The sequence below is a fragment of the Nematolebias whitei genome, chromosome 11 (genome assembly GCF_014905685.2).
Source record: "Nematolebias whitei isolate Nwh7 chromosome 11, NemWhi1, whole genome shotgun sequence".
NCBI lineage: Eukaryota > Metazoa > Chordata > Actinopteri > Cyprinodontiformes > Rivulidae > Nematolebias > Nematolebias whitei.
This window is the reverse complement of record NC_056508.1, coordinates 28233619-28299039: the sequence shown is the minus strand read 5'-3', so window position 1 is coordinate 28299039 and position 65421 is coordinate 28233619. Positions and strand designations below refer to the sequence as shown.

General features: G+C 38.8%; 4 protein-coding genes across 4 annotated transcripts; 1 reads left to right on the top strand and 3 right to left on the bottom strand.

Moving 5' to 3' along the window:
- Positions 1-5929: 5929 nt before the first annotated feature.
- On the bottom strand, positions 5930-11415 carry tlr9 (toll-like receptor 9; the record flags this gene model as incomplete). Its single annotated transcript, XM_037684829.1, has 3 exons — positions 5930-6136; positions 6247-9190; positions 11396-11415. Coding segments are annotated over 3 exons (3171 nt in total), but the record flags the coding sequence as incomplete, so codon positions are not given.
- A 2502-nt stretch (positions 11416-13917) lies between these two features.
- apeh (acylaminoacyl-peptide hydrolase) lies at positions 13918-23740 on the bottom strand. The gene is made up of 22 exons (XM_037684833.1): positions 23539-23740; positions 23216-23342; positions 23027-23114; positions 22725-22800; positions 22550-22641; positions 22025-22099; positions 21792-21929; positions 21583-21674; positions 21437-21477; positions 20365-20486; positions 20148-20208; positions 19947-20044; positions 19765-19816; positions 19594-19682; positions 19269-19407; positions 18452-18535; positions 18074-18154; positions 15620-15708; positions 15136-15326; positions 14609-14711; positions 14412-14518; positions 13918-14311 (listed from the first exon to the last, which is right to left on the bottom strand). Exons 1-22 carry the CDS (start codon positions 23738-23740, stop codon positions 14206-14208), a joined length of 2253 nt encoding a protein of 750 aa, XP_037540761.1. The 3' UTR covers positions 13918-14205.
- An 836-nt stretch (positions 23741-24576) lies between these two features.
- On the top strand, positions 24577-30377 carry capza1b (capping actin protein of muscle Z-line subunit alpha 1b). Its single transcript, XM_037684832.1, has 10 exons — positions 24577-24643; positions 25864-25927; positions 26688-26739; positions 26907-26970; positions 27054-27260; positions 27339-27418; positions 27587-27665; positions 28614-28685; positions 28795-28857; positions 29022-30377. The coding sequence occupies exons 1-10, from the start codon at positions 24605-24607 to the stop codon at positions 29160-29162; spliced, it is 861 nt and encodes a 286-aa protein (XP_037540760.1). The 5' UTR covers positions 24577-24604; the 3' UTR covers positions 29163-30377.
- A 1048-nt stretch (positions 30378-31425) lies between these two features.
- Positions 31426-48783, bottom strand: cttnbp2nlb (CTTNBP2 N-terminal like b). Its single transcript, XM_037684102.1, has 5 exons — positions 48675-48783; positions 45456-45563; positions 36365-36616; positions 34907-35014; positions 31426-33426 (listed from the first exon to the last, which is right to left on the bottom strand). Exons 1-5 carry the CDS (start codon positions 48678-48680, stop codon positions 32152-32154), a joined length of 1749 nt encoding a protein of 582 aa, XP_037540030.1. The 5' UTR covers positions 48681-48783; the 3' UTR covers positions 31426-32151.
- Positions 48784-65421: the final 16638 nt, after the last annotated feature.

The window sequence follows — 65421 nt, the reverse complement described above, 5'->3', positions numbered from 1 at the left end:
ACCGGAACAAACGAGCACTAACGAAGCACTAAAAAAGTAGACCACTCCCGTCTGTTTTGGAGCAACATGGGGGGATGGTGACGTCATGGGGGCGAAATTATAATGCTTAATATCTCATAAACTAAAGCTGCACAAACGCTAGTTTCACCGGAACAAACGAGCACTAACGAAGCACTAAAAAAATAGACCACTCCCGTCTGTTTTGGAGCAACATGGGGGGATGGTGACCTTTAGATGACCTAAAAATTAATCTTTAATATCTCATAAAGCAAAGCAGCACTAACGAAAATTTTAACGGCACAAACCAGCACTAACGGAGCACTAACCATTCAGACTATTTGCTTTAATTTTGGAAGTGGGTGGGGTGTCAGCGCGCGACCAGCAGCGACTGCACAGTTCCACGCGCCATCGTAAAAAAAAAAAAAAAAAAAAAAAATCATTCAATCTTTACTATTATTTATTTAGTGGTTGATTATTTTATTTATTCATTTATTTATTGTGTGCACTGATGGATTTTTTATTTATTAAATTACTGAATAGAACTATTTTCTTGGCACTTAATAAAAAGCAGGCAACGAATTTATGTATCTAGAACAAAAAATGGTTAAAGGTTGAGCACAAATGTTATTGTTTATAGATAGGAAACGGTTTGTACAAATAAATGATGTAAGAGCTGACCTCTGTAATATCACATGTGGAGTTCCTCAAGGTTCTGTACTTGGAGCAAAGTTATTTATTTTATATGCGGATGACTTGGTAAATTCATTCATTCAACCTTTATTTAGACAGGTTAATCCCATTGAGCCTCGAGGACTCATTTACAAGAGAGACCTGATTTCAACAAAGAAAGATGACAACAACGGACAACAGCGACAACAATAGACAATTATTTAAAAAAAGCATACTTTAAAAAAAAAATATAATAAAATAAGATGGCAAAAAAAGGTAGCAAAAACAGCTAGATTATAAAGCAAATGTAGAAAACTAAAAACAGGAACATGTCTGCATTGGTCCCAGGAGTTCAACAGATTCGTAAAGCCACTTAGAGAGATCAAGGTCGAGAGCTTCAGATCTTTTTGTAAGATATTCCAGGAAACAGGAGCGGAGTAGGAGAAGGCCCTATTGCCTAGTTCAGTCCTCACTGTGTGTAAGGACTCCTTAAATGTGTTCTATTTGCAGATGATACCACATTTTCTTTATTTGGGTAAAGATATAGAACGGATGTTGGAGTTGATGCAGACAGAATTTATAAAAATACAAACTTGGTTTAAACTTAATAAATTATCATTAAACTTAGATAACTAACTATATGATATTCAGTAATAGAAAGAGAACTGTCGATGTTCCATTTAGAGTCTAGGGTGTTGAGATTTGTAGAGTTAGTGAGGTGAAGTTTTTGAATGTTATCATTGATGAAAAGCTGACATGGAAACATCACATACGTTATGTCAGAATAAAAATAGCTAAATCTATTGCAGTACTGTACAAAGTAAGGGAGTTATTAAATGATAAACTCTGTATATGTTGTATGATGCAATAATTGTTCCACACATAATCTAATGTATTGATGTTTGGGGGAAAGCATGTAAAATAATTATAAATCCTATTTTTGTTTTACAAAAAAGAGCTGTAAGAAGCATTTCAGTCACAAGTTCATTATTTTATCAACTGAAGTTATTGAAGTTCCATGATTTGGTAGATTATAGTATTTTATTAGTTATGTATAATAACACATTACCTTTAAAAATCCAATTAAAATTTGTTAAAAGAGAGAGTTGTTATAATCTTAAGGGGATAGAGATATTTGTGAAACCTAAATTTAGAACTAGTTTGAAGGGACGGTCTACTTCAATCCAAGGAATTAGATTATGGAATAATCTGGAGAGTGATGTTAAAAATCCCAGATCAATGTGTATGTTTAAGAGAATGATCAAAGTTGGTTTGTTTAAAAAAAAATGAAATAGCTTAATGTGTATTTGTACGAACTGTTGCTCGAGAAGGAGTTGTTTATTTTGTTTTTGTTATCTGAAGATTATTACTGTTTGAATTATTGTTTTGAAAAATAGAGTTTTGTACAATTCTGAACACACTCCTCTTGAATTTGGCAATGGTTCCCCTCACCAACTGGACTGGAAACTTCTTAGTGGAGATGGTTTCAAGACCTCCCGATGGTCAGTGAACTACTGGTCCTTTTCTACACCTGGAGCACAACTTGAGTGAGTACTGGGAGTTTCCTCAGACAAACTGATAAATCAGAAAATCTGAAGAAAAAATATCAAAGTTCAATAATCCAGGTTAAAAAAAAATCCAACAAAGTTCAGTCAGGTCATCTGGACAGTTTTTTGTTTGTTTGTTTGTTTTTTGTTGAGACATTTTGTCCTTCATCTAAATGACTTCATCAGTCTGAGGAGCCACAACAAACTCAGTCCCACACGCATCACACTCACATTGTGGACCAACCAGTTTGCTGGTGATAAGATGGTTTCTGGGACCCGCCCTCTCCCCCGTCGACTCCTCTGATGCAGCCATAGACAAAAACATCAAAGTTCATGTTTGATAATCCAGGTAGAAAATCCAACAAAGTTCAGTCAGGTCATCTGGGCGGTTTCTATTTTTGTTGAGACATTTCGTCCTTCATCGTCTCAACAAAAAAAAAAAAAGAAAACATTCAGATGACCTGACTGGACATTGTTGAAGAAAAAATGTTAATGTGAAAATCCATTTACTTTACCCACTTTTTCCTTTTCAGAGCCCTGAAAGCTGGTGCAAGAGGTGGGACACACCCTGGACAGTCACATCACAGATCACAGAGACAAATGATCATTATTCAATGATCACACACCAAGGACAGTTTGGAGTTAGATTAACCTGGTCAGTGGGAGGAAACAAACATGCACACTTTCACAGAACGGAAGAGGCATACCTGCATCATCTAAAAAAATCATGCCAGTTTTATTTATTCACTAATTCTAAAAATATTGACTAAAGTGGACATTTGATTTTGTATTTTGGTCCCTTGTAAAAATGAGTTGTAACACTTGTTTTGTACATTTAAGACTGTGGACCTCTTTTGGTGAGAATGTTTAATCTTAAATGCATTACAGATGTTTTTTTTTTCTTATTTTGGAAAAAAAAAGTGTTAAAATGAATTTCAGTGTTGAGTGTGTGGGGTGGAGAGGACGTCGACTTTTTGAGGAAAAACGTTTGTTTTTTTTTGTCTCAGGGTGGAAATACTGTAAGTTGCTGACAAAGAATACTTCATTAAGTGTTTTTTTTTTTTAAATATAATTTTTCTATGTATAGTCATTTAACATGAAATTAAATCTAAACAGTTTTTTTTTTCTTCAACAACAACTTTGACCCTGTTTTGGAACTTCATGCACCACCGTTGACACAAGAAGAAAAAAATCTGTAGCTCTGCCACTGAATTGGAGGCAGTGCAATAACTTTACACCAGCAGTGCAGCTGTTCAGCTAACGTCTTCCAAAAGAGCGGAATAAACAAGTTTTGGTCAGAAAGTTTCACTCCCAAAAAAAGGTTTTCCATTTGTCCGTTTTTGAAGCTGCCAGATCATGAGACAAAACTGAAAATGAAATTCAACTCAAGCTGCAGCACGACAGTTATCGGCAACTTTCCCCCAGTTATACTAAAATTTCTACCTTTGTACAGTAAATTAAGTTATAGTGAACTGGGTTATCAGATAAAACTGGTTTAATAAGGCATCAAACATCATAAAGATTTAAACATCAACATGCACATACAATAACTAATGTTCAGGAATGCACCCTCTACACAGAATATTGTACAAAATGTGCTTTGATTCTATGAACTGGTGTATTCTAACATTTGGTAAACCAACAAGGAAACTTGTTATTTATTTATGGTAAAACTAGAAGGATTTCAGCTGAATTATTGTTTATTACATCTGATCAGTTTGCTTGAACGTGTCCTTGCTCAGAGGCAACTACTGATACCTTAGATATTTTATCCAGAGGTGGAAAGAGTACTGAAAATTTGTACTCACGTACAAGTACTGTTACACTGCTTAAATTGTACTCAGTTACAACTTAAAGTACTGGTGTTATAAAATACTTAAGTAAAAGTACAAAGTACTCTTCTCAAAAACTGCTCAGAGTATTAATTACTTTCTAACCTAATGGTGTTTTCTTGTGTTGTCAATAAAAGGCATTCAGTTTGATTTACTGTATATAATCGCTACATTCAAGTACATTCTCAGACGCTCAGAAGCTCCGTCTTAATTGAGTACCAGACAAACTGATGGCAGTGACAATATCTAAGATCTTTGCATACTTAGCCAAACTAATAACCCACACATACAAACAATAAAACATAATATCATACAGGTGTAAAACCTTGTATACATGAATATGTTTTTGAGATTAGATGCTGAAGTCTTGTAGCTGCTATCACCGTAGAGATCAAACAAAGTTTGCATCTGGACTCTGTCTCCTTTTCACCCTCTGTACACGAAACATTCCTCCAGGTACGGCCACGGGCACTCGTCCTCAGCCTGTACCTCTTCATTTTCTCTGTTGACAGTGTTGTCCTCTGTCTCCATTTTGTCTTTTTCTCCAACTCTTCGGTCCATAAATGACTCTCTACTCTACAGAGTTGTCCTTTGCTTACGTCATAGGTAACTGGCACGTTTGTGATCTGAGAGCCTTATTGGCTACAAAGATGCAGATGAACGGTTTGAATATTAAATCAAATTGTGGCCGTACTCAGTAGCGACTTCTGATTTTAAAAGTAGAGAAGTATGTTACATGGTCTAAATTGTACTTAAGTATGAGTAAAATTACACATTTGAGAGAAATACTCATAAAAGTACAAGTACTCCAAAAATCCACTTAATTACAATAATGTGAGTATGTGTAGAGTGTTACTTCCACCCCTGATTTTATCAAAATGTTTTAATAAATAATTAGGCCTACTACAAAGATATAATGACAATTTAATAAGTATCAATGACTTTTAAAAGTGATAATTAGTTGTGAAATCAGCAGTTCATGGTTTTGAAACAAATACCATTTAAATATAATTGTTTATGACACATAACTTATAAAATATTAAAAATTGCTCACATAAAGTGATGAAAAATTGCCTTCATAGTTGTTTAGGCTGCTGTCATTCTTTGACTTTGCTGCTGTTATTTTGTGGCTCAGAGTGAAAAGGCTGAGATCCACCAAACGATCCATCACCGTTTTGTCTCATGCAGCCATGCTACAGTGACCACCTGCATGTTAGCTTTACGTAAAACCTGTCAGGATCACAGGTGACTCTTTGGCTTTGGACGGCGGTTGATGAGGAACTGTAACTTGTAAGAAATACAGTAATCTCGAGTTTCATTTCCTCCCCCTGTGTCTAACCAAAGAGAAGTGAGATGTTGGAACTAGAAGTGGGGGTGTTTTACAGTTACACTGCATTATGTCACTCTTGTAATGAAAATGAAGTTACTCAAGCAAAAGGATGTAGTGTTTGTTTTGTTCTATTTTTGGTTTTCACTGATTTTTGCAGCACAATACAGCAACTTGCACGTTAGCCCATGTTCAGTAAAAACAAAAAGTATTTTACAAAAAGAAACAAACATGAAATCAAACATAGGTGTAGAAAATAAAAGGAATTACTTTGTTGTGATTGAAAATATAATAAGAGCAGATCATCTATAGTAGGCTTTCTGTCATGACAGACAATCAACTTAAAAAGCTTACTTTAAAGTGCTTTAAAGGGATTTTAAATTCCTATGATGACTCATAATCTCCACAATTATTTTTTTCTCATTACAATATAATTTCAGAGTGAAATATGTATGAAAACAGGGAAAGAAAAAATATCTACCTTAACAAAGTATTATGTTTGACAAACCGACGTCACATAAAATATTCTACAACAGTTTCCTGTTAAAGAGAAATTATATAAAACTTTCACTCATGTTGTTGTCATAAAATTTAAGGTTATCTGATGACAATGCCGTTCTCATCTGGTTCCAGAACAGGGGTTGGGCCTTTGGGTTTCTTGGCCAGGACAGCACCGACTTTCTGCACAACCTCTTCCTCATCTGAAGGTACTTCAGTTTCGGAAACATTTCATCCAGCAGAACCAGCACAGCTGCATCAACCTTTATATGGAAAGTTTCAGAGACAATGTGGGGTTGTGAAAAGATGACATCATCTCAAACAGTGTAAGCGTGACATCTAAATAATATTAGAGAAAAAAGGCTAAATTTACCTTCTCGTCCAGAAGCCTTTGCTGAACCATGAAGAAAGCTTGACGGATCACGCCATTTACCAACTCACTTCCATTTGCCCCTCTAGACAGTACAAACACTGTCTTCACACTGCTGTGGACAGCATTATGTAGGTTGTCAATACATGAAAGCCCAGGAATCCAGTCTCTTTCTTCCAAGCAAAGAGAAAACCTCCTGTTGTCCGAGTTCTCCAGATTGACAGTCAACTCATTGTAAACCCAGTCCCTAACAGCTGAGTTCCTGGTGTCAAACACAACGAAAGCGTCATAACAATGATCTGAATCACTACCAGGCAACTGGGAATAGCCTTTGAGTCCTGCCCAGAGGATCTGCAAGCAGTACCACACATCCCAGCCATAGAGATGCTTCAGCAGAGGAAGAACAGTGAACATAACAGCGAAGAAGGAAGAGAAGAGGAAGGCCAAGCTGCCATAGATTTCCTGGCAGGAACGCTGGTCCATGGATAGTAGAATATGTCCTTCTAGTGATTCTGGGAATTCACAACGCACAAGTGTCATTAAATAAGGAATCTTTACTGATGTGGTCTTTAAATAGTCTGCAAACCAGGATGTATTACAGTCACATTTAAATGGGTTCTCATGTAGAGTGAGTCTCTGAAGGCCGCTGCCATTTAGAAAGGGTGCAGGGAGGTGCTGATGGTTCACCTCTTTGATCTGATTGTGACTGAGAAACAGATACCGCAAAGACTTTGCTTCACTGAAGAAATTCTCAGGAATAAAAGTAATGTGATTGTGACTGAGGTCCAGAAAGGAAAAGTTGGCTCCAAACCGTATTGCTTTTGGAGCTAATTCATTCATGAGGTTATGACTCAGGTCTAGGTGACATAAACTGCTGAGGGTGGAGATGTTTTGCCAGGGAAAATACGTCAGAGGATTGTGGCTGATGCGCAGGCTCATAATGCTTACTGGGAAATTACATAGCACCTCTGAGGAGATCGACTTCAGATTGTTGTTGGAGATGTCAAGGTATGTGAGGTTTGTCAGGTTTTGGAAAAAATGTATGTAAATATTGTTTGCAGAACTCCACATTATGCCCAAATTATTTCCATAGAAGTAAAGGTACTTTAAAGACCTGCTCTTCAGCTGCTGATCTATCCGCATCTCAATACCATTGTTTGCCAGACTTAGTACTTCTAAACTGGACAGATTTTGAAGAAATTCAAAACGGTGGCCCATACCCTTCATTTTAAAATGAAAGTCATTGTTACTAACATCTAATACCTTCAGTGTGGCATTAAGTTCACTGAAAATGTCTTTATAATAAAGATCAAGTCTATTGTGAGACATGTTAAGAAATACCAAATGTTTCATGCTATCAAACAGCCCACCTCTCAATGTCTGGCTCATGTAATTGAACGAAAGGTCTAAGCAAACCACATTTTCCATGCCTAAAAACACGTTTTTGTTGAGCGATAAAATGTCATTCTGAGAAAGATCAAATGTCAGCTTATTTGAACAGTACTTGTGTTTAAAGTCCCAAAGTGAGGGAATTTGGCATACACCACCTTCCTTCCTTTCCAGCTCATTAGACTTAGTGGATTCCCAAACATCCTCTCTAGACACTGGTTCTCGATCAGTTATAATGGAAGGCCTGTCTTGGAAATTATGTGTATACGAGTTCTGGTTCTGACAGCTATCTAGCGCTGCAACCCCAAATGATGATGTTGAGCAGCATGGAAGGAAATTAAGCATGTTTTGGGAGAGGATTACAGTTGTAAGATTTGTTACTTTGTTTAGAGAGGTCAAGTTACACTTACTAATAAAGTTCATTCTCAGTTCTAGTAATTTTAGCTGTTTAAGTTTTGACAAAACTTCAAAACTCTCTTCCGAAAGCATATGGAAAAAGTTGCCACTCAGCAAAAGGTATTGCAAAGACGATATATTGCCAATAGAGGGAGAGAGGTTCAATTTAGGAAATGTTTTTAGTGGTTCATAGTTATAGATGAGACTAATCCAAATGAGGCTTGTCAGTTCTCCAAAAAAGGTGCCATTTTGCATCTCATATGCCAGAAGGTTGTCAGAGATGTCCAGTCCCTTTAACTTTTTCAGTGGTGTGAAAAGGCCCGTAGGAAATTTTTTCAGAGAGTTTCCTCTTAAGCTGAGGAAAACAATGGAGCTATTTTCAGAATAAAGTGAGTTTGTATGTAATTTCAGAGGCATATTTTGCGGGCAAGGAAAGCAGGGTCTTGCTGCATGGTCACAACGCTGACAGTTCCACTCCAAATTTAGGTACTTGAGGTTTATCAGGCTGGCGAAGGCTCCTTCTGGGACTTCTGTGATTATATTCTCTCTTAAATCAAGTACCTCAAGTGAAGGTGGCAACCACTTAGGAACAACTGTCAAATTATCATACCCCAATGTAAGGTTTTTGAGTTTAGGGAGTTTTCTGAAAACAGTCTCGTTTACGTAAAGAGATTGATTACAGGGGTTTGCATAAAAGCAGTTATAAGAAAGTAAGAGAACTTCAAGATTTGGAGTGTTTAAGGGGGCAACAATATTGACAATGCAATTATTTTGTAAATCAAGGACCTTCAAGTTCTCAGGTAACAGAGGTATTGAGGTGAGGCTGTTCCCTGACAGAATCAGAGATGTAAGATTTTGCAGGTTTTTGAAGACCTCTCGGTCTAGTTCCATTTTGCAATGGTCTTGTCCCGGGGTTCTCTGTTTTCCTGGCAGACAATTGCCCTTTAATTCCAGAGTGTTCAGGTTTGGGACACCTGCAAAAGCATGACGCTTCACTTTCTCTATCTTGGTCAGACTCAAATTGATGGACAGAACAAAAGTAGACTTAAAGTCAGGGACATTGGTGAGAGGTCTTTGAGAGCAGTCCACTTTGGTAGAATTCACATCAGCGTCACATGGGAAGAACATGATATCTAACGTCCTCCCTACTGTTACAAACTGACTGAGGAAAAGAAGTATCACCACATCCTGAGAAAACAAAATCAGATGAGCTGCTTAGTATTGGCTTAAAAGAGATTATTTAAGCACATTAACAAATTTATATAAAAAAAAACTGCATTGCATTCATGCAGCATCACACTATACGTGAAAGCTGCTCGAAATAACAGCAAATTTCTACTCGCATTTCTCTTTGTGTGATGGAGCAATACCACAAGTACATATTTTCCCATTGACTGAATGCAGTAAAATTTTTTGCTGTAAAAAAGTTTATACTTACCATAGCAGCGAAGATCTTAAAGTTAAAATCAGGATAAAAGTTAGCAGTGTTTAAGATCCAAGTGAAGAGAATGCAAGTTGAAAAGACTGTCTAACGGCTTGTGCAGTGAAAAGAAACCAGATGGCACGATGCGCACGCAGCTTCTTGCTGATGTAGGCTATAAATGGGTCTATTTATGCAGAAGTGAAAGCATATAGTCATATATGCAGCAGTGTGATACACACCATGTGACATATGTCATATTCATGAGGGACATCAAGAGCAGATTCGCTTTAAAATAAATAAAATACAAACGTTATACAAATCATTTTTAACACCAACATGCTCGATATAACACTGTTACAGTAGGCAGACAATAAAAAGTGATGGAGATAAAGTTGGATAACTTTCTCAGTTTCTAACTTTTCAATAAACATTGAAGATTTTGGTGTGGTGGGCATGTGAAGCCTCATGAAGCACTGCAGCATTTTTTACAATTGTGCCAAAAAGCTTCAAAGCTTCAGTGATGAAGACATCTGATGGACAAGTGGATCTACGAGCATGTCTGAAGCACTGTTTCAGTTCCATCCATCCATCGATCCATTATCTTTACCTACTTCTTCCTTTTCAGGCCACGAGGGTCACTCGTGCCCATATTCAGCTATCACTGTGTGAGAGACAGGAGACACCCTGGACAGGTCTCCAGTCCATCACAGGGACACATAGAGACAAACAACCATTCACTCTCCCACTCACATCTAGGGACAAGTTAGAGTTACCTGTCAGCCTAACATACTTGTTTTTGGTCTGTGAGAGAAAAACCTGAGTACCCGGAGAAAACCCATGCATGCAACGAGAGAACATGCAAACTCCACCCAGAAAGGCACCTGGCTGGGATTTGAACCAGCAACCTGCTCACTGAGAGGCGGCAGCTCTACAAATTGTGCCACCCTGTTTCAATCATGTGTCAGCAAATCAAGTAATGTTTTGTTCATTTATACAAAATAAAGACTGCATTTGCATTACACAATATAAATGTAAGAATTTTAGACACTTTCTACAGCAAAGTTCTTTATATAAAAAGTACACACACCCACACCCACAAGTGCTGGTCATAAAATTAGAATATCACTGATGAAAACATTGATTTAGTTCAGTAATTCCATTCATAAAGTGAATCTTGCATAGTATTATTATTTTTTTCCCATTTAACCTTTATTTATCCAGGTAGTCTCATTGAGCATATTAAATTCATTCAATAGACACATACTTATATATTTCAAATGTTTTTTCTTTTAATGTTGATAATTATAACAGACAACTAATGAAAGCCCCAAATTCAGTATCTCAGAAAATTTGAATATTGTGAAAAGGTTCAGTATTGAAGACACCTGGTGCCACACTCTAAGCAGTTGAGCTAATTAACGTAAAACACTTGCAAAGTTCTTTAAATGGTCTCTCAGTCTAGCTCTGTAGGCTACACAATCATGGGGAAAACTGCTGACTTGACAGTTGTCCGTCTTGGGCCTTCTTTGTCGCACCTTCCTCTTTATGATGCGCCAAATGTTCTCTATAGGTGAAAGATCTGGACTGCAGGCTGGACATTTCCTTAACCGGATCCTTCTCCTACGTAGCCATGATGCTGTGATTGTTGCAGAATGTGGTCTGGCATTATCGTGTTGAAAAATGCAGGGTCTTCCCTGAAAGAGATGACGTCTAGATGGGAGCATATGTTGTTCTAGAACCTGAACATAGTTCTCTGCATTAATGGTGCCTTTCCAGACATGCAAGCTGCCCATGCCACAGGCGCTCATGCAACCCCATACCATCAGTGATGCAGGCTTCTGAACGGAGCGTTGATAACAACTTGGGCTATCCTTGTCCTCTCTGGCCTGGATGACATGGCGTCCCAGTGTTCCATAAAGAACTTCAAATCGTGACTCATCTGACCACAGAACAGTCTTCCATTTTACCACACTCCATTTTAAATGACCCCTGGCCCAGTGCAAACGTCTGAGCTTGTGGAGTTTGCTTAGAAATGGCTTCCTCTTTGCACTGTAGAGTTTCAGCTGGCAACGGCGGATGGCACGGTGGATCATGTTCACTGACCATGCTTTCTGGAAGTATTCCTGAGCCCATTCTGTTATTTCCTTGACAGTGGCATTCCTGTTTGAGGTGCAGTGACGTTTAAGGGCCCGGAGATCACGAGCATCCAGTAGTTTTACGGCCTTGACCCTTACGCACAGCAATTGTTCCAGACTCTCTGAATCTTTTGATGATGTTATGCACGGTTGATGATGATAACTTAAAAGTCTTTGCTATTTTACGCTGGGTAACACCATTCTGGTATTGCTGTACTATATTTCTACGCAACAATGGTGGAATTGGTGATCTTCTTACCATCTTGGCTTCTGATAGACACTGCCACTCTGAGAAGCTCTTTTTATACCCAATCATGTTGTCAATTGACCTAATTAGTGTTAAATGGTCTTCCAGCTGTTCGTTATATGCTCAATTTCCTTTTTCCAGCCACTTATTGCTACTTGTCCCAACATTTTTTGGGGATTTGTTGACACTGTGAAATTTTGAATCAACATATTTTTCCTTTAAAATGTTAGATTTACTCAGATTAAACATCTGATCTGTCATCTATGTTATGTTACAAATAAAATATTGACAGCCCTGTGATGGACTTGTGACCCGTCCAGGGTGTACCCCGCCCCTCGCACAGTGATTGCTGGACATGGGCACCGGCGTCCCCCGTGACCCAAAATGGAATGAACGGGTAAAGATAATGGATGGATGGATGAAAATATTGACATTTGCCATCTCCACATCATTGCAATCTGTTTTTATTCACAATTTGTTTAGTGTCCCAACTTTTTTGGAATTCGGTTTGTATATTATACATATTATATATGTATTGTATATATATTAGTTGTAAAACTCTCATGTGGGGCGGCTATGGCTGAGTGGTTAGAACAGTCGTCCTCCAATGCGAGAGTTGGGGGTTTGAATCCACCAGCAGTCACATGTCGAAGTGTCCCTGGGCAAGACACTGAAACCCTCATAGCCTCTAATGTGTATCCAATCGGTGTATGAATGTGATAAAGCACTGATTATTCTTGTATAGATCTAGTAGAGTGATGTATGAATGGGTAAATGAAGGAACAGATTGTAGTGTAAAGCGCTTTGAGTATCTCAATAAGATAGAAAGGCACTATATAAGTACAGTCCTTTTACCATATGCAGTGAAAATATACAAGTGTAATTTTGAGATCCATTTTAATTGAGAAAAAAAATCATTTATTAAAACAAGAATTGTAGGTCCTAGGAAACACTTTATTTGGTGGAATACGATCAAATACTGTAGATTCCACACTTTTGAGTGCAGTTTACTGAAAACTGCCAAACTACACTTAATTTAATTCCCACAACTCGATTTCCTCACAATGAACATTATTAGGAATAATGATGCATCTTAAATAGTTTGTGCACTTTGTGCACCAAAGTATTCAAATCTGTGAAACTGTGCTTGGCTCAGAACACACTGAAACTTTCTGAGTGTAAGGATGGTACTTTTCTGTGGCCCGGTTTGTGTCTGTTTTCCTCGTGCTTCCTCATTAGTTTCCATTGTTGCCACCTGTGTCTCATCCCAGCTGTTTGTCATCATGTCTCGTCTTCTCCCAGTATTTAAGCAGTCCTATTCTGTCTTGTCCTTTGTCGGGTCGTCTTCGTTGGTACTCTCCCTTGGGTCTCCTGAGTCTTGTCCTGAGTCTTGCCCTGAGTCTTTCCCTGAGTCTTCCTGGTCCCTCGAGTTCCCCGTGTCTCTCTTGTCGCCTGAGTTCCCCGTGCCTAGTTCATGTAAGTTTTGCTGTTCCGTCAGCTTGTTTATTTTGTACTTTTATTTACCATTAAAATCCTTTTTTTGTATATCTGCCGAGTTGAGTCCCTGTTCTGCACTCTGGGTTCGCTCCTAACCGCAAACCATGACACTGAGCCAGTGTAGAGGGAAATGAAGAAGTGATGACGTCTGAATCTTCCTCAGTATAATTTGCTCATCATGAATTTGGTGACAACCATATTGATATTCCGTTTTAACTTCATTTGCAACCTCACTAAACTTTCCTGATTGTGTAAAGCTGTGGAGCTCACATATTAAACATCTTTAAGTACTCAAAACAATTTTTTGTAGTTTTTGATAAGAGAAGCCCCGTATATCAAATGACTACAGTGATATAAGATTATAACAAAACTGTTAGTGCAATAAGGGATTTTGTTATTTCTGCTCAAATCTCTCACAATTTGAACTCACTGTGATGCATTGAAAGATTTCTCAAACTGTTATGTAAAAATCAGTTTATTAAGTTCATTAAAACATACCATCAGAAAATAATTGATTTAGCACAAAACCATTACTCAGAACAATAACCCTTTGAACAGAATGATTATAAAACAAGTTTTATTGTTAATGTATACCCATCAAAGCTAAAAGAATGAAAAGCCCTTATACTGTTTTCTGTATTTAAAAGTAAGTAAGAATATTAACTGCATAAAAATAATTTATGTTGCATTAATGATGCTTTTATTCAAGTGTGATGTTAAAATTACTTTCTTTCCAACAGAGTAGTTAGATTACGAAGAAACGAGGTGTTTTGTCTGAATATAAAATTACAAAGCTTTGGCTTTATACTGGACTGCAAAACAGAAAAATAAAATCACAAAGTAGTGTCTTAATGTGATTAGTTGAAAGTTGACCATCACAGACTCAAATGTTGAATAATCCACAGAGCGATGTTCATAAACCCGTCAGATTCTGCGTCCACCTTCGAGAGAGAGTGGTTGTTTCCTGGGTACCACAGCAACCTGAGAAACACATAATAGAGCATTAGTGAAGGAGCAGCAGCAACTCCACTAATACACTGACTATACCAAGAAAAAAAAAATCATACAAGTGTCAGCTTACCGAACCGGGATCTGCTTTGCCTTAAGAGCTTTGTAGTACTCAATTCCTTGCTTGTTAGGTACACGCTTGTCATCTTCCCCTAAAGTAAGCAGCACTGGTGTTTTAACCTAAAAGAAGAGATTACATTTCATTAAGTCATGTGTAATCAAAGAAATGAGGTCATGAGCCAGAAACTGAGATTTCTAGAGATATTGTACCTGAGGTATGTATTTAATGGGAGACATGTTTAACATCTGCTCCCATACAGCAGGATCAGGGAGACAGTCTGGACTGTAGTCATAACCAGCCTCAACCATGCACCTGCAAAGATCACCAGAAAACATCAACAGGTGCATAGTGGTGGTCTCGATATAGTGTCTCCAACACATTTATGGTCAAGCACAAGATCTCACTCAATATATAAAAATGGGTCAATATATAAAACTGATTTTACAGATTTATTTTTGCATTTTTGGTGGAAAAAAATAAAAACCTGTCAACTACGTAAATGCACCTTCTTTACCAACAGTGCCTGCATTGAAAATTAGGCAGCCTGGGTAGCCGACAACAACAGATGTAGCACTTTAAAGGATGAAACAATAAAATGTATTAAATAAAAACACCATGGTTATTTGTTAATGCATGATGGACATTTTCACCATATGAATAATTTGGATAAGAGAGTAGGTTATGTTTATGTGGTTATGTGGTTATGTGGTCTGGTTATGTGGACAGGGAGACCTACCAGTCTGGGATGTCTGTGCTACCGATCATCGAGGCCAGATTGACGACAGGGTTGCGGGTCACACAAGCCTTGTAGAACCCTGGATATTGGCCAATTAGATGGCACGCTAGAAACCCCCCATGGGAGCCCCCAGAAACTGCCACTTTCTGAGGGTCAAAGTCACCGCATTTCAGAACACTTTCCACAGCGAACTGGTGGAAGAACATGCAAAAACAGACATTTGTGAAGCAGACTAAGATAAAAATGAGAATAAAACAAGAAAAATAAACAAAAAGTGTCGTTGCTAGTCGTGACTTGGCTACTACTTTTTATTAAATACAGAAACCAACTCTGTAAACAGAAGGATCATAACGCTACAACTAGTCATTTCTTCAGCAGAAGCAAAATATAATTTTTAGGATCATTTCTGTTTGATTTGAAAAACATTCTCATAGTTGAAAAGAATTGTGTTTGTATTTATTCCTAATGTTGGTTTTGCTTTTACCTGAACATCTTTGACATCCTGAACACCCACGTGGCCCGGTAACGAGAGGATGCTGTCCTGGCCGAACCCAAGAGAGCCACGATAGTTCACTAAAACATAACACACACAATCACAAGTAGTATTAAGACTGGAACTAACATTAGCAGTCAGTGTTGTAATGTTGTTGTTTTTATACAACTGAACACATGCATGAGTCAAAATGTTGCCTCGTTGTTGAAACTGGAAGAATGTGGGTTCTTGAGTTTTTTTGCTTCAAGACCTGCAAATTATTTGATCTTTACTGGCAGTTAAGACCTCTTGGGTCTGAGAAACTGAACTGAACGTCGTTGGATTATTTGATTGGTTAAACACACTCCAATGGCTCCTATTCTTAGCTCAGGGAGCCCAGTATAAACAGCCATCAGAACAGGCCACTCAAGCCAATAACCAAGATGTTGGGATATAAAACTTCAACTCAATTCAGTTTATTTATTTAGCGCCAAGTCACAACAGAAGTCATCTCAGGGCCCTGGACAGAAACATTTATATATAAAAATATTTATTTAACATTATTTATCAGAGGAGCAGACTGCTTTGAATTTAACTTCATCACAGACTCTCATCTTGAGCAAGCATGAAGGCGACAGTGGAAAGGAAAAACTCCCTCATGAGGAAGAAACCTTTAGCAGAACCAGGCTCAGGACAAGCGGTCATCTGCTTCAACCAGCTGTGTCTGGGAGGAATAGATACACAATGGCAGGACAAGAATCAAATGTTAAGATAGAAATAGTATAACTGAAAACTATTATAGGATTTATCAGAAAGGAAAGTCTTGAGTCCAATCTTAAAACTGGACAATGTGTCAGCCTCATGGACAGAAACTGGAAGTTGGTTCCACAAGAGAGGAGCCTGATAACTGGAAGATCTTCCTCCCATTCTGCTTTTGGAAACTCTAGGAACCACAAGTAAACCTGCAGTCTGAGAGTGAAGTGCTCTGTTAGGAAAATACGGAACAAGATCTCGAATAAAAGATGGAGCTGGGTTGTTGAGAGCTTTGTAGGTTATTTTGAATTCAGTTCTGGATTTGACAAGGAGCCAGTGGAGAGAAGCTAAAACTGGAGAGAGATGATCTCTCCCACTAACTCCAGTTAAGACTCTGGCAGCAGCATTTTGGATCAACTGAAGACTTTTTAAAGAAGTATTTGGACATCCAGATAATAAACCATTGCAATAGTCCAGTCTAGACGTGACAAATGCATGAACCAATTTTTCTGCATCATTTGTAGATAAGATGTTTCTAATTTTAGTGATATTACGCAGGTGGAAGAAGGTGGTTATAGTAATGTTTTTAATGTGGGGGATAAAAGACATGTCCTGATCAAAAATAACACCAAGATGTTTAACATTAGAGCTGGAGGACAGATTAATGCATCCAAGGACGGTGAAATACTGAAAAATTTATTCCTAAGATGCTCAGGTCCCAAAACTAAAACCTCAGTCTTGTCTGTGTTAAAAAGGAGAAAATTTAGGGTCCTCCAGGTTTTTGTCTTGAAGACAATGCAAATGTATTCCATGCTGTTTAATAACAGCATGGAATACATTTTAATAAAACTTACATTTAAGACAGACATAAAAATATTTTTTAAAAACCTAAATAAATTAGTACAATCTTAAACAGAAAACTAGTCATGAATGAATGAAAAGGCATGGAAATGTTAAAGAAATTAGTGCAATTTAAACATCTTTTTGTGCAGCTGTATAAAATGATATTAGCAGTTCAAAATGAGGAACAGGAGACCCAGAGTGACTGCTTCATACGTAAAACATAATACCACACAGAGTCACTGGAAGATGTGAAACAATGGCTGAACAGGATCTGTATCTGAACGGCATGCTGAGTACAGGGTTGCTACAGGAAAACCTCCGTACAGCATGGTCTGGGATTTAGGCACAAGAATATTGTGAATGCTAGATTAAGCAGCCTGTTTTATTAAAAGTATTGAACAAAAAATGAGGGCAAATTATTTGACCAGAAAACTTTAGAAGAAAAATATGTGTGGATTTTGAGGGGGGGAAGAACATTAATACAACAAAACAAGAACAAAAAAAGGCTCTGCAAGCATGAACTACCAAATAGGCAGGTCAACAAAAACTAAGAAAAGACTCGTTTGTACTTCTTGTATTTTCAGTTGCTTATGCGCTGCTTTTTTTACCCAGTTCTCACCAGCAGAAGTGGTTATAATTAGTAAAACATATCAAATAATATGTACAAATATTAAAACAAATGTCTGAATAATAAAAAGATTAAAATCTGTATGTTTTTATGCTCTCAACTTGTGCACGATTAAGAAAACTCTGCATTAAAAAATGCCACAAAACAAAAAGTTTATCTTGCACGACTTGTAAACTAAACAAAGACTGCACTGTTGGAGTGCATCAGATGAACGTGCACTGCACCTTTTCATGCAAACTTACCCAATAAGACAGCAAAGCCCATCCTGCACAGCACAGCAGGAGACAGAAGCCATTCAGCAACAAACACGGAGTGAGGACCACCTAACGAAAAAAAAAGTTATTAATGAAACAGAAAGCTCGTGTTCAATATATTTAAAATATCTTACATTTTTATAGAGTTATAGGCTCCGTTCCAAAAAAATACAGTATAATTTAACATTTTGTTTAACTCCCTGCAGGCACTCTTAACTAAACAGATCCCAAAAATGAAAACTTCATAATGTAAGTGTTTGTTGTAGTCAAATATGTTTGGCATTGGACAAAAAGACAAACATATCCTATCAATATTAGACAATTTTAATTAAATTATAATGAACAAAAACAATACTGAAAACAAACCATGAGGGCTGACAATTAGAGGCAGCTTCACGTTTCCTTTAAACTCCTTCGGTTTAATCAGCAACGCTTCGAAATCAAGGGCCGCTAGAAGACAGAAACATTTGTTAGCATCATAATATTTAACTCTGCGCACATTGCATTTCACAAGTTGAACAAATGCTAAAACTTACTTGATATCCTACAAATCTGAAGTTTTCACAAGTCTTCAGAGATTAAGTAAATATTTAGATGTTACACAAATTGTTTCAATTTTGGATCTAAGTGTAATGGGGAAACTAGTTTAAAGTAACTGTGTGCAAAGATTTTTTCCTTTTTTAACCTTTACTGTCAGTAAATACAAACACTTTATTTGTTGACAGTAAAAGTTAATCTGTAACAAAAATTTGTAATGTTTTTGAAAGTACAGCATTTCACTTTCTTTGCGTGTAATGTGCTTCGAAGTACGCAAGTTTTCTGTTCTTGTCCAAAACATTAAAGAACTCAAGGCACACCTAAACGCTTGTCATGCTTAAAAATAGGGCTGTTAGCGTTTCCTACACATTTTGTTTTTACTTTATATCAACAAAAGTACACACTGACAGTTAACATTAGCTGTTGCTTCTATGCGTTTAAACAAAACTGTACTGAGAAATGTAAATATAGCTCACAAATAATGGATAATATTTGAAATCTTAATGCAGTGGACAAAAGACAACACAAAACAAAAACCTAACATTTTGGATTGAAGCATGCAATTGATAATTTTCAAATTTAAAGTCCTTTACCTTTGACTTTTGAAGAAGAAAGAACAGATAAAACAAAACATATATATTCTTACTGTATTGACTGTTTTCTTGCTCTGGTGGAGGAGTGAAAGTCATGATCTGCCAATCTATTTCTGGCATTGACTGAGATTCTTCCAAATTAACCCAAACAACTTCCTCCTGAGACTCTCTGCCTGGAAGAAAACCCACTCTCTGTAGAAAAACAAAAAAATACTGCTATGACACAGAGGCTCCTCCATCAGATGACGTTTAGTTTTTAATTATTTAAGCCCTCATAAAATTCCCCCAAAGATCTTATTTATGTGGCATGTATTATACATTGTTTGTACCGAATGCAACATCAAAAATGTGTTTTTTAAAAGAAAACGTTGAACCTACCAGACTCGGAGGGCAGTTGGGAGAGGAGCAGCTGACCACCATCAGATCTCTCTCTATGTTTAGCAGGCACCAGCTACCAAAATCAGACTCTGTAAAAAAACAACAACATCATCATAACATAATAATAATGATAATAATAATAATAATAATAATATGTACTGAGTGACTAACTTGCAGTCAAGGAGGTGATGCTGCCTGTATTTATATCCACCACTAAGAGATCCTGTAAAAATAAAATATGTCTGCTTCTTTCATCTGATCCAACATGAACACAGACATTTAAGAGAACCATATTCTCTGCTGAGGGTTTTTTTTTCCCGTCCCCTCATCTGTTTGCTCGTAGCCGAACATACCTTACGGCTGCGCTGTGGACAAGCAACAACAATACGCCGACTATCAGCAGACCAGCACTGGGGTGACAGCTGAGTACTGTAGATGCCAGTAAAGCCGTCTGAAACGTCAGGCAAATGCACAACAAGCACAACGAAAAGGTGTACATCAAGTTTTATGCACAAAGAGCAAGGAGTGTTCACACGATGACAAGAAATTCTCACCTTCTCTAGGTCGACTAACAACATCCACCACCACCGAGGTCTTCTTAGTGTACCAGTCGTACTTAAAACAAAAATATTTATACATGAAAGACAAAGCTAGTGACAGTGTGTATTTACTAACTAATGTAAGTGATAATAACTTTTTTATTTTTTACTGAAGAGTCTACTTTTACAAAAGGTGAGAAAATTTAACAGCATATGTTGAAAAAAGGATTACCATGCTAAGCTTGCTGCACTGCAGGTGTGGTCCATAAACAGAACATTCTAGGTAGACAATCCGGCACTGGTCCGGACTCAGTCTTGGGGAATAGACTGCACTGGTGCCTGATGAAAGTTGCTCTAATAGAGATTGCACACATAGAAACGTATGTCGGCAATATTTTGTAGCCATGTCAACTTGTACTAAAATTACAACAAAACAACTTTCTGTTCAATATCTGCATTATGCCATCATATCACAAGTCATTAGACTCATAATAAGCCTTTTAGAGATGTTTATAATTAAAAAAGATAATACAAGACATGAAACATACGTACTCAGTTTTATACGGAGTTAAAATTAAACAATACTTTCACATTATTTAAACTATTTCTAATAATTTATTTTCAGTCAGACTCATGGCATCGTAGAAAATGCCATGAAAAAAGAAATAAAGACTGAAAAATCAGAGCCAAGCATTCATAAGAATGTATATGAGTCGCCTTCTCTCATGTCAGAGTTTTAAACTCTGATGATCCTATTATGAAAAACAATTAGTGATAGTTGCTTTGGCTATATCTTCAAAATAATAAAATGGGCGATCATTAGTGATCTCAAGCAACCTGTTGGTGTTTTGAGTATCTGCGGGAATGCCTCTCAATTCTAACACACTGGATTTTAGCTCAATATCTGCAAAACTGACCGTTATAATAATTTTTGTTTTATAAGGTCAGTTAGCTGAGGCAGCCATCTTGAATTGGGTTGACTCCAAAAGTTAAGCATGTGTAGGTCCAATAATTACTTTCTGAAAGTTTCTTTAAAATATGTTCACTGGAACATGAGATATTTTGCTAACAGATAAGGCAGCGTTGACTCCATTGATAATTGGTAAACTATTGCATGTGTTGTATGTGTTTGGACAACTCTCAGCTACTACCACATTAAACTTTAGCTTGTCTGTAAAGTTAGATATTTCTGTGTTTGTTAACATTAACAAGTTGTGGTGGCCATCTTGAAATGGATACAATTCAAAAGCTAATCAGATGTAAATGTACATCAAATGATTACTTTCTGGACTGTTATCACCTACCACATTTTCCACCAGTAAGATCCACATAAAACAACGAAGACCTGTTGAAGAAATATAAATACACTCAAGTATAGGTCTACTAAGACACTTGTCCCAGTCTAGCTGTTTGATGTGACTTATATTTGATCAGTGTAAACTGGAATCACCTTCGATTAGGGCAGTACTTGAGGCCAAGTCTGAAGGGCTCATGCCACCAGCCTACAAAGACCACACCTGTGTCACCTGGAGCCCAAAAGGCCTACAGAGAGGAAAACAAAATACCACCAAAACCAATTCAACACAAAGAAGCGTCAGCACACAATAAGTGCACATACATTAAAGCAAAGTGTAGAATTATTGCCAGTGCTGTGCCAACCTGTCCAGGTGAGATATCATCAGGCACTCCTTCCAACACGGAGACATTGTCCCCTTCAATGTCCAAAACACAAAGGACAGGATGGCTCTTACTAACCAAGGCCTCCCCCCAGTCCTCGTGGTAGGCAAACTGCTCCCCCTGCAGGAAATAAATTAAAGAACACAACAATATGTCATACATGAAAAATATATATATTTTTTATAATTTTTTAAATAAAATTGAACTGCATTCACTTTCACAGTCTCTTTTTTCCCCACCCTGATGGTCTCCTCCTCATCTTCAACTGAAAACAGCTCTGGTGACTCCACCTACACAGAGAAAAGAAAAAACTACTAGCCATATATGTTTAAATACATACCCTCAACTTTTGGTAAATGGTGAACAACACTAATCTTATCAAGGACAAAACATATATTAATGGCACAATAAGTGCTCTTAATGATTGTTGCTTGAACAACTCAAAGCAAAACATGAGATTTGTTCAAAATGTAAGCATATTTAATACGTTTACTACTGTATTTCTTTTAGATTTGGTAATGCATTTTCTCTTAAGAGCACGTATATAACTTTAAAATATATTTAAAATGACTTTCAAACAACTTTTTGAAAAAAAAAAAAAAAGTAATTCTAGCAAATATTAACAAACACCACGAAACAGTGAAATAGTTGATTGATGTTATTTATTTGCTACGTCTAATATGACCGAAGCTTACTCCTCTAAAATTTAGTGTTATTTCCTGTCAAAAATGTAGACACACCTGGAAGAAAGATTCAGTCTTGGGTTTCTTTTTCTCTGCCACATACAGGAGGTGGGTCTCAGAGTGAGACCAAACCAAGCAGCCAAACTGCTCTGAGGATGAACACAGTGTGAATAACAGAAAACTTGCAAATAAACTAAAGAGAGGAAAACATTTGTCTCCTCTAAAAACTTACCATCTTCATAGACTTTGCCGTGCTTCTTTAAGGCTGTCAGATTGATGCTCTTCATCTTCATGTTTTTACTCCAAATCTAAAAAGCAAGATAAATGTTGGTAAGAAAGCAACGTCAAAGATATTCAAATGGAAATTTAATTAGCCGTAAAGTAAAACAAGCATAAAAACAGAAAATCATAAAAAACAAAGGCAAAGAAGGGCATTATATATGTGTAATCAAGCGTCAAGGTGAAACCACGACAAAAATTTGTGATAACAAAAAAAGCTCTTGCTCAGTCTAAGCCAGACAGATTGCAACACACCTCCAGAAACTGCTTCTCTTCTCCTTTGATTGTGCATTCTCTGACAACTGCCTTCATTTCCCCAGAAGGAGAGTCCTTACTCAGCACTCTGATATGAAAATATCAAAAGAGGTATTGCTCAGCTTGCTCAAAGGTAGACTAAAATCAAAGACTATTTCTTTACGGTTGACAAATCAGCATTGTACGTACTCTCCTTTGATTTCAGTGCAGTTTCCAGATGCTCCAGAGAAGACCACAGACTTGTCATCATGGAAGACAATGTACTGTCTGCAAAACTTGACATTCTCATTCCTATCCAGATCCCGCTGGCTCCATTCTGCAGTTGAAAGAAAACAAATATGTTAGATACAAAATCTCCATATAAAAATCAGAACACTTTAGAGCAGGGGTGTCCATTCACGTCTTTGATTCTGGTGTGTTGGAGCAAAGAAACCTCTAAAACATGCAGGATAGTGAGCTTCAAGGACCAGGACTGGACACCCCTGCTTCACAGATACAGAGATGAGGCCCACCTGTGTAGATGTTGCTGTATTTGCCTCCATACTGAGAGGTGATGACAGGTCCTACGTCTGCTCTGCTCAGGGATGGGAAGAGGCTGAGCTCTCTGTAGAGTTTTGCAATATTCTCCTGTTTGGTCATCACCTGACAGACCGCAGAAGAACAACTGCGTCTCAGTGAAATAAACTGTCTAACAGCGAACAATGTCTTATTCATTTCCTAGCTAGGAAGCTAGCCATCCATAGAAGGCTGGTGGAGTTAGCACGATTTTACACAAACACAGAGCAGTACAGTTTAGAAATTGCCCATGTTGTTATACAAAGAAATAAAATAATAGCTATTCGTTATACAAAGCAACTAGTTAGTAGCGGTACTTATAGCAAGAGCCTTCTGACCAGGAACTTCCGGCTGCAGAGCAAAACAACCGAACTTGTGTTTATCTGTTAGCTTGACTTGAAAGCTAGCTAATTGATTTGTTCCTCAAATTGTCACAACGTAATTGAGATAGCAAATTCAAATTAGCACATTTACAAAAAAAAATTCTGTTTATTCTATTGATCAGTTATTTGCGGTTATTCATACCCGTGACCCCATTCTGCGTCGCTAGTGTCAAGTGTTGATCCAAAAACACAAGGAACTACGTTCGTGGAAAAATCAGAAAAACGACACAAGTTTTGTTAAAGCTTCCTGTTTTCAAAATAAAATAGTTTCTTTAAATGTATTTTCTGGGTGATTCAAAGTAAAATTCCCGAATAACTTAGTAATTTTCGGTACAACAACAAAAAATACCTATTACAAGTGAACAATTATTTATTAATGTCATTAAGAAAAATGTTCATAACCGTAACGGAAGCGTGTGCTTTTATTTTGTTAAACACCCAACAGGAAGTAGACTGCTAACGCCCTGTCTGGTAAAACACATTTTTACTATTATTTATTATTTACATTAAAATACTGTAAAAATTCACACCATTGTGTGTTTGCGTGGCGTACTTTTTTAATGTCTTGATGTTTGTGAATGACGGACGCAGCAGCGGATCTGTCAGTCAGCTGGAGTAGGTGGGTTCACACAGAGCCAAGATGGCCGACTTTGAGGAGCCGCTGTCAGATGAAGAGAAGGTTCGAAGTCTTTGTTCATTAACACTTTACCGTATTTATACCGGGGTATTTGTGTTTTACGTTTAGGTGCGATAAATATTATTACCTGGACCGACAGTGCCAGATTTTGGTGGCCTACCTAAATGATAAACTTGTGTCTAAGCTACCATTAGCTAACTAGCTCAGTTGTTTAATAATAGCGGCGATGTCAAATGCTGGGAGATTTTGATTTTCACTGGACGCTATGGTCACTTAATTGTTAAATATAGGTTTCTATACTTCTAAGCTGCATTGTAATGCCTCTTTGCATGTTACACAAATTGAAAAGTTTCCACTCTCTCTCTCTAAATGCTGGCTAACATTATCAGCTAATGTTACTTTGCTTTTCTGGGTCAAGCAGATTCGGTTGCAGCTCAAATAGTTTTCTGGACCTGGAATCAGTCTATCACGAGTCTTAAGTTTAGTTGGAGATTCACTCTGCATTAAACTAGTGACAGCTGGAAACAACACTGTTTATTGGCAAAGTTCACAAAAGTAAAACATAAGATGTTTATCTGTCTTTTTGCCACGTAGGTGAATACAAATAAAACCACCAACAGGCAGTTTTAAAACTAGAAGCAAGAAAGTCAACATTCCCCTGATGCACTGGTCTGTTGACCTTGTATGGAGAAGTAAAGTGACAATTGACACCATAAAGAGTTTTTATTGTTCAGACAAACTACTTCTCATTTTAGTCTGTTCTGTAAAAGTTACATAATAGAAACAATGATCATTTGACTTGTGAAAACATTAAAACTGAGCTATTGATTCAAGGAATCTGTTCACTTTAGATTATTTTTAAATCCAAAGACGGAGACCTGACTTTCCTAAATCGCATCATGTTTGATTATATAGTCCAATTTAATTGATTGTTCTCCAAGAGTAAAAACACTCGATAAGTTGATTTCTAATTAATAATATTTACGTATGTACAATTATTTTAGCTGATTCAGTTAAGTATCTTTTCCAGATCCGTATGCTACTTGTAAAATGTATTGGCATGTTTTGCAATCAGCTGCTTTTGTTATTCACTGACTTTATCAGAGGAATGTTTTGTACCAGTATTCATCAAAACTTTCTGATGGAAAGCCTAATTTTGAATATATATTTGTTTTACTTGAGCAGTGTCAGGCATAATAGCCATGCACTTGTGTTAGTTGCATAGTAACATTTAATAATTTGAGTTTAATTTGCTTCTACAGGTCCGCATAGCAGCCAATTTTGTGACTCATGCTCCTCCAGGAGAATTTAACGAGGTCTTCAATGGTAAGAAGTTGAGGATGACCAAATCATTTTGTTTATGATACCAGCCTTTCATTACTAAATTACTCAAAGCGGTGTTTTCCTTCAATCTGGTATTGATGTAATTTAATGTATTGCACTTGTAGTGCATTGAATTAAATAAAATACCATCATGTTAGCCACTGTTTGTCCCACTGCCTGTGTTGGGTGGAGTGCTTCATGCACAACTAGGTGTTGTATTTGTGATCCATCCTGTGATTAAACTCATATCATCCATAACTTTTTTTTATATTTCTTGCAGTATGACTAATAAGGACCTGGACCCACTTTTTCTGTCTGACTGCTTCCTGTTCATGCTCTGCTGTTAAAAGATTCACTGGAGTACTGCTCATACAGTACTTAAGGCTTTTGATCAAGTAGTCAATTCTTTGTGCTTTGAGACTAAACTAAAATCGCTGAGCAAATCTTTTTTTAATTTTTTTTATTAGGCAGTCAGATCAGCATCTCCTTTTCAAGGGAAAACCTATAAAAACTCTAAATTTGATTAATAAAGCTATTCAAATGAGATCAAATGCATTTAGTTGGAATGGTAAACTGTATACATTGAAGGAAATTGTGCTAATGCTGAAGTTGATTGTTTCTAGCATCTAATTCAGCACTTTTCTCAGAAGCCAATATGTGTTGTGCTTTTTGTGCTTAAACAAATGTTCAGGTGTCAAGTGAAGTTTTGTTATTGTCTTTCCAATTAGCGCGGTGCAAATGATGATTTGTTGTTTCCTATTAGATGTGCGGCTTCTTCTTAACAATGACAACCTTCTTAGAGAGGGGGCTTCTCAGTGAGTAATATTTAACTTGCATCAGAAATGCTCATTTTCACAGAATCACCCTGTCAGTTTATTATTGTTTAGGCCATAATAACCCATCTTTGAAGTGCTCATTTTTAAAACGTGTTTTTAAAAGATTTTGAACATTCTTCTGTCTTCTTTCCAATTGTTTTGTACAGCTCATTTGCCCAGTACAACATGGATCAGTTTACTCCTGCCAAACTGGAGGGATATGACGAACCGGTGTGTTTTTCTTATTAATCTTGTTTCGAAACGAGTAAAGCTGCAAGACGAGAATCTTCACTCTGTTTGTCTCTCCTCTGTAGGTTCTGATCACAGAGCATGGTGACTTGGGTCAGGGCCGTTTCCTGGATCCCCGTAACCAGTTATCATTCCAGTTTGACCACTTAAGAAAAGAGGTTAGCGAAGTGCAGCCTTATGAAGGAGACTGGACTCTTAGAAGCTGGAGAGATGCCTGTGATACTGCCCTCAGTGCCTACGTCAAAGAGCATTACCCTACAGGAGTCTGTACGGTACGGTCAACAAAAAGATTTGGCAACTTTAAAATTAAGCATCACTGACGGCCTCTTCACCATATCTGTGTGTTGCAGGTTTATGAGAAGACTGTTGATGGTCAGCAGACAATTATAGCCTGCATTGAGGGCCATCAGTTTCAACCCAAAAACTTCTGGTATAGCGTCTTCCTTTCAAATAGCTGTTTAAAATTGAATCTGAATATATGTAAACATTCATTGTGTAGCTGATTACCCTAAAGCAGATGTCTTCGATTTTTTTTTTTAAGCTTCTTGTGCTGCTGTCTGATTGTAATAGAAGACTTCTTTTGCTTTCTCCAACAAAGGAATGGCCGCTGCAGGTCAGAGTGGAAGCTCACCCTTGGTCAGTCCACTGCTCATGTGGTTGGAGTATTGAAAATTCAGGTCAGTGCACTATTATTTTGTTTTAAAAAAAAAGTATTTATACCTATAAATATTTGACCCAAAAGGAGATTTTTATCATTTTTATTCATTGATAAATATTTTTAAATGTGTACCAATGTAAAAACTTCCATTTTTTTTTGTACTTTGGATTCAAGATAACATATAATATATTGAAGCAACTTAAAAAAAAATAGTCGCCTCATTGACTTAGTGTACATTTTGAAGGCTAACGTTGTAAAATTCGAGTTCAACTTCAGGTTGTCATCTTGTTCCATTAAAATAAAAACCTTAAGCACACATCCAAGATTGTCCAAAATGATGTGTAGAATATTTACAGTAAGTTGGGACTCTGTAGCTGCCTTCTTACATTTCAGATGTCGGTCTTATAAGGGGGACATAGTCTCTTTCGTACAGCACTTTCAATGTGGGATGTGTGAAATGACTGAGGTTGATGCTGGTCCACCACTAATACATGTTTGAGCCAGCAAGCAATGTTGTCACAGACTCCCAGTTGGTGAGAATATATGAAGGGTGGCGCATACAGCACTTCACTCAAACCAACTGTACTACTGTTGTTTGTTCGTAGCAATGGTGGAACCTTAATATATTTATGAACAACAAATGCTGCTTAGTCTGAATATTGTTTGGCAACTCTATCCCAGAATCATAGGGTGACAAAGCCCTGTTGGTCAAATACCTTATGAAGCTACTTAAAGAAATGTAAACTTGCCAAAAGTTGTCCCAAATGGTTAATGTTGCGGGGGGTTTTTTTTTTTATTTAACTAAAATTTTCTAATTAAACCCCATATATAAAAAATATCAACATAATAAACAGTTTTAGCTTAAGATCTATATACATATATATTTTTTCCTCAGCAAAGATAAATGAGAAATATTTTTCCAACCATCATTTGTCTAATAGCTTTTTATGTTGTTGTTTTCCCCCAGGTGCACTATTACGAAGATGGGAATGTGCAGCTGGTTAGCCATAAGGAGATCGAAGATTCAGTTCCTGTGACTGTAAGTGAAATCAGTTTGTTCAACAGTCACTTGCACCGCCTGTCATCAGTTTGTAAAACAACCACCTCTGATTGTGTGGGCTAAAAGGATCATTTCATGTTTTTCGTAGAATGAAGTCCAGACAGCCAAGGAATTTGTTGACATTATCGAGAACGCAGAAAATGAATACCAGGTAAGGCCCCTGTTGCTTACTTTGTGCTATTTGCTGTGCAAATCAACTTTAGCAAGTTTTATTTTTGTATATTTAACATTAAATGAACACTGAGGCATTTTATGTCAAAACAAAGCATTATTATGTTAACTGTTATCTTGTTTGCCTCTATTTCTTGCCTTTAGACTGCGATCAATGAGAACTACCAGACCATGTCTGATACGACCTTCAAGGCTCTGCGTCGCCAGCTGCCTGTCACACGCACCAAGATCGACTGGAATAAGATCCTTAGTTACAAAATTGGCAAAGAGATGCAGAATGCATAGGGGCGGGTCAGGGACCAATCAGGATGATGCACACTCTCATGGGCCTGCAACCCATCTATAAACGCTCATGGACTAACCAAAGCATAAATATATCGATATGAGTCAAGGAAATAATAGAAATTTAAAAAAGTAACACATGGTGTGAAAATTGTTAGGGACAGATGTGTTTGTTTGCTGAATGAAAAGTGAAGTTATTAAAAAACGAATGGTTTGGAGATAGGTGTTACTTTTGGATGTGTGCGCTGTGTTGAGACAGTGTGCAGGGCTGTGTTCAGGACTGCTTCATTTGGGGTTCAAAGAAAAACCTTCCACTGTTTAAGGAGTCGCAGAACTCTGTTGAGAAGTTTCAGTCTTTTTATCTTGGTAACACTGATGTGGAGGTGTGAACACGTCTCTGCTCAAAGCAGCTGATGAGAGAAATCAAGCACACGATCACAGTTGTTTTTCTCTGTGCTCATTGTAGTTGCCCTCTATTCCAGTTCTCTAGAAAAAAAAACTGGATATCAAGTAGTAAAACCACAATATAAGGAAATATGTTGTAGTTACATTTTGATTAATAACAAAACATATTGCTTCACTAAAGAGGAACTAACGGAGACGATTCAAGAGCAGCACAATCCTTGACACGGCCCTGGCGTGAAGATGCTCCTGCATCGCTGTGTTTGTTCATATCTGTTGGGTCTGAGGGAGAGTTGATTTGGTTTTCTGCTGTTCTCCACTAATGTCTTTCCGTTCATGCAAGTTGTGATGATAAAAAAAAAAAAAAAGCTAAAGCCACCTCTGAGCTGCTGCATCCACAATCTGTTCTGTTCTCTTTGGCAACACCTTCATCTCTGTACAGATTTCCTTTGCATAAAAGGAAAACATTTTCATATAAATCCCAATTTATTTGCCAAAATCTCTTTCCTATGGTAAAGAACTCCATCCTCCTGCTCACGTGTGTAAATTCCTAATTTAATATGCTTCTTTTTGTTGGAGTCTTAGACTTTTGCACTCATAACTGTAGCAAACCGTAATAATCATTGCCAAGAGGATGCAAAGCAGCTGCCATATGGTAAGATCATTTACTGTAAATGTAACGTTACTCCTGTCAGGCCACGTCTTACTGTATTACATGACTTCTGAGTAGGCTGACCTCGGATCAGATAGCTGTGCTGTGTTCAACCCTTGCAGTGTACGACAGCGGTGTGTCGATCATTGGACAATTTCAACACTGTACTGCCCCATTCTGTCAAATAAATGGACTGAACATTGTGGCTAAACTATTTTATTTTTCTGCTGTGGGGTTTAGCGCTTTTCATGATCCGACATCGTTCAGTCACGTCATCTGGACAGTTTTCTTTTTTTTTCAGACGTTTCGTCCTTCATCCAAAGGACTTCATCAGTCCGAGGAGCCACAACAAACTCCATCCCACAACAGCACACTCACATAGTGAACAAACCAGTTTGACGGTGATAAGATTGTTTCTGGGGCCCGACCCCTCCCTCGTCAACAACTTGAGGCAGCCATAGGCAAAGTGGTTCAAAACATCAAAGTCCATGCTCAATAATCCAGGTAAAAAAAATCCAACAAAATTCAGTCCGGTCATCTGGACAGTTTCTTTTTTTTGTTGTTGAAATATTTCATCCTTCATCCAAAGGACTTCATCAGTCCAAGGAGCCACAACAAACTGTCCCACAAGCAGCACACTCTCATAGTGGACCAAACAGTTTGCTGGTGATTTTTTTTTTTTTTATCTGCATTATTGAGCATGAACTTTGATGTTTTGAACCACTTTGGCTATGGCTGCCTCGGAGGAGTTGACGGGGGAGAGGGCAAGCCCCAGTAACCATCTTATCACCATCAAACTGGGTGGTCCACTATGGGAGTGTGATGCTTGTGGGACTGAATTTGTTGGGGCTCCTCAGACTGATGAAGTCCTTTGGATGAAGGACGAAATGTCTCAACAAAAAAAGAAACCATCCAGATGACCTGACTGAAAATAGTTGGATTTTTTTACCTGGATTATTGAGCATGAAGTTTGAAACTCTTAAAATCACTTAAAACAAGAAAGGGGATGTGTGGATTCATAAACTAGCTTTGATTGTTGTAAAATAAACGAGGTTGAGACATAAAAACACTGAACTTAATAAAATCTAATAAACTGTAAATAACTGACAGACTGTTTACGATTTACAGTAGAAATCTTAAAATTTTATTGGCAAGTATGTTCAAAATGATGAACAACTCGAACATTTTTTAAGAAAGCATGACCATTTAGTAATTTTTGATTTGTGTGAAATACAAGTCAAGCATTTGTGAATTACAAAAGCGAGAGAAAGCAATGTAGTGCAAAACGTGCGCTCCCTTTTCGTGAGTTCATGACAGTAAATCCATGCGACGTTCATTAAAAAGAAATGCACAAACTGAACATATTTACAGCAGTAAAATATTAGTGTAGTGCTCCATAAAAATTGCATAATGACACATGGGGAAATATCTTAATGATTTTTTTTTGTAAAACAATGACAACATGTTTGCCCCACGCTTAAACTCTTATTGCCTTAAACGTATTGGTTTAAACAAACTGTTTTTATTGGAACTGGACTGACTGGTTGAGCATTAGCTGAAAAGAAAACTGCTCTGCAAAGAAACTTCCTTTAACTTTTCTATCAAACAGAAAAACAATTAACAGACCTGTTTGTTTTGCACATTAGTCAAAAAATTTGATGAAAAATAATTATTTAAATTCTAAACAATGTATTCTGAGTAATTCTACATAAAACAGTGTTAAAATAAGATACTCAATTCAGTAAAAGAATCCAGAATATATATTTTTAAATAGTTCTTTTCTAGTAGTTTCTCAGGTTTGGTATAGAGGTAGGACTGCAGCAGACTCTGCAGCTGTTACAACACGGGGGTGTCTCCATGATTGTAGGTGGTTTAAAGATAAAATTACAGTAGCTGCTGATTTTTCATCTCCCTTGTTAAGCAGTTATAATTTGCTCATTAACTACTGGAGGATAAAACCAGGTCCGACTCCGCGGCGCCCTCCTGCCCGTTGCTGCCGTGCCCACAGTTCCCCGTCAGCTCCGGGAAGAGGCTGGTCCGAGCTGAGAGACTCGGCGAGCCAGGGGTTGGGCTCATCACGCCGGGCCTCTTGGCTAGAAGCAGCGGGTGGGTCCTCTCTGAGCGAGGGGTCAGAGGGGAGCGAAAGCCTGGAGATAACGGCCCTGATGAAGGTGACCTTGGCCCTGGAGGAGATGTTATGTTGCGGTAATCTGTTCCGAACGGAGAGCTGCTGACCGGTGACAGCTTGGCTCCGGCCTGCTGGCTGGTAAAGCGAGACAGCACCTGAGTGACGGTGTTGCGGGCCAGCTGCTTGACTGGGCTGTGCTCTGGTGGAGGGGTGGAGCAGGTAGTTGGGGAGAGGTCTCTGGGGGAAAGGGGGCCCCCGTGCTGCTGCTGCTCCAACTCGGCCTGGGTCTGGAACTTGTGCCGGGCAGCCTGGAAGCGCTGATTGACTCCAGCCTGGTAGGCGGACTGGAGGAAGCTGGGACTGCCCAGACGCTTGGCCAGAACTGGAGAGGTAACGGGGGAGCAGGAGAGGGAGGATGAAGCTGTGCTGGAGGGAGAGTGAGGGGGAGGATGGAGAGGCGAATGCAGGGGTGCTCCACAACCATTCTCCACTCCATTTTCTGCTCCTCTCCCCTCGTGCGCTGATGAGTCCATCTCTTTGTGAGCGTTCAGGCCGTTGACCTTTGATGCCGTCGTGGATTTAAGAGCAACGTTTATTCTTCCATCTGGCTCAGTCTGAACAGAGGTGGACACCATCCCTGAGGACTTACTTGTCTCCGTCACAGCTTGCTTTGCATCTTCTTTCCATCCTTGCCTGTTCGCCAAGCTCCTCTTCAGCTCCTCCACTTGTTTCTCCAGCTCGTCGCGCTTCTCCTCCTCTGCTCGGAGTCTGGCTTTCATCTGCTCTCGTTCAGCGCCAAACTCAGCCAGCTGCCTGTCGGACCGGGCCTCCAGCTGGGCTGCTCTGCTCCTCTCGCTCTCGAGAACCGCCTGGAGCCTCTCGAGAGCGCTCGTCTCTTCCTGCAGCGACTTGTGAAGTTGGGAGACCTTCCGGGCCTCCTCCTGAGCCTGGCTGCTGGCCTTCTGCAGCTCCAGGGTCAGATTGGAGGAGAGCTGCTGTTGCTGCGACAGTGACTCCTCCACCTTGCGCACCACCTGCGCTTGTTCCTTCTCCAACTTCTGCGCTGTTGCGTGCTCCACCTCTAGCTAGAAACAGACACAGAGAATTAATCAAGGCGAGGAAGTGCTTCCATATTTAACCACAAGGGGGCGACATTACACTGTTCATTTTTTTTTATGTCTGAAAATATTCCAGCTTTGTTACAAGATTTTGATTAAATATTTGTATAGAGCCAAATACAACAGGGGTCTTTTAAAACTGATACAGTAGCATAATTATCACCTGCTCCCAAATAGAAAGCGGCCATTAATGTTTTTGCACGTGTTTGTGTGTGTATCATCTGTCTGAAATATCTAAAGAACCACTGGATGAAATTTAATGAAACTTTCAGGAAATAAACTTTGGATACACGTTTACAGTTATTCAATGTTTGGCATCAATCCAATTCAAGATGGACACCTCAGCTAGTCAATGTTAGCCAACACAAAAATGGCTATAACTCAGTCAGTTTTACAGATATTGTGCTAAAAAAAAATAATGTGGTAGTAGCTGAGAATCCTTCACAACACATATCTGAGTATGGCATCTCTCACTGAATGAGACTGAGCGAAATGTATTTTTAAGGTTTAACGAAAAATGCCTTCCAACTCCAATATGTTTCCACAGAAGATGATTGTAGCGTTCAAAAACACCCTAGGCCTTTCCTTTTATTTATAGTGCTCATTTGCAATTGATTAAACAACTGCTAAACAATAAAAATCTTAATTAATGCTCACGCTGACTGACATCCCTCCTGTTTCATTATTCACGTCTCTGGCACTGTTTAAATTTGTCACTTCACAATAAATGTTGCAAAATGTAAAATAGGTCCACGTGAATCACAAGGAGGCAGGAAAATATCATTTACATGTTGAAGTGTCAGGAATACACAGAAAGGGGCCACATATTCCACTTTTTTTTTTTTTTTCCTGGTGTAGCATTTTGATGGGAACTTGAGTTTGCTATGACGTCATTAAAAGCTGACTGGTTAAAACCTTTGATGGTTATTAGTAGGAAATGGAATGTAATAAAATACAACTGTGTGTGTGTGTGTGTGTGTGTGCGGTTTAAGCTCCATAAAAACACCAAAGGCAGGAGATGCTGAGGAAGAGCCTCAGGAACCTTCTGTTACATAAGGCCCCTGTGTAAGTGTGTTCACACAGTGGGTGACCTTGCATTAAAAGTGGACATCCATTATCTCAGGCTTCCTGAGGCCATAAAGCCCCATGGCTGCTGAACATCTAAACAATGGCCTCTTCCTCATCTGTTTCCCATGGAACAGTTCTGTGTTTGTGCATACGATAAGTGCTTCTGTGTGTGTGTGTGTTTGTATCATTTAAAAGGCCAAGCCCTCTCCACCCCACTGAGTTACACAGTGTAGCTGCCCTGATGTTTTCCTGTTCAATCAATGAGTTTTAAATCACAGAACAAAGTATAAGCATTGGTATTTGTCTCTAAAACTGAAGGGACAGTATAAATTCATCCAGACAGAAGAGGCAGACTGTGTGTTTGACCTGTCAGACTCACCTGCTGCAGCAGTTTGTCTCTTTCTGTTTGCAGCATGAAGGTGAAGTCAGCGTGCCGTGCAGTCTCCTGGGCGTACCGCCGCTTCTCCTCCTCCAGATCTGCTATCATCTAAAGGAAACACAGACAAGTGTAAAAGATATGACTTAATGCACAGTTAGGGGTTATTCTACAAGAATCCAAATCTTGAAGCAAATATCATCCACGAGCAAGTTATCCTATTTTAATTTACATCAAGGTAAGTGACAGGTATACTGTAAGTGTGCAACGTCCTACTTGTAAAAAAAATAGAAAACGTCTTACCTATTGTTTCTGTGTGTGTGTGTGTGTGTGGCAAACTAATTTATGAATGTTTTACTTTTATTTATTTTTGATTTACAAATGTATTCAATTCATTAAAAACAAAATAGCTATATACAGTAGAAAACAAAATATATATATATATATATATATATATATATATACAATCAAAAAATAAAATGAAAGGCAGCAGAAGAAGAATGAGAAAATGTTAACTTTCAAACACAAATCTAGTTTTTTGTACAAGTATGAGTCTCACGGTAATACACCCCTTCAAATTACCAATCTGATACAAATTACTGTATTTTCTGCCGTACACGTCACACCGCCCTCTAAGTCGCATCAGTCCAAATACAGTATGTCTAATAAAGTGGAAAAATCCATAAATACGTCACTCTTTCTGTATACGTCGCATCGATTACGCGTCACCGCTGACCACCCGGAAATGTGGACCCACGATGTTCCAAAAATTAACTGGCTGCCACGGGAGCGTGCACGGGGGGATCTTAACAAGAATTTAACAAGATTAACACTTAAAAACAATTATTTGTTTGCTCAAATTATAGTAAAGGTGTGTCTCAGTCTAACTTTTGCTTAAATGCACTTTGACGGTTAAATGAAATGCATTTCAAAAGCCGATACGCGGAAGTAAGCGCTTGCACGTGAGGACTCACTGTGCATTTCTTCGAAATTTAACACAATAACAATTATTTGTTTGCTCGACATTATAGCAAAGGTGTGTCTCAGTTGAATGTTTACTTAATAAACACACTTCAACAGTCAAATTAGCTGCATTTCACCGAGGCGGCGCAGCGAAATTAAGCTGATTTGACGGTTGCTTCAGGCGAGCTGGACGAAGGTGGCAGTCTATGGCAAGCCGATTGTGTCATTAATAGCCACTTTCACCTATTACATAATACAACGGCCTGCCAAAATACTTGACTGCCATCTAGCTACTGAAAATGGTAGTGTTCAATAGTTCAGTCAGAATGAATGAAAACGGTCATATCTCAGTCGAAAGTTGGTTTATAAATATGGGGAAAAATCCATAAATATGTTGCTTCCGCGTATAAGTCGCAGGGCATGCAAATTATGCAAAAAAAGGTGACTTATAGGGCAAAAAACACAGTAGTGGAATCTTTCTGCATGTGAGCCACCTACCCTCCTGTGTCTGCTCTCAGCAGCAGCCAACTGTCCCATCATCCTCTCCTGCATCCTCTTGCAGTGAGTCATGACCAGTTTCAGCACAGCCAGAGGGTTTGGGCCCACTGCCCGGCCCTGCAGATGTGTTTGAGGCTGCGTGAGTGTGTCCTGTCGCTCCGCGGCTTCGTTGTCCCGCTGCAGGGCCAGGAACGGATCGCTGAGGTCATACTGTCCGTAACGCTCCTGGACGAACGCGCCCCTGTGCTGGGCCTGATGGACGAGCACACGACAAAACATGTAACTGGATATTGAAGTACAGCCACTTCATTCCCTGACTGAGAAGACATCAATGTGTTTATGTAATATTTTATGGGATGTTTCCTTTCTACTAATCAGCACAGGACATGACATTAAATCACTGTTATAATGGTAAAAACTAATTACAGTACAGGCAAAAACACGATTGCTCTGCCTTTGGCGGCAGGCGATAATAAGCAAACAAGGCACAGTTTGTAGGAATGTGTGCGTCAGTATTTGTTCAGGAAACTGGTGCTGCTATAGTCAGCATGAGCTCAAGCAGATGGCCGTTCCTGTCAACCCAAACACAAAGAGGTGAGGTACGGCTGTCCAACCCCCACAAGGGGCAGATGTTAACTCCTCCCTCGGGATGCAGGGGTGAAGGAGTGAATCATTAAATCTCTCTCACACACGCAGCCCCTATGCATAGACGAGCTTTAAATAAGCTGTTAAAATAACTAAAAACATGTTTTAAGAAGGAAAAAAAAGTCTCACAAGAAGCTGAGTCTTCCAGCTAACTAAACTAATTATTTATCCAGAGGAACCTGTTCAGCCCAGGCTGACCCCAGTCCTGGTCACGGTGTCACCAGGGGGTCTCATTAGCTACAGAACAGTGAGCTGGTTTGAGTTTTGAGGCGCTCGAGGTCAGCGTGGAGTCAAAGTCCTACTTATTGAAGCACATGTGAAAGACATCACACTTGGTGCCTTCAGGACACCTATACTTTTCTTCTCATGCAGTCTTCATTAGACGCCGAACCACAAGTTCCCGTTGTCCTTGCGCGCAAACTTGCATTCTTGAGTCGGTTCATTGACATTTTTTGGAAAATATCTCTTTCTAATTCTGCATGTCTCTGTCTTTTTTTGCCTCACTTGCTTCAACAAACGTAAAGATGAAGCACTTGAGGCTATTTTCCCCGGTGAATGAGCAAAATATGGAATCCTGCTCAAAGTGTCGCCTCGTGCATTGTCTCCTGGTCTGACTCAGCTGACCGCTGAATGTGAAAGTGCAAATTAGTGTAGACGTGCAGGTTTAACATAAAACCTGAGATTCTGTGTAAGCTTTTAGAGTAGAGCAGTAAAAACGTCTTCATCCAGAAAGAGACAAAACTGCAGCTTTCTGCACTAACAGTCCAAGTTCATGCCACAATCTTTAAATAGACCATTAAGGGCTGTGTGTACTCTGAGTGCATGTGTTTGCACAGAGGGCCTAACTTAGGATCTGGTCGCTCATGTTCTTTTTTTTTTTTTTTGTCAGGATAGGTCTGATCATAATGACAGGGTGTGCACTCCTTTATGAGAGAGTACAACAAGCAAATCCAGTCGGCTGTAAAGCTCTCATCCCTGCCCAATTACTGATCACAAATACTCTTAGAGCAAGTCGTGGGAAAGAACACATTATTCAAAAATAATTTACAAATGCACCTTTGAGTTTGAACTGTCGATGGTGAAACGGGCATGCTGGAGCACGTTAGCTGCTAATGCATTCCTGCTGCCAAGGTGTAAGAGAAAAACTTGACGCCTTTCACCTGAAAAACTCTGTCAGTCAGTTCCCTACAGCCTCGAGGAATAAACGTGGCCTCTGTGCACAGAAAGGAGCCGCAGCATCCTGGTTTTTCACTAAACCTCTAATGATTGTTACACATCGGCCTCAGCAGCTCACGTTCAAAAAAAATCACAGCTCTAACTTAACGGTATACTGATTTTATATATCTGATTAAAAATGTACAAATCTTTTGTACATGTACAACGTACAGACAGAATGGACTATTGCAATGGTTTATTATCTGGGTGTCCAAATACTTCTTTAAAACGTCTTCAGTTGATCCAAAATGCTGCTGCCAGAGTCTTAACTGGAGTTATTAGGAGAGATCATCTCTCTCCAGTTTTAGTTTCTCTCCATTGGCTCCCTGTCAAGTCCAGAACTGAATTCAAAATCCTACTTCTAACATACAAAGCCCTCAACAACCTAGCTCCATCTTATATTACAGATTTATTGTTCCGTGTTTTCCTAACAGAGCACTTCACTCTCAGGCTGCAGGCTTACTTGTGGTTCCTAGAGTTTCCAAAAGCAGAATGGGAGGAAGATCTTCCAGTTATCAGGCTCCTCTCTTGTGGAACCAACTTCCAGTTTCTGTCCGTGAGGCTGACACATTGTCCAGTTTTAAGACTGAGCTTATGCTCCCTTCTTCAGGGGTCCCCACAGCAAACTAAGTCGCACAAAGACTTGGCAATTATTTTTGCGCCAGATTCCCTTCCTGACGTAACCACAGACCACCGAGCTACCACAGCCCTCTGTGTGGCGCAGAGAGATGCTATCTAGCAGATGGTGGGGGTTAAAGGCCTTGCTCAAGGGCCCAGACTGGGGCAAATGAGGGTGGAGACAGGTGTGGGTGCTTCACTTATCCCATCCACATTTTGATGTTGTTGGTACTGAGAGTTGAACCAGCGATCTTCCGATCACAGGCCTACCTTCTCTAACCTGTACGCCATCACTTTCCCTAGGCTTTAGAATTTCATTTTTAATAAATCATATAGTCAAGGTTGGCTTGTTATGCTGCCATAAACTTGAGACTACTGGAGGACAAATTGACAGAATTTCTTTAAATGAATTGCTAAATTTGGATAGTTTTCATTTGATACTATTTCTATCTTAACTTGTGATTCTAGACCTGCCATTGTGTATCTGTTCCTCCGTCCTGTTCTTCTCAAACCCAGCCAGTTGAAGCAGATGACCGCTTGTCCTCAGTCTGGTTCTGCTAAAAGTTTCTTCCTCCTGAAGGAGTTTTCCTTTCCACTGTCGCCTTCATGCTTGCTCAAGATGAGAGTCTGTGATGAAGTTAAACTCAAAGCAGTCTGCTCCTCTGATAAATAATAAACTTACTTTTTACATATATATATTCAGTGCACTGAGATGACTTCTGTTGTGACATGGCTCTATAGATTCATAGAAGACTCTATGAATTGAATTAAATTGGGCAGCACAGTGGTGGAGTTCCTAGAGCGGCCTCCTCTCAGCGAGCAGGTTGCGCTGATTTAAATCCCGGCCCGGGTCCTTTCTGGGTGGAGTCTGCATGTTCTCTCTGTGCATGCATAGGTTTTCTCCAGGTACTCCGGTTTACTCACACAGAACAAAAACATGCATGTTCGACTGATTGGTAACTCTAAATTGTCCCTAGGTGTGATGAGAGAGTGAATGGTTGTTTGTCTCTCTGTGTCTCTGTGATGGACTGGAGACCTGTCCAGGGTGTCCCCTGTCTCTTGGAGAGTGACTACTGGACACCAAAACCCAGAAAGGAAGAAGAAAGAAACTGACTAAAATAAGAAGAGAGGAGTTCTTAGGCTTAAAGAAAGGAAAAACAATGTAAACTGGCCCTAATTATTGCACATTTATTGTAAATCCTTACACTTTTTTTATGTGTGCACACGCTAAACTTACAATGTCTTTGAAGGTGTAAATTTTAATGGCATAGAACTGGACTTTTAAGATTGGTTTAATAGGTTCCATTTGTATATTTGGCCTGTGAACAAGGTTTTAGTCTCTAAATAAAAATAAACAAGAAAAAGAAAAAAGAGAGATGAAAAGAATGAAGCTCCTGGGCTTATGCCTTTTCAACTATAATTAGGTCAGTTTTAAGGCTCAGGCCGTATCCTCCACACCTCCCGCCCACACATTAACTACAGATGGCCCCGGAGATAACTGAAAGACACCAAACCCCTCAGAGCAATGTTTCACTGCCTCAAATATTATCATCCGCAGTTAGTAATGAAACATGGAAGTAGGTGATCCAAGCCACTTTTGGTATAACATTTATTATCACAAGGCAAAACATGGAAATACTTCAGTTTATCATCAGACTAAGTTAAAAAAATGATCTGCAAGGACATTCACTGACAGTGACGTACAGGCAAACCTTTATTAAGAAACCAGCTTCTTATTTACTCAGACCGCCTGTCGTCTTAGTCTGGCCTGACTGCTGTGATTGTTTCGGTTTTATTTGCGACAAGCAAATACTCTTGTTCCATGCCATCGGCAGTGAAGGGTGTAGACAGATACCACCCTTTGCTTCGAAGGTGGATTTAGGAAGGAAAAAAAAAAGGTCTGTCATAAAAAGGCACGGTTACTCAATCAGTGCAGCTTGCGTGAGCTGCTAAAAACAGACATACATCAGTCTTTGTTGTCATCTGAAAATGCACTCGTATAGACCTCAAATAGTTGACATCCCATTCTGATGTGTGTTAGACATTAATCTAAGTGTTGCAATGCTTTAAAAGCAGACTTCCTGGTAGTCACTGTGTTGTTTCCCAAACCTGTCTTAAAACCACTCTAAATTGGGCTGTGACTCTTTAGTTAAAACAGAAAACACCCTCTTATCTGAGCAGCCCACTCCCTATTGTTTCTGTAGGCAAGAAAACACGTCAGTCTGCAAAACCAGACAAAACATTTTAGGACTACAGGATATGACCTCACATAAGCAATGCTGACAAGAAAAGCAACATTTGCTGACATAATCCTTGTATTTTTATGTGAACAAGTGTTTCAATGCCTGCAGAAAACATTTGCGTTTGCTCGATTTAAACCAGGGTAATAATAGCAACAGATCCCTCAGATAAGGACTTTTGTCAGAGCAACAAAAAGCATGCCACACCTCTTGGAATGCAAGAACTGTTAGGTGCACGTTCTCAGGAATATTTCCTCTAAACTGCTGGTTTGTTTTCTTAGTATTAGGAACTGGAAACAGCACGATCAAGAATCTGTAGAGACAAGTCCCAGAAGTGGTGCATCGCAGGTTGTATGGGAACGCCAATGCAGTTCTACAGTTTCAGAAGTTTTCAGTGTAACTAGAAGGTTCAAAAGCACGAGCATGCTGTGGATATGGGCATTCTGAATGTATCTTTTAGGCATGATGCTGCGAGGAGAAAATATTAAAGGTGGGTGAAGTGTGAAAGACAGAGAGGGACAATTGGAATAAACTTTTCTAGGTGCTAAACTAATGCACACTGAACATGATATAGTGTTGCCATTGAATATTGGCAGTCCCTTCTGCACACAGAAATGACCAGTCAGTAAATTGCTGCACAGGCCCTCAGTGGGAACAAGGGAAGTCAGTGATTTGAGCCTAAAGCGCTGTACAGTATATACATCCTTTCATCAGTAAACACAACGGTCCCTGAGTGGCCAAAAGACATACCGGTAGTTCATATTATTTTTTTTATCTGTGGAAAGGTTATGAACAACTTATACCTTAATTGCTGTAGAAGCTCTTTGAACAACCTCAGTTAGGAGAAAAAGTTATACAGTGTGTACTTCTGATAGACTGACATGGTTACACAGAACAGGGCCAACACTAAAGTGGGTAAAGGTAATGGATGGATGGAGGGATTGCTGTCAACTTAAGAAAATCTCTATTGCTTAAATAAATAAACACATATACATACATACATACATACATACATACATACATACATACATACATACATACATACATACATACATAATAATAATGTCATCACAATGTCAGCACTGTATGTTTCCATACAATGGCGAAATGAGTCTCTGCATTTAACCCATCCACCACCAGGTGGTGCAGTGGGCAGCTATTGAAAGCACCCGGGGGGCATTTTGGGGATGAGGCGTGCTGCCCAGAGACGCCACGTGATGTGCAGTGACTGGGGATCGAACCTGGGACTTTCGGGTCCCAAGCCAAATACATACATACATACATACATACATACATACATACATACATACATACATACATACATACGTATATATACGTACAAAGTCAAAAGTCAAAGTTTCTTTATTTGTCATTCGTAACACATGTGGTACATGTGGTGGAACGAAATTGTGTACACAGGGTCCCGGTTACATCCAACAAAAGTATTAAAATGTAAAAGAAAAACAGTAATAAGATCTAAGATATGAACTAAGAAAAACATTAAACTACAAACACACTAAGCACTAGTAGTACAAAAACAATATGCCAAACAGCAGAACGAACATGAGTCTGTGTGAGCAGATGAGTACAAATGAACACATCAACATGAAACAGATCAGCAGCATGATGTGATTTTTTTCCACAGTGATTACTCTGGTTAGAGATTCATGAGTCTAACAGCCTCAGGGTAGAAGCTGTTCCTCAGTCTAGTGGTTCTACACTTAAGGCTCCCACAGACTCGGGCGTACTTCAGTCCAAGGAGGTCCGCAGGTACCGGATTAGACTCAAAGCGGACGGCCACAAGGCGTGTCCGTGCAAAGATACATTTTTATAACCGCATACGCGCACTCGGTGTCACACAATAAGCTGCCTGGTGACGGACTGTTTTGTATGCGACACAAATAGATGAAATTCTCCTTCTTCAGCCATGGTTTGGTTTAATGGCCTTTTATTTTCTTGTTCTTTTGCCAAGAGGCAAGCGATCTCTTCCTCCTTGTTTCCTTGATGCCATGACTGAAATGGTGAGAAATGAAGGAAGTTGTCACGAGAGAATTAAAACCAGGTCCAGCTTGGCTGCGGGAGTGTCTGATTTCCCTGTGGGCTGGTCTGATGTGTGAGCCAGCCCTCCCTGTTATTTTATTTTTTAGAACTTTTTATTAAAAACATATAAACACAGAACACCGCTGCCACTTTGTTTTTACGACCTGTCAATCAATCCAGAACGCATGTCAGCAAATGACCAATCGGCGACCTCAATTTGTCCAGAAGGTAAACACCCTTTGTCTGTGGAGCTGGTCTGCAGCCCATCAGGGTGGCCGCTTGAGTATGAAGTCTCAACCGTCTACAGACAGTGCACACAGTGTCCACACAGCTCACAGTACGTCCGAGTCTGTGGGATCCTTTAATGCTCCTTAACCTCCTTCCTGAGGGGAGCGGGGCAAAAAGTGTGTGTGCTGGGTGAGTGGGGTCCTTCATGATGCAGGTGGCCTTCTTCCTGCATCTGGAGGTGTAGATGTCTGTGATGCATACATACATACATACATACATACATACATACATACATACATACATACATACATACATACATACATACATACATACATACATGCATACACGCATACATACATACATACATACATACATACATACATACATACATACATACATACATACGTACATGCATACACGCATACATACATACATACATACATACATACATACATACATACATACATACATACATACATAAATACATACAAAGCAGGTCAAGCAGCTTATAAACTGTTACATCTGCTAAAATTTTTTCTTTACTTGAAGCAGAAGCTGCAGGAAGAACCCCAGGCTGCACTTTAAGTGCAACAGCTGACTGCAGCTAACCGTGCACAAATAACAATAAAATTTAAAGAACTAGTAAATAATTCTGTAATCCAAAACTGACAACAATGTGAGGGTTCAATGTTTAGTTTTTTAGGGACAGCTGTGAAATCTTTCAGACTAGATGCCCTTTCAGAAGGCAGCAATCCACTTTGGTCTTGGTTCCAGTCAAGCTAGTCGTTAGCTTGTCAGTCCAGTCAGAATTACGGTAAACTCTGTTTTTACAAACTGAGGCCATTCAAAGCTTTCCACAGAACCCAGATTCAGAAATCCTGGACTGCTTTCTTAATGGAGACCACCAAAACACGTGTGTCTGGGCTTGAGTAAAATAGGCAGAGGAAAGCAAGAGGCAAGAAAGTGACCACACAGCGCACTTGTCTTAGCGGGATGATTGCGTTTGGAGTGAAACATTGCATGCTTCAGATTTCAGTCGGCGTGGTTGCTATGGCTTCCTGCCGTGCCATGGCACTGAAATTCTTTCACGATTACAGCTACAAAAGCTCTTCAGATAAGCTTCCCCAACGAGGCCTGTGTGCTTCATCGAGACAGTCGTGGTTGGCTTTAAAAAAAAATAAAAAATTCTCATCAAAGATATTCAGACAATGAGTCAAACATTCAGGGGTCTGAAGTTTCACCCAAGCTTGGGACAGCTGCTGCTGTAGTCTTGAGTGTGAAAAAGCAACCAGTGGCATGGAGAGAGCTAATAGGACTGGACACATACACTAAAGAGCATTGTTGCCGAAGGAAAGCTTCGCTCTTTCAATAGAATAGGAACGAATGAGACGCTTAGAACAAAATAAGAGATTTAAAAGACAATGAATGGGGTAAAAGTACTCTAATCCTAGACATTGGTGGGATTGCGGTTGAGTAATGGTGTGCTTCACAATGTGTACTTTGGTGGGTCAAGCTGTCTGAGAGCATACCCTGTTTGTCTGGGTCACCTCTGCCTTCCTCTGCTGGAGCTTCTTTAATCATAGCCTGTTTCAAACATTCCAAGCACAGCTGGATGCAGGCCAAATGATTACTGAAAGGTTTACGCAGTATGCACACTAGACAACGCACCATGAAGGCTTCAAAGTCATTATATCTTAGAGCAAGTTTTTCATATACTGGTTAACAGTTTGTCATTAAAGACACATTTGGAACAGTGCGAGGCACGACCAGTCGGCACACAATATGGTTATATCCACATGTGATTAGTGTCAGAGACCAGCAGTAATACTGTTGTTGTGTTGTAATAAAAGGCCCTGCAACCCAAAATGGCCCCTTCGCTATTGTCTCCACAAGCTCTGTTTCCTCAAGTTCCTGTTTACACCTCCCCTCCCAGTTCGCTCACATACCTTGTCTCCATGCAATGCTGACATTTTTAGTACTAGCACAGTGATTGTGTTTTACTAAATGGAATGCTCAGATAGCAAAACTATTACCAACCATGTGATAGTTGGGTTAGTGAGCATACACTCCTAGATGTAGGTGGAATTTCTTATCATAAAACTCACTCTGAGGGTGTGTATGACTACATCCTGAGCTTCAAGTTCCCCCTCCAGAATACTGAGGAGAGTCAGCAGCTCTGCTCTGCTCAGAGCCTCCACGTTCATCTTCTCCACCTGAAGCGAGAAACGGCAAAAATGAAATAAATAGGATGTAACATTAATAATGTCAGAAGAATCCTTAAAAATGAAGACGCAGGTTTATAAATGGGTTTATGTGGCACAGAGGGGACTGTGGATTGTTGGATTTGAAATTTGAACAAAGGTAATTGACAGTGGGATATGGGGTCCCATCTGTGGCCGCCTCAGAGCTGTAATAAACAGGAAGCTATTAGCATATCTGCACATTTAGTGGCTCTGGGACTGAAGAACGTCTGCTCTGTTGAGGTCCTCTAATCCCAAGATAGTTAGACAAATTTGATGTCTTCAAAGACTTTTTTTTTTAGGTCTTAATCATCCTGCACCTAATCTGCTTGATCCTGTCATTCATCAGCGAGGCCCTGTGATGACTGGGGCCACCCATAACGCACTTCACACAGCTGGCATCATCTGTAAAACTGTAAGAAAGACTAAACCAGGAGTGTCCAAACGTTTTCCTATGTGGGCGAAAACTATCAAGACGAAAGGGCTCATGGGCCACAAATATATGAATTTAACTCTCTCATCGTGAACCATATTTTGGAAAAAGGACAAAAATTTAGGGCAGCATGGTGGCGCAACTGGCAGAGCTGCTGCCTCTCAGCGAGTAGGTCCTTGGTTCAAACCCCGGTCCAGGGGCCTTTCTGGGTGGAGTTTGCATGTTCTCTCTGTGCATGCGTGGGTTTTCTCCGGGTGCTCCGGTTTCCTCCCACAGACCAAAAACATGCATGTTAGGCTGATTGGTAACTCTAAATTGTCCCTAGGTGTGAATGAGAGAGTGAATGGTTGTTTGTCTCGTTTGTCTCTATGTGTCCCTGTGATGGACTTGCGACCCGTCCAGGGTGTACCCCGCCCCTCGCACAGTGATCGCTGGACATGGGCACCAGCGACCCCCGTGACCCAAAATGGAATAAGCGGGTAAAGATAATGGATGGATGGATGGACAAAAATTTACTAATTTTGGTGGAGAAAGATTTAAATTGTTGTAGATCCAAAACATTAAAAGCTTCATAAACACTAAGTTTATATGCTTGATTAAAAAGGGATTTGATTTATTTTATTTTTGGGGGGGTTAAGTTTGTTATTTTCTTGGGTTTGGAAAGTTCATTTCAGTCTGTTCCAACTTGTCAGTCGCTACAACAGATTCATAGAAGATTTAACAAAGTTGATCAACTCGTATGCAGATGATACCACGTTATTTTCATTTAAAAATGTCCAGTTTCCTTCTTGATTATTTTACCAACTGCAATATTTAGCCAAGTTTTATGAATCATTATCCAAAAGTCTCCTTTCTGGTAGAAATCAGTAAAGGTTTTTGGTGCTTTGTACCACAAAATGAAAAAATAAAGATTATAGCCAAAGATTTCTACTTTGCTTAATATTATTCATTTTGAGAAGATTGTCTTTCATCCGTTTTGCTGTTAAACCTAAACATTATATAAAAAAGGATTACCAACTAATCTGCAGAAAGTCTGCATTGACCTCTTAAGCCTCCTGGCCAAAATGATACCATTCTTAAACTGCAGCTGTGGGCCGCACTAAATCACTCCAAGGGCCGCAAATGGCCCACGAGCCGCACTTTGGACACCCGTGGACTAAACAAAACACAACACCCAAAGTTTTTTTTTTGTTCTTTTTAAAAAAGAGATGAAGTTGCTGTCAGCTCCTCGGATTGCGTTTGCTCCCCTGAGTGTTAATAACATGTTTAACACGGTGCATGTGAGCGGTGAAGTCAGAAGTTCTGTAATGATCAGCTTGCTGTTCACGCCCCACACTGTGGTTTAATAAAGTGCCCAGTTATTGTTTTTCAGAAACTCTGCACAACTCTTACACAAGACATATCAATGATCTGCCATGTGGGTCTTAAATCTAAAGCGGCCCATTTGAGTTTTAATCTGCTGCTGGCGAACGCACAAAACTTTTATTTATTTTTTTTATTTTTTTTATTTATTATTAAACCAGCAAGTAACCCTGTAGGGAAACACCTGCAATCAGTTTTTCTTAGTTTGGCTTTTATTTAAACCATGAGTGAAATGAGCTCCTTTTCTCTCAGTCTGAAAGATGAGGGTGTTTACTTCTTTACAGAAGTATCCCAGAACATTCTCTGACTCCCCAGAATTCCTCCGAGTTTTCGGTGGCTAGCCACACACTCATAACAGAGCATCCATTTTTATTTACAAGCTACTAACTTAGAGATTCTCAAAGTGGTTCCCAGTCTTGCCTCTAATCATACATTTGGTTGCATACTTTGATATTAATTTAAGTGTGAGTGTGCATTTTAGCTGTTGGCCTGGCTTCCTATTTGTCACTCGATATCCAGTTTTTATAAAATCAGCTACCATGGAAAATCCTTGCAGCATTCCAGGGATACCCACACCATGGGAACCATGGAGCCCACACACCCTAAAGTGGCAATGATGCAGTCTGGCTGTGTGAGATGACTCAAGAAACTGTAAAGTATTTTAATGAGTTTGCTTTAATTTAATTTAATAGAAGGAAACTGAAAACACCTAATAAGATTTGTTGGCTGAGGGTGAAAGTCTGTCATGTTCCAGCATGTTTACCTGCTTCAGTCTCACCAGAGGAGGTTTACTGTTTTATTTTTCCTGCCTTTATTAGTTTTTACCTCAGACTGGGTCAGAGGTGATGATAATGAGAGGTTGGGTTTTCACAGAGAACCACCTGCCGACACCACGGGCCTTTGTCTGACACATGGCACTGTCATTATAGTCAAAGATGGCAACGCAGACCTCACAAAAAAAAACATCACATTAGCTTTCATTTGTCTTGTGAAGATAGTAAAATCAATACTGCATGACTATTATTGAACTCACACCCATTTGAATGAAACTGAATTTAATATAAACCTCATCAAAGCTCTACCATTGTTTTTTTTTTTATATATATATTTATTATTGCAAGCTTCTATTTAAAATGTGCTTTTAAAGCCACATGTGCAAGAACATATCAGGTTGGGTGAACCCTGTCATACTTTTACCTTTCTTTAATAAACAATAAAATATAAACCAAACTACAGATAGGATCTTTAAATGCCCGTTTGCTGTTTCCTCGGCCACCGTGTGAACGTACCTTCATGCGCTCTTGTCTGATCGCTTTAATTGTTCTCCAAAAAGCCCAGAAATGAGACTCCACAACACCATGAATCAAAGCCCTCCACTGTCACAGGCGCCTCTCTGGGCTTCGGAGAGCGTGGACACGAGAGACGCTCAGTGACGAGGCAGCCAGCCAATCAGAGAGTAGCAGCGCAGCCAAACGGACCAATCGTTCAACGAGTTGTCCGAAAAGGGGCGGGGATAGTTGTGTCCCGGGGTCTGTGAGTTAAACCTCTTTGTTTGGGACGCCCAACGTTGGATCTCTGCCCACTCGTGTTTTGTTGTGGGGCTCAGCTACAGTAAAAACTGTTCATATGTGTGTAAGTGTTTCACCTGCTCTGAAATATTTGTTGTAAACTCTAAATGTAGCGCATGGAAAGTGCAGTTCTTTTTGTCTAGGGGCGTAAAAAATGTAAAAAAAAAAAAAAAAAAGACCACAACGTGTCTTCACCTGCACAAACAACTTTTAATTAAATTACAATTAAAAATTAAATTAAACTTTTTGTTTTCTTACCTTAAACCACTACTCCCTCCTCACCTCACTCATCAATACAAAGTACAATTAAAAAAGAGGAGCTAGTGTTTCCCAAGATGCTTTAACTCCCCTTCATGGCCAAATGATGGCATCACACCTCATCTGTCGCTGGAAAACATTTTTATTAGAACAATAAGTCTTTGTCAGAATAGTTCCTTATATAGACCGTTTGTACTCTCTAAATTCAGCTTCTAATCTGAATTTTGCAACAAACCTTAGGTGCATCTAATCTATACTATCCATCCATCCATCCATCCATGCATGGGTGGTTCCTTCCATTGAAAGAACATGAAAACAAAAAGTTCTGTAACTGGATCTGTGTTTATTGGACGGACAACAGAAAGGAACTTCAGCCAGTTCAAGAGTTACAAAAGCAGAATTTTCTTCTCATATTGAGAATAAAGTTCAAGGATTCAATGTTCTTTATTTGTCATACATACATGTGGTGGAACAAAGTTGTGTACACAGGGTCCCAGTTACATCCAACAAAAGTATTAAAATGTAAAAGAAAAACAGTAATAACATCGAAGATATGAACTAAGAAAAGCATGAACTAAAAATACACTGAGCATTAGTAGCATAAAAACAATACGTTGAACAGCAGCACGAACATGAGTCTGTGAGCAGATGAGTAAGAATGAACACATCAGCATGAAACAGATCAGCAGCAACATGATGTGGGGTTTTTTTCCACAGTGATTATTCTGGTTAGATATTCATGAGTCTAACAGCTTCAGGGTAGAAGCTGTTCCTCCGTCTAGTGGTTCTACACTTAATGCTCCTCAACCTCCTTCATGAGGGGAGCGGGGCAAAAAGTGTGTGCTGGGTGAGTGGGGTCCTTCATGATGCAGTGGCTCTCTTCCTGCATCTGGAGGTGTAGATGTCTGTGATGGTGGGAAGGTTGACTCCAACAGTCTTCTGTGCAGCCTTCACCACTCTCTGCAAAGCTTTTCTTTCTGCAGCTGTGCAGCCTCCATGCCAGACGTTGATGCTGGAGCACAGGATGCTCTCCACTGCACATCTGTAGAAGGAGGTGAGGACTGAGCTTCCCAGACCAGCTCGCCTCAGCCGTCTGAGGAAATTGTCATTTTATTCAAAATTTAATTTTTTTTCAAAATTCAAACTTTCAAAATTGTCATTTTGTTTGGGAATACACATTTTTGAAGCCTTTGTGTGCTGAAGGCTCTACAAGTCTCACCTGACTCCACCGAGTGTCAGTGTTTTAAATTTGCTAAATTGTAAGGCATTGTTAACGACCTCAAATTTAAGCAGTATTGCTATAATCTGGTGTAATGCACATTTTATATCTCTGGAAATAAGACAGTTAGTAATACAGTCTTTAGTTCTTTGTCAACTTCAATATCAGCTGTTTGGTCAAAAAACATCTGGATAAACTGCAGGTAGTTCAAAATAAAGCTGCAAGACTAGCACTCAAATGTCATTTTAGAACAAACGTCAATTTTATGCATCAGTGCCTGCATGAATGAAAGTCCGTGACAGACTCTTTACACAAAATCTGGACTTCACATAAACCGTTCTGCCTTTTCTCACTGTTACCCACCTGCAACAGACATGCTTTTAATACTAGACGAGCCTCAGTTCTTACATTACCTCTGCCTGACTAATTCTCTCAAAAGAACAGCTCGAGCAATTTCTTATTGGAAAATGCTGCCTTCTGTAATTACATTAATTGCTGAACATGTTAATTTAAAAAAAGAATCTTAAAAACATCTATAATAGATAATGAAATAAAATTGAATTGATGAAATGATAAATTTATAATAGAAATGAAAATTATTTGTTAACTTTGGAACTGGTGAATTTTTGTGTTTTTAATTCTTGCGTGTTTTAAAGTATTTCATCATTTTATAATGCTCGCAAAATGTTACTGAGATGATTGCTTTGAATTTTTTATAGTTTGATTTTGTTTTTATCTTAGGTATTATGTCTTTTTGTATGTTTGTAAAAGCTTGATTTAATTGCAATGTTTGCAGTGTGGACCGCAGGTAGAGTAGTCTCTACTATGGTAGAAACTAATGGGGATCCTTACATAAACAAATAAATAAGCAATGTTTAAATGTTAGCACATTCATATCTTAAGACTAATAAACGTGAAGGCCTATAGCATTCCTTGAAGGAATGCATATCACCTGCCATCTTTTGTGCGAGCGTTTTAGACTAAAATCATGATACAAATGAATCTGTTGTAGAAATTTAATAAAAACTCTCCAGGAGTTCATGAGATACTGCACTAACAGACAGCGTTAACTTTAGAAAAGTTAATTACATAGTTATAAACAAAGATATTGCACAATTATTTAGCACTCAGATAATGTGGATCAGTTTCAGCTACAACCACATCAAAGTTTATCAGAACATTATTAAACCGACCTTGTGTGGGCCTGCTCTAGAGTGAAATAAGACAACTGGAGGGTGCACTGGATATAAAAATGTGAAAATGCTGCATATGATCGTACCAACCACAGAGAACAGAGAAAGCATGTCTCATTTCACATGTAAGCAGATTTTCTTATTTATCTCAATGCGGATGTGATCCGACTATAATTGAAGCTAATAATGTAACCATTTAAAATTAAAATTAGCTTATAAAGCCGAAGTAATCGCTGATAATTGCTTCTATGGCATATATTGTTATACAACGCTGAATCATGCCACAATTAAGCACAAATTACTAAATACCGGTACTGCAACCTGGTATTGCACAACCAGCCAGGAAATACTGACCACGTATTACCAGCTGTGAATTAACGAGGCGATCAAATTTAAACTTCTTTACAGCTTTCACGGTGAAATATTATCACTGAAAAGTTCGTCAAAGCTGTTACAGTCTGTGCATTTTCTCCTTGTGATTTAAACCGTAAAGGATAAGAAAAGTACAACCAGAAGCCACAGGTGCAGAAAGGAAGGACACTGAAGTGGAATTATGTAAAGATACAAAGAAGCTATCCAGATGACCTGACTGAAAATTGTTGGATTGTGTACCTGGATCATTGAGCATGGACTTTGTTGGTTTTGAACCAGTTTGACATGACTGTCGACGAGGGAGAGGGCCGGCACCGGAGGAGGGGGCGTGCCAAATAGACCATCTTAGCATCAACATAACTGGTTTGTTCCACTGGGGGGGGGGGGGGGGGGGGAGGAATCAGTTTTGTATTGTGTGTTTCCTTGACTGATGAAGCCTTCTGGATGGAAGGTGAAACGTTTCAGCACAAAAAAAAAGAAACTGTCCAGATGACCTGACTGAAATTTGTTGGATTGTATACCTGGATTATTGAGCATGGACTTTGTTGCTACAAAGATACTGTTAATCCGTTAAGAAATAAAAAATAATTTTTAATCTGCACATGCATGCATTTTGTCGAGTTGGATTTTAATCATCTTTGAACCTTTTTTGCTGTATAGCTCAAACCCATTGCTCTCTATACCCATGTAAACTTGTGTGACATTACTTCAGGACAATATATTGAATGTGTTCTTACATTTGTCTTCTGACATGAGACTATGCTGAAGGTCTAAAAGATCTTTCTTTACAATTACCAATTTAATCAGTGAGAGTGAATCACATGTCAGTAAAGTTCCTTGGCAGTGCAATGAGGAAAAGGATAAATATCACAGCCTTAGAATAAATCTCAGCGTGGTTCAGCACTGCACCTTTACACACCCTGAATGATGAGTATAGCTACAAACTAAACCTTGTGATGAAATGTATCCAGCTCAAAATATTCTAACCTTTGACATCAGTGTTCTAAAGTGAAATACTGATAACCTTCAGGAGGTATTAAATTAACCACAGTATTTGGAGATTCACACCCTGCTCCTTATAAAGCTTTTTTTTTCTTGTTAACTGCAGAAAACACATTACTGTAATTACTGCAAACAAAATGTAAAGATGATAGCAACTGTTGAAAGATTTAACTCCTCTGAGAATATATGTATATTAACCAGAAGTCATAAAAGATTGGTTTAATTGGATTATTTTTCTGTTATATTTTAACAAAGAGAACTCTTGTTCATTATATATTCACAAGATGTTTTATCTTTTTTTTATCTTCAAACTGAGACAGCAAATCCTTTGAAATTCACTTTTTTATAATATAAACGAATCATCACATATAAAATGTTAATGCTCAAAGCAATAACACCCAGATAAACAGAAAGAGACTTTCCTTTAAAAATGTGTTTTTAAATTTATTTAACTTGACACAATGACCTCTACAGCGTTTTTACACACCAGTATGTTGATGGGAATGGAAACAAACTAAGATCACTTAGATGACACATCAGTTGTGTGTTAACTATATTATAGGTTGTTGAAATGCTGTGGCAGAAATAACAACTTACAGACTTTATTAATGTAAAACGCATGACATATGATGAATCATAGCTTTTATTGTTCTTAAAATCTACACTTTATTGTTTCAGCTTCTTGCTTCTGATGACAGTTTGTGTTAAAATGATGTCATCTCTAAAAATAATCGAACCAGACAGTTTTTCTGTTCATAGACCTTTGTGCCAGTTTTGCAGATGTGGGTCACCTGGATGTCCTCCAAAAATAAAATGTAAAGATTTGTGTCCAAATGTATGTTGTTTTGCACAAAAAAAAAAAAAAAATTAAATTAAAAAAATTGTAAAAATCACATATGGAGCATATCAATCAGTATTAAGAACAAACTAAATTGGTTTGCAAGCACAAAAAAAAAACAAAAACAAAAAAAAACAAGAATTTGCTTTGCTTCACTGGTTACATAAAATAAACTCTAATTTAAATATTTAGAAATAAATAAAGAAAAATGGTGGAAAAAATAATCTCGACTGTGAGACAGCTCCACTTTCCAGCTGATTTAGAAAAAAAAAGCACATACTCTGCTTTGAAATGAAGAGGTTGCCTTTGGCTGTTGCTGGGTCAGCTGAGAATAAATAGAGTTGTTTTCCTCGTTTCTTCTCTTGTTCTCCTGTGGTCCCATGTGCATGTATCAATGTCAACACACTTGAGTGTGTGCGTGGGTAGCCAGTCACTTTGCAAACGTCTGTCTGTCTGCCCGCAGTGCTCCGCGGAGTGACAGTAATTTGGTTTCTCTCTATTTCGCTGCAAATCAGTGAAGAAATGATGGCGCCGTCGTGAGAGACACGAGATGAGCACGGACGGGAAACGCTATTAGTAAACTGTCAATAAAAACACATGGAAAGATGACAAACTACTTATGCATTTGTTTAGAGCCCCGGGATTAGAAGTCTGACTTTGTTTTAAGTAGTTCTTGTTAAGCACAGTCCAATTACAGACCATGTGTGACTCAGTAATGACATATGACAGACCGTGGTTACAAAGATCTTGATGCTATTCAGAAAATTATGGGAGGTCAAGAGCAGGATAATAGCAGCTGGGTGTTCCAGATGTTGTCTGCGTGGGAAGTGATTGACCTGTTAATGAAGTCTGGTGTCCTTCTGTCAGCTCTACACCTCAGAGACAATTTGATGGCAGTGTCTGAGCAGATGACAGGAAAATCAAACCTCAATAAGGCACACGAATGCATCACATAAGAAAAACTGCCTTTTCCTAAAGGGCCTGGTCTATAAAAAATACATACATTATGTGTAAGGTAACTTATGCCATCATTTGTGATTAACTGTAACCAAAAGAGCTTGCTTTGGCAGAATGTCTGTTGGATGTCATCGTCTTTAACCAGTGATTGTGTGTTTATGCGTCTCCTCTGTCTCTTTGTATGTCAGCAGAGCTCGGTGAGTCATGTCGGAGAAAAAGTATCTCACCATGGCAGCTGGATGAAAGGTGGAGACATTTAAATTGGAGAGTGGAGGCTGATGACTGTGACTAGGCAATGCCATCAGTGGAGGTTATTTTAAGCCTGTTTGTGAAAGAAATCAAAAATACTTCTTGGGGTAACTGTGTACATGTCAGACCAATAGGGGGCAGTACAGGGCAATGAAACCTGGTTCCAACCACAGTGTGGAAAGTAAACATGCCTTTTTTCCTGCCGTTTCAAAAGGTCATACAATGTGGTAGATTAATAACTTCACAATACCTTCACAGCATCCCTGTTTTCTCCAATGGAACAAAAAAAGTGATGAGCCACGCACTTTCAGACATGTGGTCTTTTGCTTTTAGCCGATCATTGCTCTATAGTTTTTTTTTATTCCTCCCCCCGCAGATTGCAGCAGCTTTTACAATTATTTTTAGTCTCCTAAGCTTTAGTCTTGATGTACTACTCAGACCAGTGTCTCTCAGGAACAGCCTCATGGCAGTTTTTAGTCACAATGGGAGTCATACAGGGACAGTTAATGGCAGTCGGCCTGCTGCAATATGCTACTGTGCAGAAAGATGTACTGGGACATCCCCACCTCCCACCCAAGGGAGATGTGTCAAACTATACTGCAAAGTCACGTACCTGCATTACTGGATGCACAAGTTAGATCAGGTGTCTTGACGATTCTTATGGTTGTGTGTGGCGAACAAGACTGATGCAAGTACCTAATGGTATTAATTAAGACAGGAAATGATGTTCCCCTTGTGGCACCAATAAAAACTATGAACAAAAGCTTTTTGTGACAAAAGCTAACCTTTGCTAAAAATCTGAACCAAGAACCAGGAGTGAACTCACACAGATTTCCAACACACTCATGCACACATGCAGTGACAGTGATTTAGTGGCTTTTAATCATTGCTAAATGTCCCTGTCGCTCACTGTGTCGCAGCAGTGTTTGATTACACACACTGGTACAATACATGGAACAGCTCCCGTCAGGCGTTTGGAGTGGTCTTCTCCAGAGTTTAGTGGGTGATGGGGTTAGACAGCTTTGAGAGTTTATTACGTTGCTCCTGGTCTTGCACAAGGAGTCGAAGGGAAAGTGCAGACTGAGCAGGTTGGGCGATGAAACTCCTCCCATACATCTCCTCTGTAAACACCAGGACTCTGTCACTGCCACCAGAAGCACGTGCTAAACTGCTGAATCCACTAAATCCACTTGCTCCACATTCAGCTGCAGTTCCAGAAGATATAGGAGATGCAGAGTCTTGGACTGCAAACCCTGGCTTTGTGCTGCGCCAAACTAAGGTTTTAAACCATCTGAGCTCAGAAATGTCAGACTTAACCGATTGTTCTTTTAAAGAACAGATTATTAAATGTACCTTTTCCAGGCTCACCATCAGTTTATTACTTACACTCAAGTAGTTACAGTAAGAGCAGCTGAAACAAACAACAATCTCTATGAATAAATTAATATTCACCATGAACTGTAATCATGTATACTCTTATTCTTCATTGTGTTTTGAGTCTGAGGTGTTTAATCACAGTCTGGGTGATCAATAAACCGGTTTACTAGGGAACAGACAAGCCTAATACAGAAAATCAGTATACTGTTTAGGGGTTGAATCGACTAGTCAATTCCAGGAGATATCGCAAGTTTTTTTAATTTCACGTCGACAAGTCGCAGTCGGGCTACAAAATGGATTCTTCCAAGCAGATGGAAGGCGAGGAGCAGGCAAAGTCTTCTCAGACAGGTAGAAATTCATCGACAGTGTGGAAGCATTTCACTAAAGATGATCTTGATTTTAGTTTCATTTCATTTAATCCACTAAATAAAATGAAAACAGGGGTGTGCACCACCGGAGAATCCACCGCGCATCACCCCTGGTGGAGAATCCACCACTGCTGCTGTGATTTATTTTATTTAGTGGAATATGTAAAATAAAACTAACTTTTGCAGCTTAATAATAGTTTTGGATTTCCTGTGACTTATTTGCAATATGATAAATGGTAGGAGCATAAATATATGCTCCCAATGTTTTGTCGTTCTCTTTTTTTGCAAATAATAAATGACGGTTCTTTTTTTTTTTTTTTTTTTTGCGTCTTGAGCTCCTATGATGTCATCAACTAGTCAACGTCGATTCGCCTATTATCTTGTTAATGTGGACTTTTAAAAATATGTAATTGTTCAATCCTAATACTGTATTAGACAACAATACTGCACTATAAGAATATTCCTGAAAAGTAAAGTGCATCATCAGAATCCTATTTTTGAATGTATAGTCCCACATCATACCTGCATTTAAGGGCAAATCGTCTGATTGTAACTATCAAATTTCATGCTCAATAATCCAGGTATAAAATCCAACAATGTTCAGTCAGGTCACCTGGACGGTTTCTTTTTTTGCTGAGACATTTTGTCCTTCGTCCAAAGGACTTCTTCAATCTGAGGAGCCACCAACAAACAAGACTGTTTCCCACAAACAGCATAGTAGATAAAAACAGTTTGCTGGTGCTAAGATGGCCCCCGGGGCTCGCCCTCTCCCCCTTCAACTCCTCTGAGACAGTCCTGCCAAAATGGTTCAAAACACCAAAGTTAATGCTCAATAATCCCGGTGTAAAATCCAACAATATTCAGTCAAACTGTTAGCAAACTTTTTTTTTTCCCACTGCTGTTTGTGGGAATCAGTCTTGTTTGTTTGGGGCCCAGACTGAAGAAGTCCTTTGGATGAAGGACGAAATGTCTCAGCAAAAAAAAGGAAACAGTCCAGATGACCTGACTGAACATTGTTGACTGTAACTATGTTAATGTAGATCACTGATGCTTTTTCATTTATTTATGGCATATTTTAGCCACTATTGGTTTTGTTCTGCTAATCAGACTGAGTACTGAAGGACAGGTAATTACAAATGTAAAAAGTACTCTATGTTTCTAGTTTGCAAAAATGATGTTTTTTCTGTAGCAAGAATATCTACTTCAGTCATAAGCCTCTGGGAAGGTTTACATGTTAGTCAGATGGTTTTTAGTCTAATGCAGGTATTTATCTTGTAGCTTGTAGGTATTTTAAACAGAACATTTTATAGTTTGCTCTGCCATGTGTGTCAAGTATTTACATTTATATTTATAGGCATGAAATCAAAACTAATTTCTTGTCTATTCTGCATCTTCCTATGCAATATTCAAAAACCTGGATTTTTTTTCAACAATCAACAACATTTTAGTAAATATGAATCTGGCTCATGAGCTCATCTCTTCTGTCCTGTGAAGTATTAAATGATCAAAAAGTGCTACTTTACTAAGGAATCAGTTGTAGCTCATCTCATAAAGAACTCGTGATGGTAGTACCTGAGACAATTTTGGGTTTTGCACACGGTAGATGAGTGAACTGTGACTCAGAGCCTAAAAAAAACTAAAGAAATGAAATAACAAAAATATGAAGCAAACCATTTAAAGGCTTTGGGATTGGTTAGCTCAGTTAGAAACAAGAAGTGTTAATGAACCAGTGACCCCAGTTCCTCTTGCATAAAGACAGTGTGAAAAAAGAGTGAGATGTAAGAAAATTATAAAATGTCAAAGCAGGAAACACGAGGTTAATTTAGACAATCAAATGAGTGTTTCCAAAGCAAAAAAGTATCACCTGTGGAGTGATGTAAAGTAAGTTTTCTGTGAGTTTGTTTATACTTTCAGCTGTACTAGATGTGTTTACTTTTGATTTTATTACTCATTGCAATGAAAGATGAATAAAGTATTTGCCATGTCTGTATTTGTCTGTTGGAAAAATATCTCAAAAACCACTGGACATACAGTATTTGAATGAAACTCAGAACGTGTTTAATGGATGTACATCTGCAATTGATCAACCTTTGGAATCAGCCTGATTTAATAAGACTTTTTTGCCGTAGCAAAAACAAAAGATGGGCTTAACTCAGTTACATTTCCAGATGTTCAGCTAAAGTTTGGTGTGCTTGTATCTCAAAGTCATTCCCAACACTTACTCCAAGTGCTAATATGATAATAAATATACAATGTATAAACAGCACAAGGTCTTAGATTTAAACTTTGGTGTGTGAGGTGGCAGGTGATGGAGGTTAAGGAATACCACTTCCATCATGTTTCTGCCCAGTCTAGAATTCAAGTGAAATTAAAACTAGCCCATTGTCTTTAATATTGCACGGCTTATGTCACTTTTCTTCAGGCATTAATGTTATACTCAAAGCTCTTATACATCAAAATATGACTAAATAACTAAAAGCAGGCCCCTGTACTGCCTATTCAGACCTCTGAACACATTTTACTGCTGAATCATGGTTTATGGTATTGCTTTCTCTCACTTCCACTTTTATAATAGACTTTATTTCACCCCACATTATCTTTACTATCGGCGTGTAATCTTGTCTGATTGCCTCGGGCCTCCAGCTCCACCTTGTGTGGCTTTGACTGAACAGCTGTGTTTAACGCCCTGGGAGGAGAAACAAGTTTTAATATCACAACTTTAGGTTTACGCTAAAGTTGCTCTGCTGGCTTTGATTAAACCTTTAAAACTCATTTCTGTTCCCTGCCACTAATCCCTAGATGATTTAAATTGGCTTAGATGTAACCCTTGCCTCATTTACTATTCAAGGATCTATGAATACATAAATTGTTTCTGTTCTCGTTCCCACTCCGAGTCTGTGACTCGGCTCAAACAAACACACCGATCTTCAAAGCGTCAACTTGTAATAGAATTTAGACTTAGATTTTTGAGGCAGAGACTATTCCAAAGGAGAAAAAGAAATGCATTGTACAAAGTTGTGTGCAAGTTAATGTATTAGTGGAGGAGTATATTCTCTGCAGCATCCCCAAACTTTAAATTTTTAGCTTAACTGGGATATGCAGCTAATAATGTATTCATTAGGTCAGGTAAACATGGTTCCTTATAATCTGCTTTTGACAAGTTCTACATGACAGGATTAATTCATGAATGAATCCTCAGCCGCTTCCACTCTTTCTTTTTGATATGTTGTAGCAGCGAAGCAGAAAGGATGAATATTGTTGTTCATTTTGCCAGGATAGGTCTCGTAGCATATAAAAAAATAGCAATATTGACATGTTGAAAACATTTAAAACTTATAATTTGAAATTATCTTTACAAAAACTTGGATTTGTCTGGATTTTTACATTTGTTTTGACTGAAACAGCTGCAGCACATTGCTCTGAGTTTCAGCGTCCTGCAGTCTTGGCTCCAGTTGAAATATACAGAAGGACACAGTTGTTATCATCCCGAGCCTCCTAACAGAGTGAACGGCTCTGACAGTGATTCTGCTCTAAGATAATCAGAAATGTGCATCAAGTAGGAAAAACACAGACAAACATGTTTTATGTTGTTGCATTATGGTTTTCCAACATGAGCGTGTATATTTTAAATCGGCTCAGTCTCAGAGCCAGACTCCGTAATCCTCAAAGTAAAGGAGTGAAAAGGTAACTTGCATTTGTTGGATTAGAGCTCAGACCCATCATGGATTGACTGATGGGGAATCTTGTAATTCTCTCTTCTATAACCTCACAGAGTGCAGCAAACACGATGGATTAGAGCTAGCTCAACCCAGAAAGGCTTACCTTGACAGCTTCTCATATTAAAGTAAATTACATCAGTCAGAGCGTGCCAGGGGAGTCGGACTCTTGAAAATGTTTTGGTAAAACTTGGATGCCTATATTGCATCACGACAGACAAACCTGCAGAAGTCACTGCATAGCTCCTTCTCACAGGGTAATTATTGCTTGTGACAACTATTTTTATATGTTTTTTTGCATAACTCAGAGTGCCTGAGGCAGCGATGTTACATGCAGTACATTACAGGAATTGGTAAAAACAGCAAAAGCAAAGCTAGAATGAGGAGGTTGAGGAGGAAAACGAGGAATATGTTCACTGTGCGGTGACAGAACATTGATATTTCAGCATTTTAGGCAAGCTCATTTGGATTTTACTTCTAAACAAACTGATTTTCACAGTCTGACTTTTAGTCCCCTTGAAACCCATTGTGCTATTAGCTCCTGCGTGCAACTTTTTCCCCATTAAAACACAAGGTCTGTCTGATTTGTCAGCCTTCCCAAGCACATACTAACAATCACATTAAATATACACACAGCTGCGGGAAAATGTTGCAGCTGCATGGCGGATGCTGTGAGCATGGTTGAATTAGCAACAACCAAAGTTTTATGATGATATTGTAATAACAAATACATGCAGGGAAATGCATGCTGTGTATTTTTCACAGATAATATTTATTAACTTACAATTGTGATATAGTGCTAAATATGTTGCACACAGATGTACAATAATGCTGGTTCTTGTTCCAGATTTGCAAAACTCAGCAATATCTAAAAAAAAAAAAAAGGAATTTAAACAAATGTGGCACCATTTAAATCCATTTTCATTCATTTTTCATTCATTTTTTATGCAGTTGGACATCCATCAGGAATACTTTAGCACCTTTCACTGAAGGGGGAGGGGTTGTCTTTGCTTCAGATGGAGAACTTTTAAAATCTGGGCTTTGCTTTGATCGGTCGTGGTGAAGAAGAAAGAGATGAGTCGAAAGGCAAAGCTATGAATTTATTGGTCTTCCTACGTTCCAACCCTCACCTGTAGTCACGAGGTTTGGATCTTGACTAAAAAAAAATGAGATCTCAGATACAAGCAGGTTAAATGAGCTTCCTTTGTAAGCTGGCTGGACTTAGCCTTAAAGATGGGGTGAGGAGCTCTGTCATCCGGGGGGGAGAGCTCGGAGTAGAGGTGCTGCTCCTTCACATCAAAAAGAATCAGTTGAGGTGGTTCAAACATCTGATTAGGATGCCTCCTGGACACTTCCGTTTGGAAGTTTTCCAGGCGAGTCCCACTGGTAGGAGGCCCCGGGGCAGACCCAGAACTCATTGAAGCGATATTGTATCTTCTCTGGCCTGGGAACACCTCAGGGTACCCCAGGAGGATCTGGAGAGTGTTGCTGGGATGAGAGAGTTTTTGCTTTCTCTTCTGGACCTGTTGCCTACATGACTCGACTACTGTTAAGTGAGTGAAGATGGAGCTGGAGAATTAAATATATATATTTTTAATTTAGGGGGGAAAAAAGAACATCATAAGGCTTCACTTGCAAAAAGAGTTGGTTGTATGTATTAATGTAGTTCTTGTACACAAAATATTGCGTTCCTTGATAGAGATGCAAGTCAAGCCAATCAGCATCCTCTCCAGTCAGCCTAGAAGTAAGAGCAGTATGGGATATATTGTGCATACACATAAAGATTTATGATTAATGCTAAGATAATGTGAGCATTAACTAAACTCCAGCTTTTCAGTATAGAGATAGACTCACACTGCTCATGGATCACTTAACCTCCCACCTTGACCCACTATCCGTCATCAGTGTTTCCGCAGTAGGAACAAATGCTCAGCAGTGTGGCACAAACCACTCGTGAAAACAGACCATTTGCTTCGCCGGCTCAAAAAGAACCCTTGTGTGGACTGGTACTGATATTTTGAACTGTTGTTTTCTAATCCGATGGTTTCACAGCATCTGTATTGCCACTTAAGGGAAGAAAAAATAACCCAGAACTGGTAGATGAGGGGTTGTTTGTAACCTGAACAGCTGTTTTGCTTTCCGTCTCTACAGTGCAGGCTGCAACTGCAATATTTTTAGCTGAATCCTGGTTTTGTGTGTGCGTGAGTGCATGTATACTATAGTGTTTTAATTTTTCGTTTGCGAACGTGACACTCTCCTGCAGAATGCTAATGCAATCTCTGATGTGCATGTCTGTATGTGTCAGGTAAAAACCCATGTTGTTGACTTATTTATGCTCCTCCAACTCGGCTTTGATGCCTTTTTGAATAGCCCAAGGTATGAGAGAACGCAAGCGTAAATAATTTAGAGTTGCAACACTGTACCTTCACTTGCAATGAAAAGCCAGCAATGAGTACAAGTCTACGAAATCAAAAAAAATAAAAAAATAAAAATTGTTTCTGCAAAGCAAATGTGTTAAAAAGTCAGCCTTTACATACAGCTTGCTTAAAAACAATCTAATTTATCTTGCCTATTCATAATGTTGCCAAGACATTACATAAAAAATATACATAAAAAATGAAAGAACAAAATAGCCTGTTTTTGCCTCTGGGTAACAAAATCAATCAAAATTCACATGGCCCTTTTTAGCCCAATGAACGACCCTAAACAAGAACACAGCCGACTCTTTTTAACCTGCAAATAAAACCAACATGATGCATGCAAATTTGAAGCCCCCGGAGATGCTTGTTGGCCAACTTTATTTCCTTTGTATACCAGGTTGGTTCATTCTGATGTGTTAAGCTAACCGGCTGCTAACAAGAAGGCATGTAGTGTGGATTATAACAGTAATTCCATTAACTACAGTTTGTATTAAGCATAGCACTTACATAGACAGAATATTGACTTCATGCCTGACTGGTATAAGTTGTATCCTTTACTTTTTCTTGCTCGTGCACTGCCATGCTCAGTCAGGGAAGTTCAGTCCTCACCTCCTTCTACAGGTGTGCAATGGAGATCATCCTCTGTGCTCCATCGTCAATGTGTGGCATGGAGGCTGCAGAAAAAAAGCTTTGCAGAGAGTGGTGAAGGCTGCACAGAAGTCTGTTGAAGTCAGTCTCCCCACCATCACAGACCTTCACCTCTAGATGCAAGAAGAGGGCCACCTGCATCATCAAGGACCCCACTCACCCAGCACACACACTTTTTGCCCCGCTCCCCTCGGGCAGAAGGCTGAGGAGCATTAAGTGCAGAACCACTAGGCTGAGGAACAGCTTCTACCCTGAAGCTGTTAGACTCATGAATCCCTAATCAGGATTATCACAGTGAAAATTACTGTGAAAAAAATCACTGTAAAACCACTTGATAATATGTGCTGCTGATTATCCATGCTGCTGATCTCATGCTTTCATGTTGCTGTGTTCATTCGTCCTCATCTGCTCACACAGACTCATGTTTGTGCTGCTGTTGTTTGGCACATTGTTTTGTACTATTAGTGCTTAGTGCATTCTTACAAAGTTTAGTGTATTTCTTAGTTCATGTCTTAGATCTTATTACTGTTTTTCTTTACAATTTGTATTTTTGTTGGATGTAACTGGGACCCTTTGTACATAGTTTCATTCCACCTCATGTACCACATGTGATGTGAATGACAGTAAAGAACCATGAATCCTTAAATGCTGAACAGAACTGATCTACTGAACATATGAGTGTTTTTAGATGAAGCAAATGCACAAAACAAAATACTAATAACAAAATGGTACCATGAAGTTTTACCTTTGAACTTTAGGCTTTGTTTCAGTTGATGTAATTGGCAGTGATTCAAATGTTTAAGCAAATTAAAGACATAGTTCAAATCTTTTAAAGTGGGGTTTTAATATGCTTTTCTAAACTGTTTTTTGAGCTACTTCAGACAGAAGAAATGGGGTTTAATTTTCAGTAAACAGATGCGCTAATAAACTGAGCTTAGACTAAAACACATTATTGCTATTTTTCATAAATCCAATCTCCAAACATTCGTTTTGTTTTTTTCTTTACATGGTAATTCCAGCAACCATGTTATGATTATCCTGTCAGAAGTGTCCTATGCTGTGAAGGGCGGATAATATGGCCACAACATTTTATGAGGAAAACAGTCAAATGAAAAATTACCTGCAGTGGTTTATAAAAAATATTAACATGAACTGTGCAATTTTTTTAGGACTGAAGTGGTTTTAAACAACAATTCACTCAGGTCTTAACCCCGTCCATACCTGTTGGTCTTCAAACTGAGGTGGTTTAAAAGGCTATCTACAACAGGTAAGATGTTAACTGTTCATAGCATTTACACAGAACACTACTTGATAAAATTAAAACTATTACTTTAATTATTCTAAAATAGGAATAATGTGTACAATTTGGAAAAAAATATAAAAATGTAATGACAAATTTTGACAACCACATTCTTGCCAACTGAAGCTGAAGAGTTTAGAAGGCCTCGCTTGGTTCTTATCTGAGTCTCACATACAGTAGATGCTCTTCAGGTACCTAGATCAAAGTTTCAAACAGGCGTCTCGCTTTAGATAAAAAAGCAGCAAGTACTTTAAAGATAAAAAAGACTTGCTATAGAGTTTGTGGACCAAAATATTTAAATAAAGATATTTAAAAAATATATATACAGTATATATTCAACAAACTCCAGTGGTTGCTTTCGATTTTTTTCTCTCTTGACCTGTTTTTCTTTTACAAGTTCACAACTATTTTATTTTATTTTATTTTTTTTACTGAAAGCAAGAAACATTTGTTTACAACTCCGAAAATTCGACGTACTTGCAAGCCTTTGGTTTTTGCTTCACTTTTGTTATTTTAAGCACTTTTTTTAAAGCCGGATTTATTTGGGCCTT

Bases quoted from the DNA above. Each gene is read 5' to 3' on its own strand.
- apeh (XM_037684833.1), bottom strand. From the start codon at position 23,740: ATGAATAAGACATTGTTCGCTGTTAGACAGTTTATTTCACTGAGACGC. The intron at 21,675-21,791 runs GTTGGCACAGCA...TCCTCTCTGTAG, and splicing joins ATGATATCTCACCTGGACAG to GCCTTTTGGGCTCCAGGTGA. The intron at 19,408-19,593 runs GTAGGTTCAACG...GTTTTTCTACAG, and splicing joins CCAACTGCCCTCCGAGTCTG to AGAGTGGGTTTTCTTCCAGG.
- capza1b (XM_037684832.1), top strand. From the start codon at position 24,605: ATGGCCGACTTTGAGGAGCCGCTGTCAGATGAAGAGAAG. The intron at 25,928-26,687 runs GTAAGAAGTTGA...GTTTCCTATTAG, and splicing joins ATTTAACGAGGTCTTCAATG to ATGTGCGGCTTCTTCTTAAC. The intron at 27,261-27,338 runs GTACGGTCAACA...TGTGTGTTGCAG, and splicing joins ACCCTACAGGAGTCTGTACG to GTTTATGAGAAGACTGTTGA.
- cttnbp2nlb (XM_037684102.1), bottom strand. The intron at 36,617-45,455 runs GTGAGTTTTATG...CTCGTCCATCAG, and splicing joins TAGTCATACACACCCTCAGA to GCCCAGCACAGGGGCGCGTT. The intron at 35,015-36,364 runs GTAGGTGGCTCA...TGTTTCCTTTAG, and splicing joins CTGAGAGCAGACACAGGAGG to ATGATAGCAGATCTGGAGGA.